General features: G+C 47.0%; 1 long non-coding RNA gene across 2 annotated transcripts; it reads right to left on the reverse strand.

The window, feature by feature from the left end:
- Window positions 1-1,934: 1,934 nt before the first annotated feature.
- On the reverse strand, window positions 1,935-38,530 carry LOC144175155 (uncharacterized). Of its 2 annotated transcripts, XR_013323623.1 has the most exons (5): window positions 38,328-38,530; window positions 28,029-28,175; window positions 21,719-21,976; window positions 7,146-7,382; window positions 1,935-2,917 (listed from the first exon to the last, which is right to left on the reverse strand). It is a non-coding gene; the product is annotated as an uncharacterized LOC144175155 (long non-coding RNA). The 2 variants fall into 2 exon arrangements; XR_013323622.1 differs by lacking the exon at window positions 21,719-21,976.
- Between the last annotated feature and the right edge of the window lie 33,559 nt (window positions 38,531-72,089).

Below are 72,089 nucleotides of genomic sequence, written 5' to 3' on the forward strand. Positions count from 1 at the left end.
CATCAATTGTGGGAATCGTGGAGAACCGCGACCTGCGATCCCGAGCCAGCGCGCGCTTCGGGAGAGACGCTTGTGCGCTGGAACCGGTCCGGCGCTCCGCTGGTTCGTCGGCGTCCCCCGAGAGATGGCGCCGCCGATGTGTGCGGGGATAGGCGCGCGGGCGGCGCGAGCGTGCGCGCACGGGAGACGAAGGAGAGTCTCGGCGGAGACCCGGTCGGGACGAGATCGGCGGAGCGCGGTGGCGGCGGATACTTGTATCTCAGGTGGGAGCTTTGTTTGTCGCGCGCCGTGAGTGCCTACCTCCCGTTCGCGGTCACGACCCGGACGGCGTGATTCGTGAACGCCGTCGAGCCTTGTGCTCGCATGCTTTGGGATTCCCCAAATAAACGGCTGTGCTTCGGCACTACTGTCTACTGGGTTCTCGTATCGGCTAACCTCGCTGGGCTGCCGTAGCCGTGGGAGCCCGCGTGGTTGACACGCCGGGAGCTAGCGTGGTGACCTTACGCCAGGACTGGCTGAGGTCCCCGAGGAACCCCTCACCATATATCCCACACAATCTGTACCAATCCACTACAGTGCGCCTCGTTGCCTCGGCATAGCTCTGCCCTCTTAGCTCCCCTAGGAAGACTCAAGCAAGGTTTAGGTGAAGTCATGCTTTCTGGTGACGACAGGGCCTTTTGGTCCTGTCTAGGAGTGAAAGGAGCCTGAACGAAGTCAGTTCTTGTCCTTGTCACGTGCATAACTGGCTCCACAAAATAGAAGTGATAGGTCGTACGTTGAACCTCCAATACCGGGACTAAGTGTATGACTTCATGAGTGGGGGCCTACCAGTTTTGGTGTCACAGAGTGCCGGTTCCAGTAGTACCGCCTCGAACCAGACCAGACACCAAGGTGAACTCAGCGACCACATCCTTCGCAGCACTGCGCTAGAAGCGAGGAGACCCGGCCAGTGTTGAAGTCGTAGTGTTTAAAATCAAGTGACACACATTTTCCCCTCCGTGATTCGTGAGGTCTCAAGCTTTGCCCTCCTTTTTGCCCCTGTCCTTGACTCTCCCCTTTCTGAAAAAAATGCACCACTGTGATGACAGCCTCACAAGAATGATTGAGTGTGATGCCAGCGCAGTGTTGCGCGGTGGGTTGCAAAATATATAACCCAGGGGGATTTGTGGCGACAATTGTGCAAATGCAAGAGCAACCACAGAGGTAAGTGTGTCCAGTCACGTAATCATAAAAGCAGCCAGCAGAGCTGGTGCCTGTCTGCTTTTTGACAGCTCTGACCCTCTGGCATCTGCCGATTTTGGCAATGGAACAACACTGCCATTAAAGGCAGTGGATTAGCAATGGCCAGCCACCATCATCAGCCTATGTCCATTGCTGGAAGAAGGCCTCTCCCATAGACCTCCAACTACCCCTGTCTTATGCTACCCAAGTCTCTTCTTCTCCCCTAAATTTTCTTATTTCGTTCCTCTGTCAAGTTAACTACCCAATCTACTACTTCTACCTTGTCCCGTTTCTTGGAAGCCATTCTGCTGTCCTGTTGGCTCATGGGTTGTCATTTCGTTCCATTGTTTCCAGGTCAAGTCTACCTGAGTGTTTTTTTCTCCTTTTGATGTACCCATCAGTCAAACACGCCTTGCTGAATATGCCGGACCTTTTTTGGCCAACTATAACCAGCCGAGACTGACGTTTCCTTTTTAAAAAGTTGGGTTTTGCAGGCTCTTTAAAATAGCACGGCATGGGCTCCACTACAGAAGGTTGCATTGCAGCCCAAGGAATGCCTCTAGCAGCATGCCTCGAGCAGGAGGTCCACAAGGGTGAAGATTTTGTTGCTGGGTGTAAAGTCTGCACAGTCTTCACGACACCACGGTCACCACCGGGGGCAAGCCTTGAAAATCGTTAACTACCATTTTATGCAGAGCCACAATTTACAGGCCAATATTTTTATTTGGAAGAGTGATGCTGGGTGTGCGCGAACCAGTTGCGCTGTCGAGGTTGCCATTCACATATTGGGAAGTTATCAGGAATAACCTCCAAACCTGACTTAACAATTGGTGGTTTCGAATGATTTAAATGCAGAAAACAGTAAGCCCATTGAGGTAAATAGCAAAGCGCTGCAGTAGCTTTGAAGCTGTTGATGAACTCGGGAGAAGAGGGCAGCCTAAGTGTGGGATAGACTGTTCACTTGCACTCGCTAAGCCCGGCTTAAATGACAAAATGAGGTTAGTGAAGAAATTCTGTCAAATCTTGTTTTTTTCCCTTCCTTTGTCAAACATGCCACTATGCAACGAACCAAGGGTCCATATCCCTTTAATGTACATGCATGACAAAGTGCAAGGAAAGCGCCTGGACAGGCAAAGTTTGATTCAGTGAGCATATTCCACAAAAGCAGGTTTATTTCCCTTTACTGTGAAAGAAAGCGACATATTTTACCAGCATCCTACAGTAAGCACTCCCAACTGTTGACTGTTGCACCCTACAAAAGCATCCCTTGATGATTAGGCAGTGATAACAAGGTGACTTCATAGGGACGAACAGTTTGATGGGCACTTTGATGGGAACGAACAGCACTGCATTTGGAACTTGTTGATGCACTGGCTAGCTGATATAGAGGCAGGTGTTGGCTTGCAGAACAGCTGTTGCATGCAATCCAGCTTGTGGCTGGCTGTCTGTAGAGTGGGGGTCAAGGTGTTTGGCCATTAGCTCTTAAACTTTGGAAAGTATCCTCAGCACCTGGGCTGTCTTCATTCACTGTTGACCACAGTCGATGGCTGAGGATTGTTGAAGTTGCCTGATCAGGCCATCGCAATGGCAGCACATTGAAGCGTGCTTGGTGATGATCACCGAGGCCAGTTTTTGTCCTTGGTCCTAGGACATCGTTTTCAGTGTTGTCACGGTGTGGACATTCTCAATCCTTTACCTGCAGTGGTGCAGCAAAAAGAATGAAAAGAATTGTGGTTGTCTGTCGGAGGCAACAATGCCAAACAATGCCTGATACCCTATTGGGAACAAGAAAAACAGCATTGTGGGCACACGAAAGAGCTATACCCATGCCACACGTACATGGAAAATGACATTAAGTGCTTAATGCTTTAAGTTTTAATGCCATTAATTCGCTGCCACATGCAAAAGTCCAATGCCATTCGCTATACAGTTGAACCCCTTTATAAGAGACACATACCAAGGAGCAGTTTCTGTCTCTTATACGAGATGTCTCTTATAAGCAGGGAACCATGTTTTCAGCAGGGAACCATGTTTTCACTTACTGGTCAACTGCTAGTTTAATGTGGGCACCGTATGACTAAAATAAGCTCAAAAGAACGCTACAGCATGTTGCAAATGATTCATTCTAATTTATGTTTGGCCCCAGAATTTATGAAACAGTTCTGAATCTTTGTTTCCTTCATGACAGTATTTACACTGTTTTTTCCAACCAATTCCACATGCTTTCATCGATGCAAGTCCACACCGCAGTGTTTTTCCCGCACTTACGTTTGGGAGTTGGTGAGAGGGTTGGGGATTGGGCTAGATGGCTAACATTGCCAGCTCTGTTTCCTTTTGCGCCTGTTCTGTTGATATTTACAATTCGCTAGCCTCAAGCTGGCAAGTTTTGCAGCTGTTTCTGTATTTTGGAATTAGTCATCGTCACGACATTGTTGATATACCTCATAATTGTTTTATTTAAAGTTGCTGTCACTAATTTTATTTGAAGTAGCCTTAGTTCATAACCCGACAGATATTCCCTCCGCATGCCAGGCAGGTAGAAGCGTCAATTCAAACAGTGCGAAGAAGTTTGGAAAAAGTTGGCTTATGGGATACGGGCCCTGTCGTTTTTGTGCTCTTTGAACGGACTATGAACTGACTGGCCCAGGGGTCAGTTCTGCACCCAACATATGTCTCGCATATACGTTTACAGCGCATGAACGCGATTTTTTCGCGCAGTGCACGTACGTGCTTTTCTCTCGTAGCTTGTTTATAAAACGCCGCTTAATCTTCGGCATAAATGGTTTCGTATATAGTAACAAACAGCTTTTTTTCCTTTCACTGTTTGTGGAAGATGAATCGTAGATGTTGAGTTCACAAGCCTGATGAGTAGCCAGAGCCCACAGCTTCTTCCGCTGTGTGCTCAGGCTATTCATTACGCTTGCAGGACTCAACATCTGCGATGCCTCTTGATTGGGAGTTACGCGAGTGGGAGAGCCCGCATGTGCGGTCGCGCTCCAATGGATGGCAGTAAGCTTCAACCACTTCTGTGAGTTGCATTTCCATTGGCAGGGCTTCTCATCATCATTTCATAGCTGACTGAACCACTGTGTGTTTGCTGAAGTTATAATAAATAGCTACTGCAGGCGTCTGTCGTTCACCTGTGTTTCCACAATGGAAGCAACTGCAATTAGTGACTGGTGGCACTGCATCTGAAATTAAAATGTCTGTTACAAGTAAGATTATTGATAAAGTTCAAGGATGACTTGTCGCTTATAACCAACTGTCTTCTATATCTGATGTCTGTTATAAAAGAGGTTAATTTAGTGGGAAAGATAGGGCAGCCAACCATGTGGGTGAATAGTGTCTCTTATACCCATTTGTCTCTTACATCCATGTCTCTTATAACGAGGTTCAACTGTAGTGTAATTTTTTGTTTAAGCAGGTACGCACAACTCTCCTTCGCCATCAGATCTGCCTACTCTCAAATGCGACGAGCACCAAATGAAACTAACGAAACTCTCAGTAGAATGCAAAGTTGAGCTAGTTGTATCTGATTCATGTTTAAAGCGCAGACAGACTTTGTCCTCTTCTTGTGTATTGCCCGTCTGCGCTTTAAGCATGAAACTCTCAGCACCAGAGTGTTGACACGGAAACGTAGCTGAACTTCGAAAGGACGAAGTTCATTAAAACAGTGGCAAAAGGCAAAACCTGGTATCATCTGTTTTGAATTTTTCGGATTTGGCTACCTCTGGCAGACAACGGCAGCTGCTGAAGCCGCTTTTAGAAACGGCTCACACCATTTTTTAGAAAACACTTTTTCTCATTACGTTTTCTTTGAAAACAACATTTTAAACCCTTGTAAGACAGTTTTCTCTATGTTAGAAACTTCTAAAATGTGAGTAAATTTCTGTTTTTGATCATTATCACCATCATGCCTAACACACTTAATGCCTTTACGTTTTCGTGTGTAGTACGGCCCGCCCAAATAATGTCATTCGGTACCTTAAGGCCTTAAACACCTAATGTCACTTTTCGTGTACGTGTGGCATGGGTATAAGAGTGGATCTAACACAAATAGATCCGACCGTTGCTGCAACAGCAGTGACAACGGTATGTTTGTGCTCTGCTACTGAATGGATAACAAGTCCAGTGATTTACTCAGCCAACGATGATGCTCAATCTTTCAAGAAGTTGGGATTTGGACAGCCTACTCGTGATGTGCACACACTCATATCATGCTTGAGCTGGATTATCTCCACAGTCCAACAACAGCTCGATAAATTTCCGTGCAGTGACACAGCTATGGTACCCTGCATGGAATTACAATTACTTCAAGCTAAAATGCTTAAAGGAGCACTGACACCAATTTTCGGCGTTAATATTATTGCACAGTTCGCTTCCTTCACTCAACAGAATACCCTGGGTGAAATATGAGCGGCCTGCGCGACGCGAAGAACATAGTTTAATTGGATCTCATTTATCGCGCCGACGGAGCAGCGCGCGGAGCGGCACTCAGCAAATAGACATCAGCGTGACATCATCCAGGGAGAGTCAAAAGAAGTGATGCGGCAGCGCTCGTCAAACGCTCGTGACGTCACTTCATGCGCGCGGCCCCACGAGCGGCGAGCGGGCGCAACACCCTCTCAAGCGGGCGCCGGTGACGTCGCACAAAGCGGTGAGGTCAGGCAGGGAGTCTGTCATATGCGCCGTTCGGGATGAAAGCGCGGGAATTTGAAACAAACGATTTTCAAGCCGTTCAATGTAATTAACTATCGCGCGCTGAAGTATTTGAAGTGCTGTTTCAGGTTCGCCAGGCCATTAAGCATCGATAAAAGCAATAAAATTTAACATAAAATTTTCGTGTCAGTGCTCCTTTTAACAACTCAAAGGGCACATGCGCAAACATAAAGTTGCTAGTGAGGCAATTTGTAAAAGTGTGCAGCCAGAAATAACTACAGTGATAGCTTCACTTTCGCCAAGTGCACCACAGGGGGGGAAGCAAAAAAAAAAAAAAAAAAAAAAAGTGGTTGTTCCCTCATCCTTAGGAACTGGTAAAACACGAAAGTGAAATGTGCCTTCACAGGAGCAGTTCAATGTTTATTGTGCATCGGTATGAACTTGCACATTACTTGCCGCAGTAGCTCAGTGGCTAAGGCGTTGCGCTGCTGAGCACGAGGTCGCGGGTTCGATTCCCGGCCGTGGCAGCCACTTGTCTGATTGAGGCGAAAAGCGAGAACACCCGTGCGTACGAGATTTTGGCACACATTAAAAATCCCCAGGTGGTCAAAATTAATCCAGAGCCCTCCACTACGGTCCGCCTCATCGCCTGGGTTGCGTCAGCGTGTTAAACCGCGTCAAGCCGCGTCAGCGTGTTAAACTGCGTTAAGCCGTGTCAATCGAAGTTGAGTTGTCAATCGAAGCCGTGGATTTCGGACGTGTTCAAGGAAACCTACTGCTGTCTTCCGCGGCCTTTTCTGTAAAAAGTTGCAATTGTCAGAGCCAGGTCACCCATAAGCACTGGAATGTCGTACCAAGAGCTCACATCACGATTTCCATATCATTTTTAGCCACACGGTGCAGCAGAGTGACATTAGTCACCACTTGGGTCCCGTTGCCTGCGTTCTATTGACACTCAGCACGGTCAGCCTTGTAGTTCATTGGCTGCCTTCTTTCCGTCGTGCTGCTTCTTGGAACCAGACTTGTCGGTCTGGTGTTTCAACCTGCAATCTCATAAGTCATGCCAGCTCTGTTAGCCCACCTGTACATTTTGTGTGATCTCACAAGTACCGCTAAAATTAACGGTACGAGACACTAGATGATATGACAACTCTTTACGCTGTTGTTACCTTGTTTGCAGCAGTATTTTAGCCAGCAAACAAGGCACACTCATAAAATGTGGTGAAATAAACCAGGTAGTGTGAGACATGAAAACATTGCCACACCTTGCTGGAGCTGATCGCCAAGGCGATGATTGTGGAAGACACAGATATCCTCAGGGGGGCAGCATCTTCACCGTTGAGCAGTCTGGGTTGTACAGGAGGCTCACAGCCAGAGTAGAGGCCCCAAGTACCACAGCTAGTAAGTGCGGTCAGTGTTGAACACAAAGTGACCGATCATATCTCTTCCTCCGCACGAGTCATGATACGTCTTGCTGTAGGTATGGCACACGCCGTGATTACCTGCAAAATGTTTTAGAAAAAAAATCAAAGCCGTTCCACTCAATGTGAAAGCTGTCAGAACTGCAGAGCAGTGATTTGCCATAATGGGCTGTAGCGCCATTATCTGCTCGCTGCTACCACCCAATGTAAATCAAATTTCCTTCCCTCGCAGTGCTCGCGCGCCCCCTGCCTGAAACTGCACCAGCGGGAGTTCTGCTCGTTTTGTGCTTGCTTTTCTCCCCGCACGTGCCAGCGTTGCACTGCCACTTTTTCTCGCTTACTATCGTAAAAACCAACCGAACGAGTGTTCCTAACTAAATGAATGCGGGCGCTGCCGTTTAAGTACGTATATTTTGCCTCAAATGTACCTGCAGTTTTCTTTGCGCTAAACAACGGGGAGATGTATGACAAGCGCCAGCGTTTCACGAGTTTTGAACGCTTATGACTATACGCCTCGAGCGCGGCCTGTAGGGGCGCCACTGAAATCCCCCTAGCGGCCCGTTTCGAAAGCAGGCGCGGGAGTCCCCGGCCCGCTCCCCCCTGTCGCCGTTGCTTTTGGGGCTCGTTCAAGACAGCGATTTACCGTTTGTCCGCGTTCGAAATACCGAATAACGTGGAGCAGGCACTCTGTTTGCAAGCGTGGTATGTTCACGAGAGTATAAACGTTTATGACGCGATACTAGTGAGATCTATATGAGCGCCAGGCGTGTGTCACAGGCCGGCGTCCCGAAGCCAGCATTTGCATGCAGCTGATTGCAATTCCGCTGCCCTGAAATTTAGTGACTGTGTCTCCGTAAGCAGTCTTTCCTCCGATGGTCATGTTGCGGCCATACACACTATGATGTAAATCGACTTTGTGCACATACAAAATCTAGCGGAGCACTCATACCTGACAGCACGCAAGTTACGCCTGCCAATATCACATATCAGATATTGATCAGTACCATGAACAAGCTAATGCGGCATAAATTTCACAAACATTGTACCAAAGAAGTACGATGGATAATGCAAAATTACACTCCGGAGTCAGCACACGACGACAAATTTATTGCTGGGTCGTCTTGTCCCGAGCGAGGTGAGCGCTCGCAAAGATTCATCTGTTACATTTATCCTCCACGAGAAGCGCGAAGATGGGTTTAAAGAGTAATCCGCGTCCGTGACCAAACTCTTCTTCGAAACACCGTCATATGAGTCATGACACAGGGAGACTGCAGAATCTAGCATAAACCGAAATCAGAGACCCTTATCAGATACGACACTCTTCCAACGAGCCCGTGTGTACGAGATTTCGGCGCGCGTTAAGGCTCTAGGTGGTCAAAATTAATCCGGAGCCCTCCACTACGGCGTGCCTCATCGTCTCCGTTGCGTCGGTGCGTTAAACCCTGCAATCAATCAATCAACTCTTCCAACGACACCTCGTATCGCTTGTGAACTGCCTACCCAGTATTCTTCAAAAAATGAGTCCGCCGAGTGATCAGCCGTTTTTCAAGGCAAAAAACAAACGAAAAGTGAACACGCAGCTTGTGTGTGTGTGATTACTAAAACGTGCATTCGTTGATTTCGCTCCGCATTTGTAAACAACGCGATAGTTGAGCGTCCTCCTCCTCATCCCCCCCCCCCGCCCATGTCTAGCGAAATATCAGTGCATTTCGCATCTAGTTGGTCTGGTGAATACTACCTTGCTCAAACAAACGTCTTTAGCATTTCAGAAGCTGCACTCGTTTTTTTTTTTTATTCCCGTACTATTCTATTTATTCTTTACTTGCAGACCATTCATTTTCCCGTGGTTTCATTAACATATACCTTGGTTCTTACTATAAGGCATGAGTGGGCACATATCTGACTTAACATTTTCTTTTCCGTACTTAATATTTTCGCGTGGCTTATATTCCCATAAAAGGCACAAGTTTTTGTCAGCTATTGGGTTATCACATCCCCGAAATATATTTTTCTACGACGTACGTATTCGAAGCAAAGCCGCATTTGTTGTCCGCGCTGCAAAACGAACCAACCTTTTACAGTGCCAATATCAGGTCTAAACGAGGCGACAATAAATAGAATTCTCTTGTGCTGACATGTTCGAAGGTGACAGCGGTGATATGCTGCTGCCATCGCCGACGCCCGCAAGAGCGGCCAAGAAGCGCGCAGAACTGCCTCCCCGGGTAGCTCTTGTTGGCGTTAGAGCGCTCTACCAAGACGCAGCTGTTTTTTTTAAGTGCCCTAAACGTGCAGTTAGCTTACAGACGTCACCATAACAAGTTGTTTAGAGCGCGGAAAGGCAAAGAGAAGCGAAAGAAAACCAAAACACTGCATGACCACCTATCAGCCACGCAGCGCTAATCCCGCAAACGCCGCGGAGAAGCGGCGGCAGGCGGCGCAGCGATCGCGAATCTCGAGGCGTATATAAGCCGCTTGGCTTTCGAAGCCTTTGGGTTACGCCGCGACAACAAGGCAGGCCCCTAAAGTGCTCTGCACTTAAAAAAACCAGAGGTCTGCTGTTGAACTGAGAAGAGACTAGGTGCAAGTTGCGAACCCAGACTTCAGCAGAGCTTAGGGGCAGTTTTTCTGCTGTTTAGCTGGTGCAAGTGTTAGCTCTCAACCCCAGTTTACGTGTGACGAGCCATCACTAGTCATTTGGGCAATGTGCTTGAAGCATTTCACCCAAACTACTGCAGGTTTTCCCCCTCAATTTAGTCAAATACGCCATACAATTAAACCAGGCGCCAGCGAATTTAATCGAAGTGCCAACCAATTTAATCCACGCACCAATTAGCTGTCAGAAAGTTGCTCAGGGGTGTGTTCAGGTAAAGACAGCCAAAGTGGTGTCATGACCATTTTCTGTTTCGAACGAAACTTTTGGCGTGCATAGAATATTGTGTCCTCACCGAGGATCTCACACAATCTCAGTGAGAAACACCATACTTGGCGAACTAAAAAAAAATCTTAGGACGCAACTGGGCAAGGCTACTTCGCAGTGTGCCCCGCGTGGCAACTTTGGTGGCCCGTAAAACAAGAAGGAAAGTTTTCTGAACCTTCATATTCTCTAGCTACACCAAATATTTGCAAACTTTTCTGTTGAATTCAGCAAGCTTGACTTGTTCGTACTCGCATATCTTCAGAAAATATTGTCATGAAGTCAAGGATGACACAGTCGTCTTCAAGGAAAAACAAGTTTATTGGAGCGAACTTGCGCTCCCCTGACTACTGAAAAAGTGCACAGGTGGCGAAGCAGCAGTCAACAAAGTGACGTGCGTTAGCGAGCGTCGGCGATTCGGAAATGCCGCGGCGCCTGCTTGCAGGCTTTTATCTTTCGGCGTGACTGTTTCTAGAACCGTCGATTTACATCTAGAACATTGTAGATCAAAGAAGATTATTCGAGGCTAGTGACGCTAGGGCGAAACGCTCTCCGTATCAGAATGAGATAACCTGCCCGGCATAAAAATAAAGAATGGAACACGCGCTTCGCTTGGGACACAGTTAACGCAGCCGGGCGCGGCCGAGCACTAAAACCAAAACATAAACAAACAAACCCAATGCCTAGTTCACGGCAATATCATCCCAAAATTAGTCGGAAAAGCAATGTCGTTCAAAAATGGCACTTTTGAAAAAAATTTAATTTACACATTGGCTTACAATCGAAGTTCTCTCTCTTTTTTTTTTTTTTTCTAGTAGCTTACCAAGGGCAGGTGAACATTTTGTACCCTTTTCATTTCTGTAGAAAACAAACTTCGAAATGCTACCAAGTCAAGTACACAGAAAAATGAAAATCTCTGAAAAAGAGCCAACTTTCGACGCTATTTAAAAAAAAGCCATGTCTCTCAATTTCCTTAAAATCTCCTCAAATTGTGCCTCAATGAATGAATATTCTGAAGCAGTAACAATGTATTGTAATATTTTTGTTGTGACTTAGGAAAATGAAGTCATATCCGACACAAGTTTTTGTCCGATCGATAGGAGAATAGCACCACGCAACGAACACAAGCAAATAATTAGGACTGCTCTTAGAGCTTTAAAAAATATTATGTGAATGACAAAGAAAACTGGTCTGTGTAGTAATATTTAGCCGTAATTCAACTTGTTAATTGCGGTATTCATAAAACTTCTTAGTACTCGTGCTGACTCAACAGTTCCTATATGTTCAATTTTATACGGCAATAAAAATGATCTATTTTTTCATAAATTTCATGTCCGAAACCCATATTATACATTTCTGAGCTTGCTTAATTACGAATATAAAGTTAGCCCTATTGCAAACAAGTAGCCACGCTGCAGGTACTTACGTGGGGCAGGCAGTCAACGTGGTCAGGATGTATTTTCATTTTGCGTGTTAAGCTCTAATTTGAAAGACAAGCTTTTTCAATTATCCGCCATTCAGGCTGCTGAGAATTATAGAATGATTCGCTTTTTAAAATCCTGATTTGTGTCCTCAGAAAGGGAAAGAAAGGCAAACTTTTATACCCCTGCAAAAATTTTTACTTTCACATATACGACCCATAAATGTTAAAAGGAAAGTGCCACTTGCTCCTATAAAGGTCCTTGAAAGTGTCCACAAGCTCTGGTCAGAATCGTTGCTGCCACTCTGAGTCCGCGTTGCGTGCTGTATACGTGCGATTTCCTTCATGTGATTTCACACTCCTCCACATGTGAGAAGACTGGATGCCGGGTACCGGCTTGACATTTTTCCATTCCTCTTTCTTGACCTCTGTGAATGTGGCAAGTTCGCTGTCGTCCATATGCATCATGACGACATTTTTCACTTTTCCTGCAAGCGTGTCCACGAACTCCTTTGCACTTTGTATGGCTTCATCGGCCGCTGAACGCAAATTCTGTGCCTTAGCTTCGTGCTTCACAAGACCACCCACGTCGTCGCACGCATTTTTGCCATGTCCAGTTGCGGTGAAAATCCACTTCGTCTCCCTACATTCACTGCTCTGCATCTCGTGGAACTGGTATTTGTTTTTAAAACTGGCGGCAGCACCGTCACTTACATAAGTAAGCATAGCGTATAATGGTGCGTTGTCTTCGAGATGCTGCTTGATTTTGATAAGGGCCAAGCAAGCGTAGAGTCATAACTAAGGTCGTCGCAGATGATGGCATAATTCCTCGTCATCTTTCTCGACGTTACAACACAAGTGAATGCACTTATTTGCCTCTTGTACCAGTGGTGACCTTGTACATCATCGGGCAGCACAATCGTCCAGTTCTCGGCAAAATCAAAGTGTAGCACTACCGCACTCCTTTCGCATTTCCGCTTCACATCACGTATTGCTCTGGCTTGCACACATCTCTTGAAGTTTTGTGGCACCCATTTTTCAGTCAACCTTTGGAGCTCTTCAAGGAATATAGGGGCGGTCATTGTTTTTTTAATAAGATCGCCAGATTCCCAGGAAGCCATGACCACTTCCTCTTCAAAGTCAACATGGAGCTTGTCCAAGGTCAAGTTTTCTGCTTTTGGGCAGCGTTCCCAATCTCCAAGAAAACACGTGGCTGTAGGATGCGGACATGTGTAAAGATCCTGCACGGTTTCGCTTGAAAACGAGCGTCCACTTGCATTTTGGAGGGCTACTAGGGCCAGGTGAAAGTTGGCGCAATATGTGCACACGCATACCTGGCGATATGGAGCGCACTTTACCCAGTTAGGACGCAGTGAAATGAACTTCGTTATCCCAACTCCAGAGGTAGGGTGGGCGAGGTTGTATATACGGCAAGCTTCTTGCAAGGACCGTGTCATGAAGCGCTTAGAAGTCCATTGTTGCTCACCGTCGACCTTGCGCGGACCACATCCTTTTTGTCAGGGCTTTGCCTTGAGCAGTCCAGTTCATCAGTGGTGTAGTAGGAGAGCACTGTACGGATGTCTTGTTCACTCACTCTGTGTCTACTGTAGGCCTGCACGCTAGACCACACGCCTTAATTAAGAATCTGCGAGGTTTTTTGCCTTCTTGATGATGCGCCTGGTCGCCTCTGGGATTACCCTTTGCACTTCCTTTGCGGTCATGGCGGGTGGCAGCAAAGTCAGCAAGCAGCACCGCTCCTGAAAGGAGGCGCATTTGACATACGCCTGGCGCATGTTGCCTTTCCAGCTGTCACAGTCATTGCAGCTTCCGTGCGGCATTGTGGATGTGCCTGGGACATTATACGCCGCCCGAATTTCAGTGACTACGGCATCATGAATTTCCTCCTGCTTCCTCGTCACGTAAGAAGCCCCGAGGCACTTCCGCACAGCATTCGGTTCCTTTAGTGGAGAGACCGCCAAGCGCCTGCCGACAAAGTCATTTATGTTTGCGACAACTTCTCCAGGCTGAAAGTTGTCAATTGCGAGGTGAAATTCCCCTGGCATGCTTCGGGTACCCCCTTTAAAACAGCGTAAACAGTTCTGACAAAGCATGTCTTCATGCACCGTAGCGGCTGTGTCCGGGGGTAGCAGTTTCTTGATGGCGGTGACACCACCAATTTCTCTCACACAACGGAAGTTCCTTTGAACTTGAATCCGAGTAGTCAGCACTGAACTTCTGCCAAGAAAAGGCGCCATGTTTCTTCGGAGGTAACAAATGCTTCTTGTCTAGGACAGGCGTTGCCTGGTTCAGTAAGAACGAAATGGGAACACTCACAGAGGTGAGGGTGAAAGGCAGCGAAACTCGAGTGCTTCCGTAGGTGCCGTCCACTGCAGATGCCCCTAAGAGGTTGCTTGGCCATCTGGTGATTCAGGCGGCTGCAAGCAGGAGCCACGGAGCTGATAGGGGCACAGGACGACGATGATCAGGCAGTAATGACTGGAAGCTCGTGGATTGCGATAAGACCATCAGGCACGAGAGGTCCACGGATGCCAAAGCATCTGAGCATGGTCATTTTGACGTTTTACCAAGCGCGCGAGTGACGGCCCCATAATAGTCGAAGCAGTTTTCTGGCCTTATAAGTTCCTGATTGTACGGGCTTTCGCACGCTATCGTTTGAATTTTCCTGAAGCCGTTCCGTCCTTAAGCTGCTGAAAAAAGTGTTGTTTCTCGCTTGGGTGTAAGGAACAAACCTTTATGAGTTGAACAGTTGACGGCCCACAAGACAATCGTAAGAAATAATCACCGAATTGGTGCTTACGCACCTCTAATTTTGAACAGTGTGAAGACCTAGTTTTGGCGGTTCGTTACAGTTTATAGCCCAGAATAACAACACTGGGTATCAAGCTGTAGTTGCCTCTCGCAGGACTGTCGCAGTTAGCACTGCTCTTTGTTGTGAAATTTCATCCTCGTACCCTTTTTTGGTAGTTTGCTTACAACCTTCTGCAAATATTTCTAGAATCGAGCCATCACATTGGGTACTACTAAATTGTGAGCAGGTATACAAAAAGTAGGCTTCCTTCAAGTTGCAACGGTATGGAAGCGTGCTTGAAGCATAGTTCCATAATGTTTACTTCGTACTTTTCTGAGAAAAAGTACGAAACAAACCAACAACAAAGGTCGAAAACATTTTGAAATGATATCTACAGGCTAGAATTGAAGCCCCGCTCATACTCCTGTAAAGGTGTGCCGATCCAGTATGATACCTTTTTTTTTCCTCCGCCGCCAAGTGTGGAAAGGCTCACGTTTGGATTATAAGGATAAGTATGACTTAATTTTTCTACATTTAAACAGAAATATTGCAATACATTTTTACTACTTTAGAATATTCATTCATTAAGGCACGATATGGGAAAATTTCAAGAAAATTGAGAGACGATGTTTTTTTTAAAATCACGTCGAAAGTTTGCTGTTTTTTTTTATTTTCATTTTTTTTGTGTACTTGACTTGGCAGCATTTCGAAAAGTTTGTTTTCTACAGAAATGAAAAGGGTACAAAATGTTCCCCTACCCTTGGTAAACTAGACAAAAAAAAATTGAGAGCTTAGATTTTAAGCCAATGTGTAAATTAAATTTTTTTTAAAAGTGCCATTTTTGAACGACATTGCTTTTCTGACTAATTTTGGGATGATATTGTCGCAAACTAGGCATTTGGTTTGTTTGTTTATGTTTTGGTTTTAGTATTCGGCCGCGCCCGGCTGTGTTATCTGTGTCCCAAGCGAAGCGCGTGTTCCATTCTTTATTTTTATGCCGGGCGGGTTATCTCATTCTGATACGGAGAGCGTTTTGCCCTAACGTCGCTAGCCTACAATAATCTTCTTTGATCTACAATGTTCTGGATGTAAATTGGCGGTTCGAGAAACACTCGCGCTGCAAGATAAAGGCCTGCAAAGCAGACGCCGCGGCATTTTCGAATCGCCGATGCTCGCTAATACACGTCACTTTGTTGACTGATGCTTCGCCGCCTGTGAACTTTTTCAGTTGTTAGGGGAGCACAAGTTTGCTTCAATAAACTTGTTTTTCCTTGAAGACGGCTGTGTCATCTTTGACTTCGTGACAATATTTTCTGAAGATATGCGAGTACGAACAAGTCAAGCTTGCCGACTTCAACAGAAAAGTTTGCAAGTATTTGGTGTAGAGAATATGAAGATTCAGAAAATTTTCCTTCTTGTTTTACGGGCCACCAAAGTTGCCACGCCGGGCACACTGCGAGTAGCCTTGCCCAGTCGCGTCCTAATATTTTTTTTAGTTCACGAAGTATGCTGTTTCTCGCTGAGATTGTGTCAGATCCTTGGTGAGGACACAATATTCTATGCACCCTAAAAGTTTTGTTCAAAACAAAAAATGGTCATGACACCACTTTGGCTGTCCCTATCTGAACGCATCCTCGTCTTGTGCGAAATTAGGCGCACCTTTGCAGACTTTTTCGCACATTGTGTGGTAAAAGCGTGGTTTTTCTTGATCCAGTACGTGCAAAATATCTTATGCGCACAGCCTAATGAACATTTACTAACATGCGCAGATCAGGAGAGCGGTCTTGTTTGACTGACTCTTGGTGCTGATCGTCTGCGAGATCATCAGAAGTGTCGTCTGCTTGCGTATTGTCACGCCATCAGACTTGCCAGCGTATGGTTACGCGAGCAGAGGATACTTCTGACGTGAGCGGGCGATATTTCTGACGCGAGCAGACGATATTATAATTTTGAAATAATACGTAACACGGCAGAAAAGCATTCATTAATTGAAAATCAGAATGCAAAGGGCATTTAAGTAACGTGTTTTGATCAAAGGAACTTCTGAACACAAGGAGCAGACGATGCTCCTGACGTGAGCCATCGCTGGCACTCTCGCAGAAAATCAGCTCACAGCACGCGTTACCAGCGGATCAAAAACGACCGCTCTCTTGGTCTGCGGGTGTTAGTAAATGCCCATTAAGCTGTGCGCACAACATATTTTTCACATAATGGATCAAGAAACATTACGTTTTCACCACACAACGTTCAACAAAGTCCGCAAATCTTCGCCTAATATGTATCACACAAATTCTGACAGCTTAATATCACACAAATTCTGACAGCTGGACTAATTTGGTTGGCGCACAGATTAAATTGGTTGGCACTTGGATTAAATTCGCTGGCACCTGGAATAAATTAGATGGCATTTGGATTAAATTGGCTGGTGCCTGGATTAAATGAGACGGAGATTGGATCAAACAGAGCTTCCCGGGAAAATCTGTACTTTACCCGGCCACGATGACTCGAATGACTGGTTTGCTTGAGCAGTAGATATGTATTGACAAAGCATGTCATGTCATGTAAAATAGGAACTGGTCCGGTGCATTATGAAACCTTTTCCACTCTTGCCTAATAAAAACTCGGTAAGTCGCTTTGCACTTCAGAGCCAGCTGTCATGCTTGGCAAACTTGTCGCCCCCCTTACGGCATCTAATAAAAACATGGTGGCACAACTTTAACCATCACCGTTATCATTACCCTACCAACGTCTGTTTCGTTGTTGGTTTATATATGCGTATATTTATTTATTTATTTATTGAGTTACCCTCAAGGCCCGAGAGCATTACAGAGGGCAGTGGGTACATACATACATGTACAGCATACAAATCAAAATACAACAACAGAAAAATTGCAATCAAGTAACATCGCTTGCGACAGGGTTGAACTAAGGCTACGTACAAATAAAATTAGTGACAGCAACTTTAAATAAAGCAGCATCTTGGATACCAACAATATCATGAGGAAGATGACTCCAACATACAGAAGTTTTTGGCACAAATGACTCCTGAAAACACTTGGTGTGCGCTGACGGAAGTCCTACTTTATGGCGATGATCAATGCGAGTGAAAACGTAAGTTGGTTGGGCCAATAATCTATTTCTGAGTAATGCTGAAGTAAATTTTGTGAAATTGACACAGCCGAAACACTTTCCTGCGAAGAGACAGTAGGGGTAATGCTAGTGTGGTCTTCATTGATGTGACGCTCAAGGTGTGATGGTAATTAGAAAGGATGAAGCGCGCTGCCCGATTCTGCACTCGTTCTAATTCGTAGATAAGCGAGTCATGACCAGGGTCCCAAACAGATGCCGCATATTCTAATTTGCTACGTACCAATACTTTATAAAGTAAGAGTTTCAAGGAAACGGGTGCCTGGTTAAAATTTCTTCGAAGGTAGCCCAACGTGCTATTAGCTTTAGCTGCAATATATTCAATGTGTGTCTTCCAAGATAATGTAGAAGTTATGTATATACCCAGATACTTATACGAATTTACTGCTTCGAGAAGAATATTATTAATTTGATAAGCTCTGATACTAGTGCTGTGACGGTTAATGTGCATGTACTTGCATTTGTTAACGTTTAACGTCATGCCCCAAGTCTCACACCATTTCTGAACCCGATCCATATCTGCCTGCAATTCTAGAACATCTGAATGACCCTTAATTGCCCGATAAATTACGCAGTCATCTGAGAAAAGACTGACTGAAGAAGTAATGTTTAGAGGCAAATCGTTTATATAGACCAGAAAGAGCAATGGTCCCAACACAGAGCCCTGTGGGACCCCAGAGCCAACCGGGACCTTGGGCGAGTCAAAGTTATTAACAGTTACAAATTGGGAACGGTTACTGAGAAAAGCAATCACCCATGCGAGGACGTTATCATCTATATTGAGGCTCCGTAATTTTAAAATGAGTAAATCATGAGGTACTTTATCAAACGCTTTTGAGAAATCTAAAAAGATACAGTCAATGGGTGTGCCGTTGTCAAGAATAGAATGCAAATCGTGAATAAAACATAATAGTTGCGTTTCACAGGAAAAGTTTTTACGAAATCCACGCTGCGAATCAGTAAAGAAAGAATTGCCCTCTAAAAATTTTACAAGCTGCGAATAAATTACGTGTTCCATTATTTTGCATGGTATCGAAGTGATTAATACTGGTCTGTAATTCTCCGGACAAAGTTTATCACCGGACTTAAAGAATGGAATAATTCTTCCCACACTCCAAACATCCGGAAGACAGCCTGCTTCCAGAGATTGCTCAAATATTTTTGTTAAGATAATGGAGCTGTAGACCTGAGTGTTTATTAGAAACTTGGAAGTAATGTTGTCGATTCCGGCGGAAGACGAGACTTTAAGGTTTTCTATGATTTTTTGTACGCCTGCTGTGTCGAAACGAATTGCTTCCATCGGGAGATAGCTTGATAAACAGGATTTGATCCTTTGTTGAGGAAACCCGACACTGCCGCCGCGAAGGTGTCACAGAGAATAACAGCGCAGTCATCTTTATGGGTTAACCCGTCCGAAGTTTTAAGTGTTATTTCGCGAGTATCTTTTTTATTCACCACCCTCCAAAATTGTCTCGGGTTGTTGGCTAACATATTGGGGAGTGTGTTATTAAAATAGGCTTCCTTTGCTGCTTTTGTGGCCCTCCTGTATTCCCCATTAACAACGTAGTAAGAATCCCATCTGGCCTGCGAGTTAGAAACTTTAGCAGACCGAAACAGCCTTTTTTTCTTATTAGCCAACCTTTTCAAAGATTGGCTATACCAGGGAGCATTCTTATTGGTGGTGACTAACCTCAGGGGAACAAACGTTTCAGTGAGGTATGTTACTTTTTCTTTGAATAAATTCCAGTTCGAATTAACGGAACAAGCCTCGAATTCATCAAGATAGCTGTCCAGAAATAAACAAAGTTCTCTATTGATGGCATCAAAATCGGCAGCAGCGTAATCTCTAATGCGCTTAGTATAATTTTCATGCTGAGGGACACAAACATCCATAGTGAAATGGAGCAAACAATGATCATTTAGTTGAGGCAAACAAAGTGGAGACATGAACAGGTCAGGCACGTTGGTTAACACTAGATCTAAAACGCTCAAAGTAGTAGGTGTAATACGGGTTGGCTGGGTAACAATTTGCGAAAAGTTGAAATCAGAACAAAAGCTCAAAAAATTATAACTGTCAGTAGAAAACGAACTTAACTGAGGTACATCACTGGACCAAAATATATTTGGGTAGTTAAACTCTCCGGCTAAAAGGACTGGTACATTAGGAAAACCTTTCATAACTATTTTAACAGCATCGTGAAGGCTATTTACAAAGCCCGGATCGCAGTACGGTGGACGATAGCAGATACCCAAGATAATCTTTTTATAACTTGTGCAAATTTCAACAAATACGATCTCTAAATTGGTTACAACAGGTACAAAAGACGAAGAAATATGATCCGCTACCGCAACAAGTACACCACCGGCGCATCTATCACCTCTATCGCGACGATACACATTGAAAGGCTTTGTATAGTCAAATAATTCACTGCTGTTATTTTTTGAAGTAAGCCACGTTTCTGTTAACAACACAACGTCAGCGTCACATGTGTCGACCGCCGCATTTATTGATTGATTGATTGTAGGGTTTAACGCGCCGACGCAACGCAGGCGATGAGGCGCGCCGTAGTGGAGGGCTCCGGATTAATTTTGACCGCCTGGGGATCTTTAACGTGCGGCGAAATCTTGTACACACGGGCATTTTTGCTTTTCGCCTCCATCAGAAAAGCGACCGCCGCGGCCGGGAATCGAACCCGCGACCTCGTGCTCATCAGCACAACGCCTTAGCCACTGAGCCACCGCGGCGGGTCGACCGCCGCATTTAGTTCATCGCGTTTCGATACGACACTCCTTATGTTCGTGAAAAGAAAAGAAAGTGAATTTTTCGGGCACTGCCCCCCACCCGTCACGTGTCACTTCTGCGGCGAGTTTGCAACCGATAGCGGTGCTCTGGAAACTGAGTGTTCATCTGAAAGCTGCTGATTAACGAATTCCCGAGAGGCGCCGCCAAGTTCGTACACACTGTCGTCAGAAAAATTGTAACCGTAACGTTTATCACCTATGAGCAACTTATTATACCGAAGCTTGAAGCAAACGTCCCTTTGTTTGGCAAATTCTACAAGCTTCTTTCGCGCCTGCCGTGTTTGAAAGGAATAATAAAGGAAAAGTGATGCCATTCTCTTCGAATTTTCCACTGACCGATAGTAATTCCTGCTTTAACAAGATGCGAACTTCGCAATAACAGGCCTATTTTGGTTGGGCCTGTACGTTCCTAGCCTGTGTACTTGCTCAAGTGCTTCGCTCGGCACTGGTGACTTAAAAACGGTAGTGATCTCTTTAACCAATTTTTCTTCAGTTTGGTTCCATTTCTCCTGGGGACAGTCTGTCAAACCGTAAAACAAGAGGTTACTGCGTCTCATTCCATCCTTAAGCTGAGAATGTTCATCGTGCAACCTAGCGTTTTCTCTGCTCAGATGGTCGGTTAGCTGCCTCAGCTGCAAAAGTTCATCCCCGACCTCGGCATTGTCACACGCTTTTGCTTCGACAGCGGCGAGCCTACGGTCGATGTCGTTAACTTTGCACTCGATTGCTTCCTGGTTGTTTTTAATTTCATTCACGCTAGATATTAACTTCACTTGGTCCTGTTCCATTTTTTCGGTTCGAGAGTTCATGCTCTGCAGAAGAGCAAACATGTCACTAAATTTTGGCTCATGAGCCCTATTGGATGCGTCCGACTCTGGAACCTTTTTATTGGGCCCTGGGTTTTCTTCAACGTCGCCAGCTAGCAAGACAAGCATAGATATAACATCAACACATTCACTTAACAGTGACAACAAGACTCCCGGGCATGGGAACAGCATCAAGCATGCATTGTTTGACTTCTTTGCATATAAAGAAGTATTGTTACTAACCTGTGTGAACAAGCAAGCAAAGTTACGGTGTTGCATTTCTGCGCTGTTCCCACGCCCACTGGAGGGGCCAGGTTGGTGCCATCCATTTTTATCCTGGGCTCGCCATGACGTCACAACCGATGAAGTGGCCGCCTGGCTCGGGAAGATGTTGCAGGGGTGTTGCCGGCACAATCCTGGACTGGCTGAAAACTGGTCGCTATCAGGTAGAAGCACTGGCCGCGGCTCATGCCCAGCAGTCGATGATAGCCACGAGCAGAAGTGAAGAAGTGAAGCAACCTGTGTGAACAAGCGAGCAAAGTTACGGTGCCGCATTGCTGCGCTGTTCCCACGCCCACTGGAGGGGCCAGGTTGGTGCCATCCGTTCTTATCCTGGGCTCGCCATGACGTCACAACCGATGAAGTGGCCGCCTGGCTCGGGAAGATGTTGCAGGGGTTTTGCCGGCACAATCCTGGACTGGCTGAAAACTGGTCGCTATCAGGTACAAGCACTGGCCGCGGCTCATGCCCAGCAGTCGATGATAGAAGTGAAGCAACCTGTGTGCGCAAGCGAGCAAAGTTACGGTGCTGCATTTCTGCGCTGTTCCCACGCCCACTATTTTGGGTATGTTGAGTGATTACCTGGACTTACAGTGGTCTTAAAGCTAATTCTTTTAATTTGAAGTAAACCTTCTGAAACTCGTCAGCCTTGCTGCTTTTGCCCCACTGATTTCAAATATGCCATGTTTTTTTCAGCTGGTCAATTAGTTCCCAAGATAATTAGAGATAATTGGCCATTTTTGGTGAAGCAATAGACAAAACAGTGGTGGTCATAAATTTGTAATCTTTATATTTTCCAATACTATGAACCCTGGTGAGTGCAATAATCGAAGCAGTTTATTGATGCATTGCTTAGAACTAATTTTACAGCTCATTAAACTTTGGTAGCACCAGTGGCAAGGAACCATTTTGAGTGCCCATTTCAAACACCAAAGTTTAATGAGCAGTAAAATTAGTTCCAAGTGATGCATCAAAAATCTGCTTCGTTTACTACACTCATCAGGGTTCATATTGTTGGAAAACATGAAAATTACTATTTTATGACCATTGTCTATTGTTTCACTAAAAATGGCTAATTATCTCTAATTATCTCGAGAACTAATTGACCAACTGAAAAAACAAGGGCATATTTGAAATCAGTGGGAAAAAAACAGCAAGACTGACGAGTTTCACAAAGTTTACTTGAAAATTAAAAGAAGTTGTTTTAAGACCCATGTCCCCCCTTAACCATCATTATTTCAATAGAGCACATGAATGATTCGAATAAACAGAAAAGCGGAAAGCCTCACCTTCAGAGTAGGTAAAGACATGCTTGAAGAGGTCGATGAATATAATTATATCAAACAAATTGACACAGCCGATTTCAACCATGAAAAAGAAATTCGGCATCTACCACTGAAAAGAAAGGTATACAGCCACTGCATACTGCCAGGGATGGCTTATGGGGCAAAAATGTGATGCCTAAGTGCCTTGAAGTAAAACTTGGGCAGTGGAGGAAAGGGGGATGGAGGAACACTTAGCGTTCTGTATTAGAGAACAAACTCGCATAGACTTGTTGCAGTTCAAATTGAGGAAGAGAAGTGGACTTGGGCTGGGCATGTAATTCACAGAACAGACCACCACAAGGGTATCCGAGTGGCTGCCAAGAGATGGAGCTAGAAGCAGAGAAAGACCCTTAGCTAGAAGGAAGGATCGGAGGCCGAACTGGACAAGGGCCTTGCAAGACAGGGATAGGCTGGATGAACGAGGGGCAGGCCTTCTTTCATCCTGAAATGTACACAGGCGGGATGATGAGGATGAGTGAACGCTTCAAGCGTTTTTTTTTCTTTTTTCCCAAAATGAGCCAGATCCACCTGACACGAACTAGAGCAACAAGCGGAAGCTTGTTACCAAACCTAAATGCAACGCCGTCAAAGCCATTATGTGATGTATTTTGCATGTCAGCTAGGGAAAGCTTATGGCCACAAGTAATTAAAAATTAGGCCATCAATTTGAGCAATATCGGAATGATAAGTTTGTATTTAGCTCATATTGAATTAAAACACTGAAGTTGATATGGCATTCTTGTGAAAACTTTAATTAAATTGAATTTTAGGCATGGTGCGATTCAGTTTTGGTGGAAAAGGCATTAAAAATAGGCTGCGTCTAATCTCGTGGCAACCGTGAGAATTTCCTCCGGGAAATTCTCACGGCAATTTCCGTAAAAGCTGGCTGGCCTAAAATTTGCTGAATAATATTACGCCCCAATGTAACCTAAAAGAACATAACCTCACCGAACGCATCGTAACCCACCCAAATCCAGCCCAACTGCAACAAACCTAATCTAACCCAGCCCAACGACACAGAACACAATCTATGCTAAACGTAATTCAACCCATTATAGAAGTCCTGCGCATCGATCTATTGATATAGTAAAAATCAGAGTAAAAAAAGCATTAACAAAATCACGATGACCGAAAAATTGCGAAAGCTAAAAAAAAAAATAAAAAAAAAGGAACACCGCAAGGTCGGACTCGAACCTGCGCTTTCGCGTTTGAATCCAAGTACTATACTGCAGCGCAACGGAGGCAGCTGCAAGTGCGGCTTTTTAGTGAATATTTATTCCATAGAATCTGCGGGTAGTAAGCTTAGCCAACGAGAGGCGACTGCCGTGAGAAATTTCTGATGGTAATCCTCACGGTTGCCGTGATAATAGTTTAAAGTATGCAACAGGGCTTCAAGAACAGTACAACTATACATGGAGAGAAGGTGAGTCCTCTTGGCACCATTAGCCGCTCTATTCTTTCATGGAATAATTTTCTTGGGCACGCCTCAAGGCACTCACAAAGTAAGCAAGCTCTTCATTGCTTTGCCATGAATTTTCAAAACACTTCACATCTTCTTTTTCTTCTTCACCTTAATGAAGTGGTTTGTAGTATCAGTGGGTGGGGGGGGGGGGGGATTTGCCAGGGCTTGTAAGCAGCGGCTATTTAGTTAAGTACTAAAATGATAAATATGGGAATAAACAAAATAAATATAACCAGAGTTATTTTGTTGGGACGGGTGAGACGAAATGAAGTCATTGTTTCACGTCTCGCTGTTTCATTTCGTTGACTTTTTCGGTTCACTTCGTCATTGACATCTGGGGACAGATTTTTGCCGATCTCCTACTTGCCGTCTGAACGCATTATAGGCTGGCTACAAAAAGCAAAACAAAAACTTCCGAAAACACCCACGAAAAAGTCTGAACAGCCAAGCCAAAAGCGAAATCCCATTGGGCAAATGTATATTTTGATCCGTGAAACAGCAGGATCTGGCTCACTTTCGGTACGAACTACGATCTGCGTACACATTTTCAGGGCGTTATCTCAACTATTTTCTCGGCACCCCTTTTTTAGGAGAAAGTTGGCGAGTTTTTCTTGCCACTGCAGTTTTACCCGACTCAGTTCTGGTTTCTGGATCTGGCTCATTTCGAGAAAAAAAAATCGCCTCACTTGACTTTGGGTGTACGGGGTGATTAACTGGGTTTACTGGTACAGCTGCATGGCTAAAGGAAAAGTCCAAGACAAGTTGCAGACAGGGTGCTATTGAAACTGGATGCATTGTCCTCATAAAGTTCATTCCTGCTCTGTCGAAGGGGGGAGCTTGTGGAACCACTTCTGCGGGGCTGTTTTTGCGTGGTTTCTGTCGCCTCCACGCTCCACGTGGCGCTATCTGTGAGTTCCTCTTCTAACAACGGCCATCGCTGGAGGGAGGCTTCCACATGCTGCACTACTTGAATGCATTCGCTGCTCCCAAGCCTTCATACCTCACCCCCGCAGCTGGGTTGCCACTGATTGTGAGTCATCCATATCACAGTATAACTCTGTTAAGAGGGCACAGTGGTCTTAAACCAAAAATGTTTATTTTTACAGTTATGATGACAAATATTGGAGGACGTATGTAGTTTTTCATTCTGATTGTAGATATAAAATTTTTTTTTGTGTAAAAGGACTACATTCAAATTTATTTGGATTTTTATGTGTGATTTTATTCTGACAGCTTTTGTTAAAAAAACTGCTGGAGTGATGCAGCTGAACAAGTCACCAGTGAACTGTGCACGAATCAGGGAGTGCAATAAGGCTAACAGTATCGTTCTATCTGGTCTGTAGCAGAAGTTACGACCGTTTGAAGTTTGGGCTTGGAAGGCAAAACCGGTTTTTCTGGTTCCCACCTTCCAAGCCCAAACTTCAAACGGTCGTAACTTCTGCTACAGACCAGATAGAACGATACTGTTAGCCTTATTGCACTCCCTGATTCGTGCACAGTTCACTGGTGACTTGTTCAGCTGCATCACTCCAGCAGTTTTTTTAACAAAAGCTGTCAGAATAAAATCACACATAAAAATCCAAATAAATTTGAATGTAGTCCTTTTACACAAAAAAAAATTTTATATCTACAATCAGAATGAAAAACTACATATGTCCTCCAATATTTATCATCATAACTGTAAAAATAAACATTTTTGGTTTAAGACCAGTGTGCCCCTTTAAGTGCAGCGAAAAAACATAGGACGTGGGAGATAAGGACCAGCGCTACTTACAACTGAATTTTAACAACAACAACGGGACAAATAAATAGAAACGAAGAACACACTCAAATGACTGCTAAGTGTCATTTGAGCGTGTCCTGTGCTTTCGAAATGGCCTGTGTTTTCTTTGCTGTGCTTAACAGAGTTATAATGGAGTGCCAAGTAGCTCGTACCCATAGGTTGTTAATCCACATTGCCCATGCGACTGAATTGCAAAGGCCCCACCCAATGGGAGTCACCACTTATGTGTCCCACACTTTGTTGTAACGACGGGCCAAGCATCGGCGAACACTGTGTAAGCACATGTGGAAAGAAACTTTATACCCATGCCACACGTACACAAAGAATGACATTAAGTGCTTAAGCCTTAAGTTTTAATTAAGTGCTTAAGCCTTAAGTGCTTAAGCCTTAAGCCTTAACCACTAATTCGCTGCTACCCGCAACAATCTATGCCATTCGCTCTGATGTCATTTTTGGTTTAAAGGAGTTTCGCACAACTCATTCGCCTTCACGAACGCCTTAAATCTGCCTACTCTCGAACGGTGATGAGCACCAAATGAAACCAACGAAACTCTCAGCACCAGAGTTTTGACGTGGAAACGTAGCTGAACTTCAAAATAATACGATTTTTTGTGCAGTGTTGGTGGCGAAATTCTGAGGAAGACGAAGTTCACTAAAACAGCGGCAAGAGGCTAAACTTCATGTCACTCGTCGTTTTGAATTTTTCGGATTTGGCAACCGCTGGCAGGCGACGGCATGCAGCTGCTGAAGCCACTTTTAGAAACGGCTCGCACCGTTTTTTTAGAAAACACTACTTCTCATAATGTTTTCTTTCACAAAAAAACATTTTTTACCCTTGTAAGGCTTTTTTCTTTACGTTAAAAACTTCCAAAATGTGGGCGCATTTCTCTTTTTGGTCATTATCACCATCATGTTTTCGCGTGTAGCATGGGCCGCCCAAATAATGTCATTTGGTATCTGAAGGCCTTAAACACTTAATGTCATTTTTCGTGTACGTGTGACACGGGTATTATTGTAGCAGGACGATACACGCACACTGGCAGGACAAGGACAAGGGGACGTTCGAACTGGTTAAGGGTGGGTATGCTAAAGGCCAGAAAGGCTACCTAGCTTCCACGTGGTCACGGCCATTTTTTCCCCCACCAGCTGAGTCTGCAGATAATGCTACAGGATGCTGTCCACCTCACTTTAGGTCTGACCGCATGTTGGGGGTGGTTGGTTCGACAATATTGTCACCTGGTGGCAGGACTGAAAAGACGAGTGATGGTTAGTGGTGAAACGATCGATTTACAACACCAAGGCATCTATTTGCAATGCGGCCATGACAGCTCGAAGTAAGTCTGTGCCACCCGGCGTTTCGGCGGCGGCGGCATGGGATCCTCGGAGCTATGTGCCAGCGTCCAGTGCTGCTTCCCGCAACAATGTGTTGGAATAAAGTTACATTTGCAATACAGCATTAGTGCACTACTCACATGGCACTGGTGTTTGATCCACTTTTGAGCTGATTGTCAAGCCTTCTGAAGATGGCGTTTCTCCCCCCCACTTCCCACCCATTTGTCTGCGACGCAAACGAGTGTCTTTTTCTGCTTTCAGTGTGTATGGTTTTTTTACCATACATTAGGTTGGATGGCGATGCGTAATTGGCTGCTAAGCGTGTTCACGACGTCTCTCACAAGACCAAACTGCAGTTGCAACTCAAGTTGTGCATTGTGCAAGTGTTTCAAGTTTTTTTTTTTATTTTGCTCACAGCAAAAGGCATCAAAACCAGTGGAAGGAAAATAAGGGAGGGTGAACAGTTTTCCTTCAGACCCAGTCGGGTGCCCTAAATAGTTTTGGCACCGTCCTGCCCAGTAGTTTGAACCCTGGGGTCGAGAATCCAACATGCTGAACGAATATGTTTTGATGGTCTCTTTCAGTTCAGCTTTATAACATTTTTACCTTGATTTAGCCCTTGCAATTTGCATATTTCCGTGTTCTCACCTTTGCTTAGAGTCAAATTCTGCGGTCCTTGACGCTCGTTTCCAAGGGGCTTCCGCACCAGCAGTCGAACGTGACCGCCCCGAGTCTTGAATCCATCCGTACCGTCTGGACATGCCTGACTGCCTCGTCTGCCTTCTGATGCACCACCTGGTGGAGCATGAGGACATGTAATGGACAGTCAGATCGGTTGTCGCGGAAACGGAGCAAAAACACACATCTGACAGAAAAACTTGCAAACCTTCCTGTTCTAAGCAGACAAATGTTCAAACCAACGAATGCACCAAATGACAAAAGCCATGACTGAGAAGGTTTAAAGGCGCAACAAAATGAGCACGCGAGGAGAAAGCAAACGAGACAGACGATATCCAGAGAACGCAAATACATCCTAGGTAAGTACCAGGGATGTCCCACCTGGGAGTTCGGGAACTCCCAGGGACATCCCACTTAAGTTCCAAAAACATCCCAAGTGATACAAAAAAAGACCTCGCTGGGATGTCCCAGACCAGGACTTTGCTGGGAGGTCTGACATCCCATGTAGAACAAAGAAAGGAAATTTTTGGGATGTTCCAAAAAGGTGCTCGTAGGTCCTTTTCAGGACACTTTTGATTAATGCTTGTGGTTATAGCTCAACATTCCATTGCAATGAAGCTTTTCCTCCACTCAAGTGCGCAATTAGAACTCTGCAAAACCTTGCAAAACCATTTTATTGGACGAATTTCATACATAACAGAGATCAGTGGCAAAATCAAGCAGCACCTAAAGTCTTAAAGGTACACCATACACTCTTAATACCACAAACAAAAGTTCTTTATAACTTGATGCATGACTTCACTTCTGTTTCTCACAATAAATTCGACTAGCTGTAGCAGAAGTGAAATTTCACATGAAACATTTTTTTAAGGTAGCACAAGTTATGTACAAAAAGATAAGAATCGTCTCTTCTCTTTTACATCAGAAATGTGCCATGCACCTGAATAATTCATTTACAAAATAGAGTGAGCCTAATTTCTAAGCAATTTATGGCATAAATAATAAGGTCTGAAAGTGCTGTACTTTATGAAATACCGAAAGGTGAAACATGTTTCACGACAAAGGAAAAGCACATTAGTGCACATAAAGTTACTGAAAACCATTAAAAGGGCCATGCAGACAAAACACAAGTTTGGTTCATTAGAAAGATTGCCTCGATAGAAACATTTTGACACGGCTTTAAAGGGGCCATGAAGACAAAATACAAGTTTGTTTTATTCGAAAAATTTCGTGTTTTATAGTGCCCCCAGTGCTTGTCCAGAAGCAAACGATGCTTTGTTCACTGCAAAATTAATCAATTTAAGCTAAAATTTTGATTTTCACGCCAAAACGTGTGTTTGAATGACGTTTGCAGTGATATAAGAGCAGGTCTTTCAGCTAAAGTTGGTGTGGAGCGGAGACTTGTTTACTGTTAGTTGACCTAAATGGCACCGCCACACCACGGAAAGCAGTCTTATGTTTTTGGTTTGTTTGTGACCATATTTAAACATGGCTTGTTTTTATTCATAGAGAAAATAATCATTTTGTGAAACATGGTGCTCGCTCGACAAATATGGTCACGTAAGACACCGTCGCTTGCGTCAGTTGGCCAGTGTTGTCTGAGACAATTCCAAAGCCTCGCAGTGCTATGCATCTAAACCAAGCATAGTGCGTGCAGTACCAACAGCAGTACGCAGAGGTACTTCAATGTTCATGTGTGCTTTCCTAACTTCCACTGTTTGCTCCATAATTCTTACCGATATAAAAAGAATGTGCCCTAAATTTAAATGAAAATAGCTCTTTGGGCATGCTTATGAACTCTGCCTAATTTGCGTTTGCCGGCCTCAGCCAATCGCACAGCTTGGCATATGACATCATAGGTTCTGCTGCGGTAAATGAGCTAGTGGGTCGCATGGCCATTCCCTTTTTTTCCTAATTATAGAGCTTATTTGAGTGAAGTTTACGTTAAAAGTGGTGTCAACCTGATTCTACCGAGGCAATCTTTTGAAGGAACCAAACTTGACCTGTCTCCATGGCCCCTTTAAATGTAAACGTTGCTGAAATAAGCTACATAATTAGGGAAAAAGGGAATTGCCATGCGACCCACTAGCTCACTTCCCACAATAGGACACATGACACCATACGCACAGCCGTGCGATTGGCTGAGGACAGCAAAAGCAAACACAAGTTAGGCAGGGCTTATAAGCTTGCAGAATAAGCTATTTTCGCTTAAGTGTAACGCATATTCATTTTATAGCAGTAAGAATGGTGGGGTGAAACAATGGAAGTTACAAAAGAAGAACCAGTGCGTATTGCTGTTAACTACTGCGCACACTATGCTTGTTATAGCAGCACAGCACCGTGGCGCTTTGGGGTTGTCTCACTGGCCGAGCGGTGTAAGCGACATTGTCTTATGTGACCATAATTGTAGACGTACCCCATGTTTCACGAAGCAACTAGTACCTACCATAATAAAACCAAGCCAGGTGCAAATACAGTCAAAAACAAAGCAAAGGTGAAGACAGCATGGTGGCGATATTTAAGAGGATTGATGGTGAACAAGGCTCCGCAGTCCGCTACAGGCAGGACGGCGCACTTGAAATTAGCTTGAAGACCCTTCCTTGTGATGTCATGGACCAGACGTCACAAAACACACGATTTGGCGGGAGAATCAAAATTTTAACTTCAACTGATTAATTTCTTGGCGAATAAAGCATCATTTGCTGCCCGACACGTGCTACGGGCACTACAAAACCCCAAATCTTTCGAAGAAAACAGGCTTGTATTTTGTCTGCATGGCCCTTTAATGTGGCAGTCACACTCCCTCAGGCAGCACGGCCACTTTTGAACAATACGGAGCTACCGTAAGGCATCGCTTTGCACCACACACACATAGAAATCATTCGAAATGCCAGCTGATCTAGTTCTGATTGATATAAAATACTAGTTCTAAAACCTACTGCAAATGAAAAAAAACTTATAAAATAAAATTTTGGATCACGTGTACCTAGATTCGAAAAGAATTATGTAGAACTATTCAACGTAAAGGGAGGACATTTGCTGTGTGCTTAGAAGACATGCCAATTGGCCACATAATGACAAATTTGTTCTCAGCCAAATAGGTTTTCACCTGTCTGCTAAAAGGCAAATAAAAGCTAACAGAAGAAAATTGATGAACAGGTAACATTACACGGCTTAGAGCAGAAGAATAACACTCTGCACGTGTTGGCTGTATGCATATTTTCCAACCTTTAAAATTTGGCTGCATTTTGTCACCATTTTACGCACTGAGGTCTAAATGTGGAAATATATGTGCATGCATACTTATGAGTTGGCGTTGAAAATGTGGGACCGTGTAAGGATGTATATTGCGACATTTTAACCTTGACAATTAAAAATTCCAAATTTGACGGCACAGAAATCAGTCTACAGCCAACATGTACAAAAACTATCACTGCTCTGCACTGAGTCATGTAAATATCAAGTAGAGAATTTCCCTTTTTAGACTTTTTTAGCAGAAATATGAAGAAATTTTGAAACCAATTGAATTACATCATGCAGCCACTAATTCGTATGTATTATGAATGCACAGCAATCTATCCAATTTCTGTTGAATTGTTTTCTATAACTTCGAAAATACTGAGGCAAGTGAAGCAAAATAAGATTTCTCGAGTTTTAAATTTGAATTTGTCTCTCATACACTAAGATAAATAATACTGATATCACTCAATACTAGACAGGCTGCACTTTGTAATAGTACATTAGCCATGTATGTGGTGTTAGTTGACGCACAGCAGAGATCATACAAACGTCCAAACGGACAACCACACCGTGAGGGAGTACTGGTGCCATGCACCTTATTCTGGCATGATGCCCTGAAATCCGTAGTCTTTTTACGACGTAGTAGCTTACCACACACACACAAAAAAAAAACAGTTTAGATTAGTGTCAGGAAAATATACATGAGCAATCAAGAAAAAGAAAATCAGATTAAACGACTTTCATATCATTCCTTGGCAGTCACTGCATTGGAGCTCCAAGGATTTTCTAGTGTGCTGCAGCTCTTTCTGCAGCACGTCAGAACTGTGTTGCTGTCTTCTTATCCTTTGGAGTTCCTTGTGGCTGGGGAGGCTTTCCATGGCCCATGAAGCTGCCTGCACATAATTTAGAAAACAACTTGTAATGAATTCAATGAACAGTGCGGACACCGGCTAGTTTGAACACTGCCAGTAAGGAAACACAACTCGAGCATTACCGAAGTGTACAGATAAACATTTACCCATGGTGATTTCACACCATGGGTAAAACGGCATGCTTACGAGTACAAGCTGAGCTTCGCTGATCTCTCACAATGCCCTTCCTGATACATGCTCTCGTGATTGCGCTACAGTCAAAATAAACCTCGCGGCCAGAACTCACAACACTAAAGCAGCCCGCTGCCACGCGAAACCTTGAGGAGCTTGCGGGTTGTTTTGCGCAGAAATTTGATGTCTGATAGAAATTTTGCTATTTAGTTCTGTTTCATGGACATGACCTTTACATTCCGTGACTGCCCAAACATTTCACCTGCTTCAGATGTAAATGAAACAGTTTTTCTAAATAATTTTCAGTTAAGAGATTTTGAACTGGCTCTTACAGTCATGCTTGTTGGCACAACGCATCACACACATGCAAGCTACTACAGCCATTTACCATTAAACGTTTGTCAAATGCGCCATTACATTAGTCTTCCCTGGGATCCAATGGTGCAAAGCACAATGAAATATAACAGAGTAACAATAACAAGGACGACACTAGACACGGGAGTCGCAGTTTTCTGGTAATGCCCACCAGGTTTAAAGCTGCCTGTAAAAACTGCTAACTGCATCTCTGATTGTCTGCTTGCCGACAAGAGACTACAGGAAATTGGCAAAAAAAAAAGAAATATAGCTGCTTGGCAGTTAAAGACTGACTGCAATACCTATATTCAGAGCATATCGTGCAATTTGAGAAAGATTACAAACAAAATGAGTGAAAGGTTGTGTTTACCGCTCATGAAAAATTGTTAAGGCTTTTTAAGAGTAACCGCACTGTGAAGTCAGTCTTCGCAGCCCTTTAAACAAGATGCACAACTACCCCCACAATGCCCTTCTTTAAAACAGTCGTCAAAGCGGCCCAGATCTGAGTATTCAAAGCGGCCGAGTTCACGTTGCCATTTGTTGCATAGTTTGCCGGAATTCTCTTTGCTGTGGAGGTTGTGTAGTCGCCAACATGCCCATCTACAAACGGCCGCAAAGTTACAGCAGAAGCCACATTTAGATTGCAGCACAGTCATTAGCACATACAAGGGCAGGCGATCACGCGAGCTGAGTAAATTGAGCACATCACACACTGACATGCTACTCAGTGAAAAATGTTAAACGCGTAAATTATAACGCATAACGCCTGCGCTATGCCGCTCTATCATTTCTGAAAAAAAAAAAAAGAAAAAGAAAAAAATGCAGTCAGTACCGAGGGCTGTCACTGGACTGTCTCACGCGTTGACAAAACCCGAGACGTGGTTTTATCTAAATACATGCGAGAAACGAGTGATTTCGTTCCGGGTAGCGCGGGACTGATGATTGCGGCCTAGAACCAGGAACTAAGCTACGCGAAAAGTTTTAGTTAGTCAAACTATTAGCCAAACTATTGAGGCCCAATAATGTCTCTTTGTCTAGAGTTGTTCTTGCTCGGCTTTCCGGCATCTGCGGCGTTTTTTTTTATCTGTTGCAGTGATGCCCTTCTACACTAGCTGTATAATAAATTCATGTAAAATAATCAACAGCTAGAAGTACAAAACAAGTTGAGCGACGCGAAACAGTGCAGCAAGCGTTGCAACTTCTCCCGCCACCCCGGGAGAAGCCTTTCGACCGTTTCCGCACTGAGCACCTACCTTCGACCACAGAGCAAGAAATCATGCATAAAACACAAGAGGGGCATTGGAAGGGTTTAAACACGTGGTACATATAAACGACTTGCAATAGTTACCTTGTGAAATGACGTTCCAGCAGCACGGGAGCACGGCGCACATCCCCATCCGTGGGCGGCCATGTTTATAAAACTGCAATGGCTGAATCGGCTAAATCAGTTTCGTAAAAAGCTCACAGACGTCTCTAATGGTGTAGAATAACAACGAAGCTTTAAAAATGTATTGAGATATAATTACAAAAATAGAAATTTTAGTTTTTAACTTATAGTTTGAAATATTGTACATAAATACGAAATAAAATGGCAACAAGGCAGACCCGGAACCAAGCAGCAGGCCATCTGAGCGGGACGGTTCTTTCCTCCCTAAGAAAGTTGCCGTGCTCAAAAGCAGCGTTTTCAGTTGGTTTAATCAGTGTACTAGCCTTTCTCTGAAGCACTCCCTGTAACAATCACGCGCTACCTGCGGGTACGCGAGGAGTCAGTAGTATTAACTCTATGACGCGAGGCATTTGCTCATGGAGGAAAGAAAAGTTTTTCTTCCTCCATGCATTTGCTTTACGGCTGTACCTCCTTCCCGCGCATTACACGCGCCTATGCGTTCTATTCATCTATGCACAAAAACAAAACATTGGGCTGACCCATAGAGTTTCAACTCTATGGGCTGACCGAATCAACAAAAAGCACGCATGCTCTTCGGCATACATCCCAATCACAGCCATTCGTGGACATTTTTAGGACACTCCCAGTGCGGAAGTCCCAGGGATGCCCATAGGCTGTGCTGTTTGGGACATGGGATTTAGGGCCTTTTTTGGGATGTCCTTAGGATGTTTGGTGTTGTCTGGATGAATGAAAAAACTGCATTCATATGTTATTCACGCATAACGTCACCCATTGCATTCTGGTCCGCTATGCAGGAATTCAGTCTCTCTTGCTAAAAGTGCGATGCTAGATGGATTGCTTATTCACTTGTGGCCCGGCTTTTTGGTTAAGAATGTTTCTGTAATTTCTCTCTCAAGCCTATCACTAGCCCTGTGGAGAAATTTTGTTTGCTTTAAGCACTTGCATTTTTTACAATGGTCAGATATGTGCCCTCCAGCTTTATTTTTCACAGCCCAATAGTGTTATAGTGTTCTCGTGCTGTTTTGTTAAAACAGCTACCGGTCTGCCCAATGTAAACTGTGGAGCAGAATGGGACTTGATACAAAACATTCTTTGCGCACTCAGTGGTCTGCGTCTCATGCTTCTTTGTGCACTGTGGGGCCTCTTTGTCTTTCTCAATATCAAGCAAATCTTTGACAACTTGCCACATGTGCTAAAGGCAACATTCACACCATATCTCTGCGCTACATTTCTTATGCCATGTGACACTCAGTGTCTGTAGGGGATGACGTGAATCTTCTTGTCTCCCTTTCCTTGGTCACCCTCCTTTTTAAGTGCAGAGCACTTTGGGGGCTCGCCTTGTCTTCGCAGCTCACTCGCTGGACCCAAGTAAAGCCCCACGGCGTTACGTCGTAGCAGCTGTCATCGTGGCATAACCCAGAGGCCTCGAAAGCCAAGGCGGCTTATATAGACATAAGCGTTCGAAACTCGTGAACCACTGGTGCTTGTCATACATCTCCCCATTTTTTAGAGCAAAGAAAACTGTAGGTACATTTGAGGCAAAATATACGTAATTAACCGGCAGCGTCCGTTGTTCACTTAGTTCTGAACACTCGTTGGGTTGGTTTTTACTATAGTAAGCAAAAAGAAGTGGCAGTGCAACGCTGGCACGTGCGGGAGGAAAAGCAAGCACAAAAAGAACAGCACTCCCGCTGGCGCTGTTTCAGGCAGGGGCGCGCGGGCACTACGAAGGCGGGAAATTTGAAATGCGTTGGGTGGTAGCAGTGGGCGGATAGCAGCGCTACAGCCCATTATGGCGAATCACTGCTCTGCACTTCCGACAGCTTTCACGCTGAGTGGAACACCTTTAATGTTTTCCTTTGTGCTTCACTTCCTGCAAACGTGCCTCACATATGCCAGACAAAACCAAAGGCGGAAACCCTGCTTCGTCGTGTCGTCCCCTCTGAGTGAAAGCTGGCTTGTACTTGGCTTGTACACGATCTGTTCAATGCAACCAATTCAATGCAATTAACAGCTACGGCTCTTTCTATCAATTTTGAGTGTGCCCAGTCAAAGGGGATAAGTTGGTTGCTGGCGTGCGGGTGATACTGCCAGCACACGTGGGTGCCCTCAAACGCAATCAGCAAATCTAGAAAACGAATTTCGTTTCTGACTGGCATCTCCCACCTTTAAACTTCAGCGCATCAGACAACTCCCTAAACAAGTCAACACATTGCTCACAGTGCCTCCTGCATCTTCCACTGCGACACCATTCACAATAACAAGAAAACCATACACGTGTTTAATAATTGCCTAGACGCTGCCATCACCCGGACTGGCACTCCCGCACTGATCAAAAGCACTCAGAAATATGTCTGATAAAATGGGCGCAAGCTTAGACCCTATATAAATCTTGTGGCGCTGCACAAAAATTAAATAAATAAATAAATCATCAAACTGAATCACCGTTGAACTTCAGCTGACCGTGTTTTGTTGTGCCTTGAAATCTTTTCGGTCGTGTTGTACCAACTGTCCCACGTCAAGTTGCCGCTAGTCCAGACAAAAGTCACCGCTTGATGTCTGGCTCTCATAATGAAAAAGGGCTGCGCTAGTCACAACAGGCCAAGTGGAGTGTCGGGAACGCAAGTTAGCTCATGCCACTACAGGGAAGTTGTCTTTTAGGTCAGACATCTCTTGCAATCTGCAGATCTAGATTGAGACACGGATGATGCATGCAACTTATACTGCCTCATCTGCCAGTCATCAACAGAAGCACAGCAGCCTAGTCGTGTTTTAAAAGCTGCGGTTGTCTGACAGCTAGGCTGCACGGGCAGTTAAGACATAAAGGGCTTTTAAGCTGATAGTAATCGAAGTTTTGGGCAGCCTTTGGGTCAAAAAGGTGATTATATAGCAACACCAAATCATTCACTCGTGCGGCATTTAAACTGCGCGCCATAAGTCGGCGGAAATAATTCGGTTTGCCATGGTAGGCCAAAGGCTTAACTTTGTTGGCCACTAAACTTGCTTGAAAAGACTAGCACATGTGTTGCTTTTCAGATAATAAAAATCACTCTTGTGCATTCGGCTGACTGTGGTGCCTTGAAGGCCACGTTTATTTTGTCGTCGGTCCGTATGTTTGCGCTCACTTTACCTGAACGCATATTCTAGGCTTCTTGCAATGCAATAACTGTTGCGAGGTGGCGGCCCTGCTGCACCACCAAGGACGACGCGCCTCCCTCGCCTGTGCCGACTGCCCCGAACCCGAGATGCTGGAGCACCTGCTCCTGTCCTGCCCCGAGCACGCAGCGCACAGAGCAGTGCTGCAGGCTGCACTCCAGCGTCTCGGACGGCCCAGACAAAACCTGCAGGACCTGCTGTTCCCGACGGGTCCTGCCAGCTCCCGTCGTGAAGTGTTCCGACACCTCCTGGCATTCCTCGAGGCCACTGGACTAACCCAGCGCCTGTAGCTGAGGCTACTCAACGAGCACTTGTGCCGCTGTCGCTTATGTAATGCCCCCCCCCCCCCTCTTTTCTTTTTTTTTTCTTCTCTCTTTCTCTCTCTCTCTCTCTCCTTTCTTCCTGTCTTTCTCTTTCACGCCTTTTCTATTCCACCCCTAGCCTCCTCCCAAGTCTTTTATCCCCTCTTCCCCTCCCCACCGCACTGGGTTGTATGCAGGTGAGCTCCCTACTGAGCTCAATAATATCCCCAGTGCACCTTCCTTTCCTTTCTTCCATCCAATCACTTCTCTCTCTCTCTCGCAATGCATGCCCATGGTTCTTCCAATTCTGGGGGCCTGAAATATTTCGAATTAAGAGCGGTATTACGCTGTCGTCTGCCTTACAAAAAGGGTCTTATTGTGGGCTTTGCGAGTCGAAGCTGCGCCTACGCTACGAGGCACGTTGTAGTAGAGACCATTTCCAGCACCTGGCTATCTCTAACGTGCACCGAAATCTTCAGGATCTTTCAACTACCGAAATTGCAACCGGGCGTATTTTACGCCAAATATGCATCGCTTGCGTTTTGCTCCCGGCGGCGCTACTTGTTTGGGTTCTTGCACGTATCCCGGCTTTTCGTCGTACGAAGACGTGGTTTTTATACCCGCACGGCTATTTCGGGCAGATCGCTCAGAAACAATCGCCCACTTCCGCAACTCAAACACCAGTTACGATTGAATGGTTCGTTTGGAGGAGGATTTTCGCGCGGTCGGGCCAAACAAGCTGGTGCCAGCTTTTTTTTTTTTTTACCTGAATGTTCCCGACGCCGGCATCTTTGCTTCGGCAGTAGCTCCCGACATGACAATATCGACTACTACATTAATGGAAGGTGGGAAAAGGGTAAAGAAGCAGCGCAAGCAAGAGCACGATCAACTGTTCGCACTGAAATCAAGCCCGTTCGGCTACAGCATAGGGCTACAGCACAGAACAGGGAGGATTGCTACAGCTGCTACAGCTCGGCTTCCGGATAGGCTTGTTGTCCTATGGTTGCATGGAGTTGTCGCTTCCCGATTTATTTCGCGAAAAATTCAAAACGTGTTTCAAAACGAAAAAACTGTCCATTAAAATTTAGCAGCATTACATTATAGTCAGGCCAGCATAGAGCGACGTTAATATAGGTCTGATTTTTTTTTTTTGTCATTGGGTATTGAAAGGCTTTCTAAGCGCACAAGCGCGTTTTTTGAAAGTCTACGCTCTCGCCGAATAACTTGTGACTAAAGTCGCGATGAATGTACACAATAGTGGATCAGGTTACGCAACTTTTCCAAAGAAGTCGTAAGGTAAGGTGCTTGTCTACCAGGCGTGTAGACCTGTGCGCCGCCGCGCTGCGCCGCCGCCTGTTTTGATCACGCCGTCTGCGCCGCCGCCGAAGTCGCGGGAATAAGCACGCCGCCGCCGCCGCCGGGCAAAAATTGCGGCGCGCCGCTGGCCCCACGCCCCGCCGGCCCCGCGCCCCGCCGTATTATTCTTTTCTTTGAGGGGAGCTGCTGAAGGGCGACTCTTCTGAAGAACGAGGGGATATGAAAGGCGACCTGTTAACAAAGGATGAATGCGTGATTACGTCTTCACAAATGCGTGATTGCCGACCGTCTTGACGCGCTTGTCTCGGAATCCTCTTGAAGCAGCCCAGCTTTTCCTGCTGCCACACAAGCGCGACATCTTTCTTGTTTTATCCACTTTCTCAGAAATTCTAAAATGACCAGGCATACATGTTACTCCAGGCACCCGTGGTTACCTGGGCCCACCATATCTCTCTGCGTCAATAGCCCCCCTAGCAAAAATTCTGATACAAATTCTAATACACGTGTATGCTTATTGCCACTAATAGACCTATCAGTCTGTATTAGTCTATTAGGTCTATCAGTTTGTATCAGCCTATTAGTCCTATCAGTCTGTATTAGTCTATTAGATCTATCAGTGTGTATTAGTCTGGTAAGTCTATCAGACTGTATTAGTCTGATAGGTCGACCAGAGTGTACTAGTTCTATCAGAACCAGTGCAAGTTCGAACAAAGCAATGAAACATGGCAACACATTTTATTATCAGGGTACACAGGCAAATTCCTCTGGCTGACAGAAATCTGGCTGAATAATTTAATGTTACAAATTGCAATGCGAATCCGCAAAATAGCTCCAGCATGCAATCAGAAAAGCTCGTCAAACCTGTACGGTCCAGCCGTAGGTACAGGCGTCCACAGAATAAACCGGACCAAGCGAGCGGCGCGCGATAGCCATCGGTGCGACACCTTCCGGCCCAGCGCCTGCTGTCGAGATAGCGGAGGGCGCATGCGTGTCCCTCCCTATCATGGAGGAAAAAAAAGCTCCATGCTCCCTATCGTCTGTGCATGTCAATTTCCTTGACTGCGGCTGCAGAACTCCGTTCGTCTCGAATGTGACGCGCGGCGGCGCCTTGCGCGGCTCGCCTACCGAGGGGGCGTGATGCTTGGCAGCAGCCGGCGACGTGCGCCATGCGCTGATGCCGCGTAACTGTGCGTTCATCTGAGAATGTTTGTTCGGTGCTCTTTTTATCGTTTTAATGACTGGAACGCAAACTGGCGTTGAAGAAAGGCTGCGATAAAGATTCACACATGACTAAAACAGTGCTGGTCGTTATGCGACGAACACAGTTGATAGCAAGAACTGAATACAGCGAAGGTTTATGCGGTTCGGAACAAAAAAAAAAAGACATCGGTGATTGTCCGAGTCATTCCCCTTATTAATTGTGTATGAAGTTTTCGTCGTTTTTGATAACTTCACGAATGCGCCCGGGAAGCGACTCAAAAAGCGACTTTATGATTTCGGGACGGGGGCGCAGGCGTCCCCATTCATCTTCCACTGCCTGCCACAACTCGTCCCCCGTGTGACCGCAGTCATTTCGTTTGCCGAGATTCATCTTCATAATCCCCGACACATTTTCTACCGGATTTAGGTCTTCCCCCCACGGAATCCACCGCAGCTGTCGCACCGCGTGGTCCTCGAGCAGTGAGCTCACGGCTCGTGCTGTGAAGACAGGGCTTCGGTCCTGTTTCAGGATGAAGCACCCGTCCAGGACGTAGAGGAGCAGACTTGTCGAAATGATGTTACAGTACTGGGAAGCATTGAATGGCCCAGAAATTCTGACGAGGGGTCCCAGGCCGTCCGCACTCATTGCGCCCCATACGCTGACGGAGCACCTCCCACTGGAAAGGACGCTTTGGATGTAGTCGGGCTGGTATCTAAATACCATCGGGCTAAATACAGAAATACATTCAGGAAAGATATCTCCGAGGAAAGATATCTCCGATGATGTTCGGAGGGTATACTAGCTAAATCAATGAAAGGACATTCGCCGTGTTTAATAGTTTACATCGATTAAAATTACTGGCACATTTTTTTAGCGGGAGCCTGCACCCCCACTGCCACGTAGGCGAACAGTATCCTGCATAAAACTATGCATCAATTTCATCCTCTTTCCACATCGGGAATTACAAAAGCCCCGTTAGCCGATGCGGGTTACCTGAAGTGTTTCGTAAAAAAACAGCGACAAGAAACGCTTAACAAACGGTGCTTATAAAACTACGATTAAAACGTTTCAAATGAACCCAGCTGAATAAAATTTACAGGGACATTATATATCGGTTGCTCCGAAATATAGTTATTAACAGGTAGTTATGCATTGCTAGCCTTAACAATTACGCTTAGCGTTGCACTCGGGATCCCCGAAGGAATGCTCAGCAATTCTCACTTTAAACCGAGCTCCCAATTTGACCTCTTACACTGTAGTAGTTTATATATCATCTAGAATGCACATTGCCAGCTACGTTTCAGTTTAGTTTCGTACCTGCAGCTCATCGGACGCCAAACACGCCACTGTTGATCCCAGCGAGTGGAGAAAGTCGATTCGTCTGTGAATATAACTTCCTTCCAATCGTCCGTTGTCCACCGCTCAACTGCCCTGGCGAACTCCAGCCTTTCCAGCCTCTGGCGGTCCGTCACGCGTGGTTTCTGCGCTGCCACGCAACTCCCGAGTCCCGCCTCCTTCAGTCGTCTTCGAATTGTCTCGCAAGAGACATTCAATGACAGCTCCTGTCGAATTTCTTTCGCAGACAGGAGGGGATCTGCCACAGCGGCTGCGACAATCAGTAGTTCCTGCTCCTCACTGGTGACTTTAGGCCGCCCGTTGCGCTCTGCGTCAATGAGTCTGCCCTGATCATCGCGGTAAGCTTGAATAATGTGCGGCTTACAGAAGTCCTAGACCTCCCGGCCGGTGAGGTGGCAACTTTCCCACTGAGTAGTCCCTTCGATGAAAAGTCGCACGATGTGCCTCCGTTGCTCGATGGGGACGCGGGAAGGCATTCTTCACGAATATGGCCATGCAGGACGAGTTACGTGCTTTGTACGCTTCATAGCTATCACTGTCCAATGGGTGACATGGAAGGAAACGCCTCATTGCTTTTTGATAGCAATTCACTCACACCGACAGCTGTGTATTTCGGTCTATTTTTCCGAAGCGAATAAACTCTTTCCTTCCTACTTTCTTTCCCCCTCCCACCTTTAAACCACCTCTCATATGCCGCACGGAAAAAACTCGAAATTAAAAAAAAACGCTGTTTTTAGTTCTATCAACTGTGTGCTTGTCGCATAACGACCAGCACTGGTTCAGTCATGTGTGAATCTTTATCGCAGCCTTTCTTCAACGCCAGTTTGCGTTTCAGTCAATAAAATGATAAAATTTCCCCGCATTTCCCCGAGGGGAAGAATGTGAAAGCGCGAATGCACGAGTTGAATTTGCGCGGCTCGGTAATGTTCGCGAAAGAGAGATCACACACCCACACACAACTACAAAGAAAGAAAGATGCATTTATTCACAGACACCTATTTGTGTTGTCGTTGTACTTGATTGCTAGAGCGGATCTCAGCTTTGAAATTTCGTGTCAGTAGTCCTTTAAGCGGGTGCATTAGCCCTTCTCACGCCCGATTCCTGGCCAATCCCCAACGTGGGTATGTGCCATGCACAGACACCTATTTGTGTTGTCGTTGTACTTGATTGCTAGAGCGGATCTCAGCTTTGAAATTTCGTGTCAGTACTCTAGCCCTTCTCACGCCCGATTCCTGGCCAATCCCCCACGTGGGTATGTGCCATGTCAGCGGCCAGGCAGCGCGCGCCCATCTCCCCCCGTTGCCAAGGAAGACGAGGAGCGCGCGCACCCGCAGCTGTTGCTATGTGGACGGACGGCGGTCGCCGGAATTCAGGGTCGCTTATAAAGTGCATTCGCACTTAAAAAGAGCGCCGAACGAACATTCTCAGATGAACGCACAGTTACGCGGCATCAGCGCATGGCGCACGCTGCCGGCTGCTGACATGCATCACGCCCGGTCGGTAGGCGCGCTGCGCGAGGCGCCGCCGCGCGTCGCATTGGAGAGAATCAAAGTGCTGCAGCCGAAATCAATGAAACTGACATGCACAAACTCTAGGGAGGGACACGCATGCGCCCTGCGCTATCTCGACAGCAGGCTCTGGGCCGGAAGGTGTCGCGCCGATAGTTTTCGCGCACCGCTCGCTTGGTCCGGTTTATTCTGTGACCGCCTGTACATACCGAGCGCATTAATGGCCGATTGAACACCATTCCCATTTAGATGCAACTTCAAAACGGCATTCACCCTTCCGCAACACGCGATTAGAATGGAGTCTCTTCTTCGTGAGGCATTCCGTTGAGAATGAACAAAGGAGTCCGAAGCGGCGAGGTGACGGGTCAAAGATGGGTCGGGCGGCGGCCCGGATCACATTTGTCAATGTTCGGCGGGCGCTAGACACAGCGCCAACACTTCTGGATGACGTGATGCACACGCTTTCTTCGATGTCAGGCGTTCGTTAAACAGCATAGCAGCTGCAGAGCAAAGATGTCCGGAGCCGCGAGGTGACGGGTCCATGATGGATTGCGCTGCGGCCTGGTTCATACTTGCCAAAGTTATACGGGCGTTAGACACATCTCCAACACTTCTAGATGACGCGATGCACACGCGTCTGATGTGAAATAACGCTAGAAGCCGCTTCCTTCTAACCGTCTTCTTCCCGAACGTACACACACGCCAGCCGCACTTGATACCGTCGCCATCTTGGCTACCCAACGAAGACCATTGGCATGGCTTGGCTTGACTTCGTTGCAGTTTTTTCGGCTTCGTTAGATTTCTTGCTGCTCTTCTTGCAGCCTCGCAGGTACGGTCAGGTTAAAGTCCCATCATCTGCTTTAAACGCCGATCAAGGGCCTTTAGGTCAGGTTAGCGTCACTAAATAAAGGCGTAGCTTATTTAGTGACGCTAGGTCAGGTAAGGTGGCTTATCGCTGGCGCAGCACTCCCAGCTCCCATCAGCGCTCTTAAAGGAGTACTGACACGAAATTTCAAAGTTGAGATAACTATGTAAAACGCTTCCTTTTTATCAGGAGATATCTCCCAGCAAGTTTCAACAGCAACCGTTCAGCGAAACATATTTAAAATCCATTTTAATCTTCGCCCGCACGAGAAAGCCCAGAGCGGGCCGACGTGACATCATCTGCTACGTGCCCCAAACTGCCGACGTCGGGGCTCCCGTGACGAAGCCGACGCGCTGGCTGTGGTTGGCGCGCGCTGCTCGGGCGTGTGTACACGTCATGGTTTTGGGAAGTGAAGGAGAACACAGTCGCCCAGATAGCCGAATTGGTAAGGCATTCGAGATCTAATCGAAAGGCGTGGGTTCGGTCCCCACTCTGGGCGCGTGTTTTTCTTTCTTTCTTTCTTTCTTCCGTATATCTAAAAATGTTACCTTTATTTACCGTAGTAAAAAAAAAAAAAAGAGAGAGCCTAACCAGACCCCTATGCCTCCTTTGGCGTTGTAGACTGCCGACCTATATTTCTGTGTTTCTTCAACGAGACCCTCATTTCCTTACTATATTATTCTGCGAAAGCCTAGCGCGGGTCTCGGTTCTGGCAGCCTTGATGCCTAGGTAGCATAAGAGGGCTTCCCGCCAGTTATCCGCTCATGACAGGCTGTAGACGTGTGAGTCACGCCCCGGGGTTTGAAAGAAGGTCCCCTTCTCCCCGTGTAGTCAGAGTGGCGCTGCTACCCCCCTCAAGCATCAGATACAGTTCTAGTATATATAAATAGCCCAGAAAGTGAAGGAGAACACAGTCGCCCAGATAGCCGAATTGGTAAGGCATTCGAGATCTAATCGAAAGGCGTGGGTTCGGTCCCCACTCTGGGCGCGTGTTTTTCTTTCTTTCTTTATTTCTTCCGTATATTTAAAAATGTTACCTTTATTTACCGTAGTAAAAAAAAAAGAGAGAACCTAACCAGACCCCTATGCCTCCTTTGGCGTTGTACACTGCCGACCTATATTTCTGTGTTTCCTCAACGAGACCCTCATTTCCTTACTATATATATATATATATATATATGTGTGTGTGTGTGTGTGTGTGTGTGTAGCGAATCAGAAATGGGAAATGAGGGGCTCGGTGAAATAAGACAATAAGGGTTGGCAGTGTCAAGAAAACCTCGGAAAGGAAAGGGGGAATGCGGTAGGTCATAGAAACAGATGAAGAATTTTTACAGTCAGAAAGAAAGTGGTGAAAAAATGCCCGCCGGGTGGGATCCGAACCCACGACCTCCAGAATACCGGTCTGGTGCGATGACCACTACGCTACCGGCGGGGCTGTTTCCCCACCACTTTCTCGGGTATTTATGTTAAGGTATATTTTTGTTTGCTGCACTTTGGGGTGGTAGCAAGCGCCACTCGGACTACTCGGGGTGAAGGGGACCTTCTTTTTTAATCCCCGGGCCGTGACTCGAGTGTCTACGTCTACGACATGTCGAGAGTGGTCGACCAGCGTTGAACCCTCTTAATACCTTTGGCACCAAGACTGCCAGGACAGAGGCCCTCGCTATGCATGTAGCAAATTAGAAATGGGAAATGAGGGGCTGGGTAAAATAAGACAGAATAAGGGTTGGCAGTCAAGAAAACCTCGGAAAGCAAAGGGGGGAATGCGGTAGGTCATAGAAAAAGTTGAAGAATTTTTTGAGTCAGAAAGAAAGTGGTGAAAAAATGCCCGCCGGGTGGGATCCGAACCCACGACCTCCAGAATACCGGCCTGGTGCGATGACCACTACACTACCGGCGGGGCTGTTTCCATTTTTTCACCACTTTCTGTAGCGGCAAGCCACAGTGCCAGCGGCAGCAGCGTGACGCAGTCACGCAGGCCGACGAGCGCGCTCACCCGCTGGAGGGCTCGCGCACCCCTGGCATCAGTAGCTGCGGTGTTCCAAATAAACCGGCCTTGCTACATGGTCTGGTCTCCTCTCTTTCAACGCCTCCGTGGCATGCGCTCTACAGTTTGTGACCCGGACGTGATATCCCTACCAGCGAAGTTGTAGAGCCATGTCCAGCAACGACCTGGACCAACGAGCATCGCAAGCAGCCGGCAACGAGATCGCCGCCCTGGCTATCCACTTTCCGCCGTATTGGGAACACAACCCACCCATCTGGTTCCTCGAGGCCGAGTCACAGTTCGCGCTGCGTGGCATCACCTCCCAAGAACGCAAGTTGCACTACGTCGTAAGAGTCCTACCCGCGACTGCTGCGGAAGAGGTTGCGGACATTCTTGGCTCCTGCATACGCAACCCACCTGCAACGGCCTACGACCAGCTCAAAGACGCGCTCCTCGAACGTACAGCAGCATCTGAGCGCACGTGCCTACAGCAGCTACTTTTTACCGAAGAGCTTGGCGACTGCAGACCGAGCCAACTCTGCGGCGCATGACCAACTCCTCGGCTCACGTGCCCAAGCCATGGACGACGCATTGCTGCGCGAGCTCTTTCTGCAGCGCCTGCCTGCGAACGTGCAAATGGTCCTCGCAACAGCGTCATCCATGGATCTCCCTTCGCTCGCGTCCCTGGCCGACAAGGTAATGGAAGTAGCCAGCACAGCTTCACCTATTGCTGCTGTGACCGCGACGCCAACATTACCCGCCCCTCGCACGACGCCAGCTCCTGCCGACGAAGGTGAGTCTGCGGCGCCTGCCAATGTCGATCACCTGTGCGAACGACTGGAGCAACTCGTTGTTGCGGCGACGAGGCGAAACAGCTCAACACGTTCTGCTCGCTCGTCACGCCGACGCGACCGCTCGTTTTCCCGACGCCGTGATGCCGTTCGTGGATGCAGCCCTACATCATCCCCCGGTGTATGCTTCTACCACCGCCGTTTCGGCGCAGACGCTCGCCACTGCCTCTTGCCATGCTCATGGACGGGAAGCGGCCCGGCAAACCGCTAGCGGCGACAAACGGTTCTGGCCCCATTGAAGAATGTCGCCTGTTTTACACCGTCGATCGCACCCCTGGACAAAAGTTTCTCGTCGACACGGGAGCGCAAATCAGCGTCTTGCCAGCTCAACGCCGCCTGTATAAACAGTGCCTAACGCGTGAGCGAAAAATGGCCAAACAGCCACTCTCCTGTTGCTCTCTCCTACCCTTCCCCGCTCCGTCGCCTTCCAGCGTGCTTTCGTGTCCGCCAGCCAGCGCCGCTTCTCCGAAACTATGCAAAATAGTGTAAAGTTTGTTTAGCGTTCCCGAGGCGGCGCTCCTACGCCTTCTTGTTTTTCACCATGCCTGTCTGGCTTGGTCTGTCACTGATAAAACTTCCTTTGTCACGAAGCAAAATCCCTTGCGCTGCCGCAGGCTGATGCCGGCTTTGCGCGCTCATCTACGTGGATCACAGGCCCTGAAATGTTCTGAGTGGGGCATCCCCCCTCTATCCCCTCCGCATTTAGGTATTGTTTTGACCCCCCTGTTCGCACTCCGCATCGGTACGCACTTCTAAAATTGAGGACTGTACTGTAGAAGCACCCGGACAGCGTGGGGGGATCGCAGCTGCTTATCCTTTTGTTTCCTATAATTTTCTGAAGTTTACAAGCACGTGATATTATTGGAAAGTAATCGTAGAAGTGAGCGCCTGAACAAAAAAACGTGCACGCAATTTTTTCTTCTCTAAATACTCCAGAAAAAAAAATATCAGTAAAATAATGGCTGCCCCATCCGAAAATATCGTTTTTCTGTTAGCTATATGTCTACCCGACAATCAGTATGTTCTTAGACTATTTCAGTCCGCCTCCATCCTTATCTTTGGAAAAAATTCCCCGCATTTCCCCGAGGGGGAGAATGTGAAAGTGCGAATGCACGGTTGTCGGCCCGCTTACGGCGCTTGCGCTCGGCCCCCGCAGCCCACCGCCTCGCCGCCTTCTCTTCCATCTCTTCCATCGGGTTTGTAGTATCACGTGTACACCACGCAGTTATCAAGCCGCTATAACGCCGCTGAGTCGCCAACGCACGCCGCTGACGACGTAGTTTGAATGCGTTAAAGATATATGGCGCGTTACTCACACTAATACCAGCGTGGCGTCCGTGGCTTAGTCGGTAGAGCGTTGCGCTGCGGCCGCAAAGTCCTCGGATCGAAACCTGGCGCCGGATGCTGTTTCTTTTTTAAATATAGAGGAGCACTGCGGACGCCGCCGCCGCCGGCGGTGGATGGTTTGGGGTCGCTTATAAAGTGCATTCGCACTTAAAACGCAGCAAGTAGGAAGCGAGCGACACGTTGAACGAGATCCCCAGTGCGCCACAGAACTAGCGCCCCTTCACGGCTAAGATGTAAGCGAAACGGCCCTTGAAGCCTAACAGGCGAGCTGACAGACACACGTCGTAGAAGTGGGTGCAGCGTTCGCGACTCGCGAGCAGTGACGTAAGGCGAGATGTCCGCCGGCACGCGCCACATAGCGGATCAGTGCCTGAACTAAGCGCCCCTACCCTTCCCATTGAAAAGCGCGCGACGCGTCAGGCAATGTTAATACAGGCGGCGTTGGCCAGCTTCACGCCACGACCGCACCTCCAGAGTAGTCTTCTACCTCCAGGCAGTGAACGGCACGCGCATTCCCGTTTTCGCGCAGCGATCCCTGATTTTGAACCTGTGTCTTCGCAGAACTTTTCGGTGGATTTTTGCGGTCGCGGACGTTCGCTCTGCCATCCTTGGTACTGACTTTCTTACCAAACATGGCCTCCTAGTCGACGTCAAGCGACGGCGACTTCTTGACGCCACAACACTCCTCTCAGTTCAAGGCGTCGTAGCGACAGCAGCTGCTGACGTAGCGCCTTCCTGCGCTACAGTTGCTGAAGAACCGTTTGCCGCCCTGCTAAAGGAGTTCCCCACCGTCACGTCACCACCCGACTGGACTCAGCCCGTGACTCATGACGTCCGTCATCATATCATTGACAACTACCGGACCACCCGTTTTCTTTCGTCCGCGACGTCTCGCTCCCGACAGACTCAAGATCGCCCGTGCAGAGTTCGAGCACATGTTGGAACTTGGCATCGTCCGACCTTCTTCCAGCCGCTACGCATCACCCTTGCACATGGTACCCAAGAAGAACGGTGACTGGCGACTACCGGTTCTTGAACCTCTCCACCATCCCGGATCGGTACCCTCTTCCCAACATACAAGAATTCACCGCCAGTCCGCACGGTGCCACCATATTTTCAAAAATTGACCTTGTTCGGGCGTACCACCAGATCCCCGTCGCTGAGGAGGACATATACAAGACGGCCATTACAACACCTTTCGGCCTGTTCGAGTTCCTCCGAATGCCATTCGGCCTCAGAAACGCTGCCCAAACGTTTCAGCGTTTCATACAGTGACGCGTGGACTGCCCTTCGCCTATGCTTACGTGGACGATCTGGTGGTAGCAAGTACGTCCCTAGAGGAGCATCTTCCCCATCTCCATCTTCTTCTCGAATGCTTAGCTGCCCATGGCGTTATCATCAGTGCAACAAGATCGAGTTCGGTGTTCCCGCCCTCGACTTTCTGGGATATCGACTGGATGCGACAGGCATTCGGCCCCTCTCCAACAAGGTACAGGCCATTCTTGACTTCCCAACACCAACGTCGGTCACCAAGCTTCGCCAGTTCCTGGGTCTGGTAAACTTTTACCGTCGTTTTATCAGGAACTGCGCCACTCTGCTTGAGCCTCTCGACCGCCTGCTTTCCGGGAAGCACTCTACCACCGAATTGGACTGAAACGCAAGGGCTGAGGCAGCCTTCCACGCCATCAAACGTGTGCTGGCAAACGCCGTTCTCCTCGCTCACCCGAATCCAGGACGTCCACTCGCACTGATGACCAACGCCTCGAGTTCTGCTGTGGGAGCTGTCCTTCAACATCACGTAAACGGCGCGTGGCAGCCTTTAGCCTTCTCAAAACGTCTAACCCCACCGCAAACCCGGTACAGTGTCTTCGGGCGTGAACTTTTGGCAATGTACCTGGCTGTGCGTCATTTCCGACATCTTCTAGAAGGCCGTCAGTTCACCATCTTTACTGACCACAAACTCTTGACGTACGCCATCAGCCGGCCCGACACCCATCACACGCCACGAGAAGTGCGGCAGCTTGCCTACCTGTCCGAGTACACGACGGATATCAAGCATGTCAGTGGCGTTGACAACACAGGTGCGGATGTTCTAAGTCGCGTGGACCCCACTGCCTCCACTTCGCCGCTTTTAATTGCACCCGACCTCTGCCGGCTGGCTGCTGACCAAGCAGGCGACACGGAGCTGCTGCGTCTTCGCACATCCCCAACTGCGCTCCAGCTCGAAGACGTGACACTCGACGGACAGCAGATCGTTTGTGACTTGTCGACCGGAAAGCCACGACCGTTCGCACCCAAAACCTGCCGTCGCGAGCTCTTCGACGCTCTGCACAACATGGCCCATCCTGGGATTCGTGCCACGCAGAAACTTATCGCGGCTCGTTTTGTCTGGCCTAGCATGAACGCTGATGTTCGCGACTGGGTCCGCGCCTGTGCACAATGCCAACGCGCAAAGGTTCACCGCGCTACCCAGTTCCGCCGGCAAAGACGTTCCTACAACCTGATGAGCGTTTCGCCGTCGTGCACATCGACCTCGTCGGCCCTTTGCCCCCTTGCCAAGGCTACCGCTACCTACTGACTTGTGTAGACTGATTCACACGCTGGCCTGAAGCCACACCGCTACCCGACATCTCCCCGCCTAGCGTCAGCATTCGTGTCGACGTAAGTAGCGCGCTTCGGATGCCCATCATCCATCGTCACCGACCGTGGACGGCAGTTCTAGTCTACTTTGTTCGCCGAGCTCCTTCACCTCCTCGGCACGACTCGTTTGCGCACGGCAGCGTACCGGCCACAAACAAATGGACTCGTCGAGCTCGTCGAGCGCTTTCACCGCAAACTTAAGGCCGCGCTCACAGCACACGACTGCCCAGCACAGTGGGTCCAGCGCTTGCCCCTCACACTTCTGGGGATACGCACCGCCTTCAAGACTGACCTGACGTGTTCTTCAGCTGAACTCGTTTTTGGAACCCAGCTTCGCCTACCAGCCGACCTGTTCGAGGTACCGTCTGAAGCACCTTCCGCCGCGGACTGTGTGAAATCTCCGAGATTGATCCTCGCTGACCTTCGACCGCAGCCTACACAGGAACGAAAACCCAGAGACGTTATGTGCTTCCGGACCTTGAACACGCAACACATGTGTTTGTGCAATACGGACCCGTGCGCCGCCCTTTGCAACCACACTACGTTGACCCTTTCCTTGGGGTAGAACGACACTCGTCGACTTACGTGTTCGACCTCAATGGCTCTCGCCTGAAGCCAGCATACGTCACCACCGCCATCAACCCTGCGAGTCTTCCCACTAGCTGCACACCACCGCGACCATCATGTACGCTGGGTTCATCAGAGCGTCGCACCAGCTCCTCTCTTCTTGGGGGGGGAGCCCTGTAGCGGCAAGCTGCAGCGGCAGCAGCGTGACGCAGGCCAACGAGCGCGCTCACCAGCCGGAGGGCTCGCGCGCCCCTGGCATCAGTATACAGACCCCACGGCGTTCCAATTAAATCGGCCTTGCTACGTGGTCTGGTCGTGTATATATATATATATATATATATATATATATATATATATATATATATTTATATATATATAAAACGTTTATACGTGTATGTCTACCCTCTCGTGTATATATATATATATATATATATATATATATTTTCTGGAGGTCGTGGGTTCGGATCCCACCTGGCGGGCATTTTTTCTCCACTTTCTTTCTTTCCAAATTCTTCCTGTTTTCCTGTTTCAATGACATACCACATCCTCCCCTTTGATTTCCGAGGTTTTCTTGACTGCCAACCCTTATTTCTGTCTTATTTCAACGAGCCCCTCATTTCCTATTCTGATTCGCTACATGCATATCGAGGGCCTCTGCTCCGGCAGTCTTGGTGCCATAGGGAGCTTAAAAGGGTTCAACGTTGGTCGACCACTCTCGACATGTCGTAGACACTCGAGTCACGGCCCCGGGGTTTTAAATGAAGGTCCCTTTCATCCCGAGTAGTCAGAGTGGCACTGGCTACCACCCCCAAGCGCAGGAAACAAAAATACCTTAACATAAATACCCCAGAAAGTGAAGGGGAAAATAGCTCCGCCGGTAGCGTAGTGGTAACCGCACCAGAACGGTATACCGGAGGTAGTGGGTTCGGATCCCACCTGGCGGGCATTTTTTCTCCACTTTCTTTATTTCTTTCCAAATTCTTTCTGTTTCAATGACCTACCACATCCTCCCCTTTGCTTTCCGAGGTTTTCTTGACTGTCAACCCTTATTTCTGTCATATATATATATATATATATATATATATATATATAGCAAAAAAAGTCACCGTCGAAAAAGGAAAAGGTTTAACGTTTCGGCCGAACGACCGGCCTTCGTCAGTTTCCCCTCGGCCGAACCGTTAAACCTTTTCCTTTTTCGACGTGTGTCTTTCTTTTTTTTTTTTTGCTACGACTTTCCGGTGTCCAAGAAATATTTTCCTGTGATATATATATATATATATATATATATATATATATATATATATATATATATATATATATATATATATATATATATATATATATATATATATATACAGAAAGAAATGCCGGCAGTCTATAACGCCAAAGAAGGCATATGGGAATGGTTGGACTATTTGTTACCGTTAGGGACGTTACATTATTATTATTATTATTATTATATATATATATATATATATATATATATATATATATATTATATATAAGAACATCATTATACATTCATTAAAAAATACCCTGAAAAATGTAAGTATTCAACAAAGAGCAAAATACAAGGAAGGAACAAACAAAGATGCTAAGGCATCGTTATCAAGAATGTTAGAAGCACAAATATGAAACAAATATATCAGGAAAAATGCATATTTGGTTGTTCATGGAATCTGTCAAGGTTTGATATAGAAGCAATAGCGTCAGGAAGATCATTCCAATGGGATATGGCACGAGGTAGAGCTGATGAATTGAATGAAAGTGTGTTTCCATAGATACGCTTAAAGCTGAATTGACTGTGTAAGCGTGACGACATGCGGGAAGGGGGTTCGAGAGGGAGTGGGGATGGGTTATCACTATGAACGTATTTGTGAAACAGACAAAGAAGGGCGACCACGCGACGAATTTGTAATGGTTGTAATGGAATGTCACGTTTTATCTGTGTGATACTTAAATTGCGATTATAGTTGCGAGAAATAAAACGAGCGGCTCTGTTTTGGACGGATTCGAGCAGATTAACTAAGTAATTTTGATGAGGTGACCATACAGATGATGCGAATTCTAGCTGCGGGCGGACGAATGTGCAGTAGGACAATTTACGCATGGCTGTTGGTGCCATTCGCAGGTTACGCCGCAGGTATCCTAAGGTTTGACTTGCTTTTGCGCAGATTGAAGTAATGTGAGTGGACCAGGAAAGAGTGGAAGTGAAATTGATACCTAGATATTTGTAGGTAGTGGCTCGAGATATTGCTGCGTTATTTATACAGTAAGTGAAATCAGAGTGAGCATGCTTGCGCGAAAAATAGATTATTTTGCACTTTGTTGAATTTAAAATCATTTGCCAAGTTCTGCACCAGGAATAAATTTGGTCAAGGTCTTTTTGCAACGTAATGTGACCCTGGGCAGTGTTGATGACGCGATAAATGATTGATTGATTGATTGATTGTAGGGTTTAATGCGCCGACGCAACGCAGGCGATGGGGCGCGCCGTAGTGGAGGGCTCCGGATTAATTTTGACCACCTGGGGATCTTTAACGTGCGCCGAAATCTCGTACACACGGGCGTTTCTGCTTTTCGCCTCCATCAGAAAAGCAGCCGCCGTGGCCGGGAATCGAACCCGCGACCTCGTGCTCAGCAGCGCAACGCCTTAGCCACTGAGCCACCGAGGCGGGTCGTCCGCGAAAAGCCGTACGCATGATGAAATGTTATTTGGCAAGTCATTAATATAAATTAAAAACAGTAATGGCCCAAGAACACTCCCTTGAGGTACCCCAGATGTGACGTCAGTTATTGTTGAAGAAGAATCGTTAACGATGGTAAACAGTTGGCGGAGCGACAAGAAGTTGCGCAGCCACGATAAAGTTAAAGAATCTATGCGGAGAGCTGCTAATTTGGAAATGAGGCGACAATGAGCTACACGATCAAATGCCTTGGAAAAGTCGGGGAATATGCAGTCGATTTGTTGGTTATTATTTAAGTTGACATGTAGCTCGTAGGAAAATTCAAGCAACTGGGTGTCACAAGACCAACCTTTTCTGAAGCCATGCTGATTTTTGTAAAAGTACTTATTTTTTCGAGGTGTCTGAAAATATGGGATGCGATGATGTGCTCAAGTAACTTGCAGCAAATGCATGTTAATGAAATGGGTCGATAGTTCTCTCGTGAGGATCTATTACCATCTTTGAATATGGGAATGACTTTAGCTATTTTCCAATCTGTTGGTATCAGGCCTGAAATTAAAGACTGCTTGAAAATATGGAATAATATTTGACTAGAGACGTGTACTGTGTTTTTTAGGATCTTAGTGTTGATATTATCAGAACCCTTCAATGCTTTTCTGGTCACGAAACTCCGGCTCCCGTTTCATACAGGGACAAAAGTTGCCGCTAGGGTCGCCGCTGTCAGCGCAGGGGCATTTCATGCCCGCGCCACCCGCGCGCAAGCATTCTGCCGAAGCTGGTACCCGTTTGTTGATAGCTCATAAAATATTCTGCTATCATTCATATTTAGATTGACGTACAATGTGGTTGCTGCACTCGCGTGTGAAAAGGTTTTCTTCGCTTACCTTTGCATGATATCAACGCTTTGATGGAGCCAGTCGTGCCGCAGGAGTTGTGAATGCACTTGTTGTTGCGACAGTTCTTTCATCTCGTGCAGGGCAGCGTAAAATTGTGCTTTGTTTAAGCGAAGGTTATCTCGTTGGTTTTGCGACTCTGGCGAAGCCTCATATTTAGAAATTCGCAAATATTATACGCGCAGTGAGCACCCGCGGCGACGCTGATCGCGCGAGTTATACGCAATCCGACCGTCTACGCCGCCGGTGTTCGCCGCGGCTGCGGTACCGAAACTAAAGCTCAAGCAGAATCATTCAGTTGATGATAGCGCATAGAATATTCTGCTATTACTCATATTTAGCCTGACGTACAATGTGGCTGCTGCACTCGCTTGTGAAAGTTTTCTTCGCTTACGTTTGCACGATATTGTAACGTAGTATTTTTGGTTACCTACTGCCGCTACTGTAGCATGAAGATCGGAAGGAAAAAGTGGAGACGTCGAAGAGGTTTTAAAGGTTAACTTGTTTAGTTTACTTGTAACATTGATGCAATTAGCACATACAAACGTCAAACAATTACACTTATTACATAGATGAAAATGGCAGTCAAAAGATTCAGAGTACTCAACGAAACATGGTTGGCGGGCGAAGGGCTCCCGGCGTCTGGCCCCGACGATCGGCAGCAAGCGGCTCTCCTCGTGTTGCTCCCCTCTCGCCCCAGAGGGGCCGCGTTATATTTGCTTTGGGGGGACGCACTGGGGGAAAAAGCGCATCCTAGCGTGTGCGGACCGCGCGGAAAAAAGCTAAGGCACACCCGCAGCCAATCAGGAAGACGCTTCTTAGCTCCAATCAGACATGTCCCCGCCAAAGTGAAAAGGACCAAAAACACAGACACAAGGTTCCGACTCGAAAACGCACGCTTGGAGAATTACGGGCGTAGAGCAAGTAGTTAGACAAAACGCACTAAAGTAAACAGGGGAAAAGGGAAGGTCGTCGGAAGTACACAGCGGCCCGCGTAGGCGCGCAACGGGGGGTCGGAGACGCCAGTGCGTGCGGCAACAGAACCCGAGGCGAGGGCTCGCTTCCCCCAACAGCCGTCGTCTCCCGGTCCGCCGACGGGCAGACACACGCGCCGGAGTCGTTTCTCAGAAAAAAAGGGCCAGGGCCCAGCCACGTCCGAAGCGCTTTTACACACAACACTTTGGAGGAAGAGCCCTGGCTGCGGGCACAGAACGCCAGAAACGAACGAACAACATCAAGAGACCTCGGCTTCGCGACAATATCAACGCTTCAATGGAGCCAGTCGTGCCGCAGCAGTTATGAATTTACGTGTTGTTGCAGCAGTTCTTCCATCTCGTGCAAGGCAGCGTAAAATTGTGCTTTGCTTAAGCGAAGGTTATCTAGTTGGGCTTGCGACTCTGGCGAACCCTCAGATTTAGAAATTCGCAAATATTGTCACGAAGACAAGGACGATGCAGCTGTGTTGAATGAGAAACACGTTTATTGGAGCGAACTTGTGCTCCCCTAACAACTCAAAAGAATACAGAGGCGGCGAAGCAGCGGTCAACAAAGTGACTTGCACAGGCGAGTGTCGTCGAATCGGGGTGTGCACTTTTCAACCTAATCCCATCTCCCCCGTTTCAGTCCAACCCTGCCAATCGACTCGTGCACTTTCCCCCCCTTTTAACCTCCCCGCTTTCGAAACGACTGTGCACGCTGCCCCCTTTCGTCTTCTCCCGTGAACGCGGGCGGGGAGAACAGGGAAGGGGATAGACGGGGGCCCTTGCCCCGCCGTGATGAATGGCGATGCGCTGAAAAGAAGCAAAAGAAGGAAGTTGCTGTTGGAGGTTAGGAGAGGTAGAGATAGTGATCTGCAACTGTAGGGCGAGGCAGAACAAGAGAGAGAGAGAGAGAGAGAGAGAGAGAGAGAGAGAGAGAGAGAGAGAGAGAGAGAGAGAGAGAGAGAGAGAGAGAGAGAGAATAGCGGGAAGTTGCGAGGGCTGGTAAACGAGGGAGATAGACTGTAGAAGGGGACCTGGCTAAAATATAAGAGTGGTAAACAGGCTGGTTCACGGGTCTGTGTGAGGGGGTATTGTTATCGCCCTGTTCAATTTTCACAGCCTGCCTCCGCTCCCGTAAAGGGCCCCGCCGTCGATGCTCCGGTACCCTTTCCGGCTGAGTCAATCTCTTCCTGGAAGCATAAGTGACGAGAATTGATTTTAGAGCGTGTAACGTCCATGGATTCCTGTTAAAAAAAACAATATATTAAAGTCACCAAGTAATTATAAATTAGCGGTATGTGCTGTTAACCTCACAGCACTGAAGAAAATTAATTGCAGAACTCTATCGAAATCATAACGTAACTCCCAGAAACGTAACGCTCATTGCAGCTGCTTTTTAAAACACAGTTCGGAATATCAGACTTTTGCCGACGTAATTACATCCGCTTCTGCCATTTGAATTTTCATTATAAAACATTACGATGATAGCAACCATTGCTTTAAAATAGAAATCCAGAGAAATGTGTATCATTCTTAAGCCGCTTTTCCAGAGTGAGTTTTTCAGAGTCGAATACGGCAGCGAGTAGCAAAAAACGTTGTATTATTTTATTCTTTTAAAGTTTCTTTTGTTTCTTTTCGCCGATGATGTAAATATTTACGATCATAGTGATGAAGGGCCTTTACTTCGCTAATGGTGTTTTCTTTTTCGTATGATGGAAGGCGTACTGCAGCGTTGGTGCGTTTACGTTATTTTTTATTCGTACTATATTTCCACCTTTAATTTGCGGATTGTTTTGTTTGTTGTTTGCTTTTAGGGGGAAATGTATAGGATCCATATATTTTTGTTTTGTCAGATCATTTTTGTTAAAATTGTATTTTTTCTATTTTATTTTTGTAATATTTAAAACTTATGTCCGACCAATTATCTCCATTTAGGCCATTATAACTAGCCACTCAAGGTAAAACTTCCACCAAATCTGCATTTTTGTGAAAATGCAGGGCGTTACCCGGTTCGCAATCTCGTCATTTTTATTTCGTATTTTGAGTGTTGTTCGGAGGACTTTTCTTCTCTATTCTTCGGTTTTGTAGGGTATAATATGCATATTTTTAACTTGGTCAGATCATTTTCGTTAAAATGTTAGGTTTCCTGATTTAATAATAATGTACGCTGATTGCAACATGAAGAGGCTTCATTTTAATTACGGCGTGAATATGAACGGTACCAACGGCGTCAAAATTGTACTGAGAGTCGCAAACTGTCATTGGCCAAACACACCGTCCTTTTGTCCTCGTTATGGATATGCATATTAAAGTTAGTTGTTCTGACTTCCACACTTCAGTTCTTTCCCCAGAGTGTACGTAGTCGTTCTGCAGTCAGTCCGTATATATTCGTTTATTTATTTATTTATTTATTTATTTGGATTACTACATTCGTCCAAAGGGAATTTTTGTAGGAGATACATAGAAAAATGTGTACAGTACGAAAATGGACTGATCAATCTCACACTAAGGCAAAAATTATACGCATAAAAATATACAGGGACATTTATTAAAAGATTTCAACTAAGAGAGTTGCTCAACATGAAAGAAGAGCAAAGACAAAGGGGAAAATTAAAAAAAAAATAAAGAAGGAAAAACGCGAAACAAGAAAAAGACGGACATCATATGACACTAATCAAAGGGGTGATAAAAACTTTGCGATAAGCAGCATTGTGAAGCAGTAACAAAATATACATACGCAAATTAAAACCGGAAAAAATTCATGACAACTGAAGTTATATATGCTGCGTTCTATGTATTACAACGTTGTTTGCTACAATATATCCCGTCACTTAAAGTAATGAACTGGCGATTTTTTTGGATTATTTTTTTAAAGAAGAGAGATAGCGAGAAGAAAGGCACAACTTCAAAGAGAAAATGCAGTGAATGAAAATTATTCTCACACCGAAACAGAATGCAGGCTCTGTCTTTATTTCGTTTTCTGTTTTTCTCGGCAAAACAGGGGGCCAACTCCACTCACTAAATCTAAACTCCGAAACTAAAACTCGCAAACTAAAAAAAAAAAAAAAAAAAGAGACGTCGCGGTAGCCCTCTTTCCTCTTGACAGGATGCACTCCGCCCGCCCGCAAGGCCGTGCCCACGCAAGAGCCTCTTCCCCCCCCCCCCCTCCCCCCCCCCCCCCCCCCCCCCCGCAGGGAGAGGGGCGAGCAGTTCATACTAGGGCGTGCAACTCTACAGTTGCAGTTCATACATAGGGGCGTGCAACTCTACCCGTGCTTGTGGCACGGGTAGAGTTGCACGCAGGGGAACGGAGAGGGGGAACAATAGCGGGAATTTGCCTACTATGTTTTCTGGTTGAAATGAAATCCAATCAGAGTTGTATTTTTGGAATGCCTGTGAAGCGAGTAATCTTAGCGCTACTAACACGGTGACCTGACCAGCTGTAATATTGATTAGTTAAGCCCACTAATTGGGGTTATGGAAATCGGAAAAGGTTTAGGTTGCATTATTACTGGTGGACCAAAAAAAACGCGTGGCATCACTGTCCGAAAACGTTCGTATCCCACACAGAAAAAAGCGTTTCTTGCGCCCATACCACCAAGAGATACGAAAACAAAGGGCCGACTAAAAAAAAAAGAAAAGTTTCCGCAGTGTCAAATCAGGGAAAACGATTAAATTTTGGAGAAATAGTCGCATCAGCATACTTAATAGTTCCTGGTTGGCTGTATAACATTACAGAATAGCAGAAATGTCGGTTTTAGCTGAAGCAATGAACAGAAGCAACGCATTGACTTATTATAATAGCGAAAATAGAGATAGCTGGTGGAAAGAGATTACAAAAAATAAAAGGCAGCAAAATATATAAAAGTGAACTTACGAGATCAAAATTAGGCACCTTATAAATCCCCCCCCCCCCCCAGATAAAGACACAATAAAAAAAAGCCTATAAAAACTACCGGTACACGAAAAGAAAAATACAAAAACAGACCAAGCACTTAACATCCTGCGGTTGTGCGAAATGTGTGATTAGCTGAGTTAATACACTTAATCGTTATATTTAACTTAAACGGAAATAATGGGTTGAACAAAATAATACGGGAAAATAAAAAATATATATATAACAGTATACTTGCGAAATATACCACATTTTTACCCCCTAAACAAAGACTTAGAACAAAGAAAATCCCCTCAAAACAACGACGGAAACAGGAATAGAAAATCGTGAAAACTTACCGTAGAGTGCCGTGCATTTGCCCGAAAATGCGGAATCGGCGGACGTAACACATTTAATTGTTATAATAGCGTAGATAGCGATAATTAATCGCAGGAAATGTGAAAAGGGATGCATACAAAAACATAAAAATCCTGAAATATGTACGAAGAGTACCAATGAAATAAAAAAAATTTTACCTTATATGCCGCCATCAGGAAGCGACGACAAAATTAAAACAAGTCTTTTTTATCTTATAAGCCGCCCTCACAAACCGACGACAAGAATTAAACAATTCTTACAGGATGACGGAAACACGAATAAAAAATTATGAAAAGCACCATCGCCCAAAAGGCATTGTTGTAGGAGATGCATAAAGGAATGTGCAAAAATGTACTCACCAATCTCACGCTAAGGCAACAAATATACGAGCATAAAAATATACAGAGACATTTATTAAAAGATCGCAGCCAAGAGTGTTGTTCTACACCAAAGGACCGCCGAAGAGAAAAGAAAGAAATAAAAAAAAAGGGAAGAACTTTGGAAAAGGCGAAGGAAGAGAAAAAACGGGCATCGTATAAAATCAATCAAACGGGTAATAACAATATTGCAATAAGCAGAACTGGGCAGTAGTAATAAAATATACAAATAACAAATAAAAGACAGGAACAAATTCACCGCAATTGAAGTAATGCTGCGTTCTACGTGTTACAACGTTATCTGCTACAATATCCGGTCACTAGAAGTTCTGCCTTGGCGAGATTTTCTGACTTATTTTTTAAAGAACAAAGATAGAGAGAAGGAAGACCAAATTCAAGGAGAAAGGCAGTAAATACCAATTAATCCGCACACAGGAACAGAATGCAGTTTACGCGCTCTGATTCCGCGTTCTTTTACCTCTCCCCTTCCCACGTGTGCGGTTTTGCTCGGCAAAAAAGAGGGGCTGCTCCGCTCACTTGAACTAGACTCTCAAACAAAAACTAAAACTCACAAACTAAAAAAAAAAAATACGTCGTGGTAGCCCTCCTTCCCTTTGACCGTAAGCCCTCCGCATCCAAACAAGTTCACAAAAGCCGCGCCCACCCGAGGGGCCCGCGCGGGGAGAGGGGCCAACAGTTTCAAGGGTGGTTCTGGCACGGGTGAAGTCGCATGCAGGGGAAAGGAAAGGGGGGATTTCCCCGCGTGGCAAGTGACATGCGGGGGAATCGGCACTGTGATTTCGGAACGGGAGGATGGCCCGCGGGGGGCGCGTGCTACAGCCGTCGAATCGAATGCTCCGGCGTCCGCACTGCAGGCTTTTTATCTTTCGGCGCGCGTGGTTCTCGAAACGTCGATTCACATCGAGAACATAGTAGATCCAAGAAGATTATTCTGGGCTGTTTACGTTACATCGGAATGCTCTCCCTATCACGACAGATAACACATGCGGCACAGAAAGAAAGAATGGAACACGCGCTTCCCTTGGCTCAGAGATAACACAGACCGGCGCAGCCGGGCGGTAAAAGCAAAACACAAATAAACAAACCCAATGTATGGTTCGCGGCAATATGATACCCGCAGTGGGAACGAGCCCACTCGTCACAAGCCCACTCGTCACCGGAAAACTCGTCATAGGCCAACTGGTCACACCGGCCTTTTGGCACAGTGCCATCTCGAGACAGGAACTCTCGTGCAAGGCGCCTTTTCGTCGCATGTATTTCGTTACACCGCGGCGTATGAGCAAATACCTGGAAGCCCTGACCGGAAATTGGCTTTGAAAGCCGGTCGGAGGCTGGTTTCTACAAAGGTAAATTCGTTACGGCTGTTTAGGAGGGCGTGTGGAGGTTTGTGAGACCAGCAGGTGTGCATAAGGAGCTGTTTTTTTTTTCTTTGGGGGGAAGGGGGGGAGGGGTTGGAGAGGTCAGCGCGATCTGCACTTTTTCAAGTGCTGATCGTCAGGGCTGTTGAGGTGGTGTACGTCCGTATTTTTGCGCGTATAACCTGCCGTTGCATACAACCCGCACCCCCCCCCCCCTTTTAATCTGCGAATAAAAAAAAATTGGCTAAGCTTGCACTACCTCGCGCAAGGCTTGAACCATAGCTAATCTGGATTATTTCCTTTTGTGTAAACACTGAAGGATACACCACCAGGCATTGCATTAGGTTTGAAATTGTTTATTTGTTGAGTTGATTGATTGTGGGGGTTTAACGCGCCGACGCTACACAGGTGATGAGGCGCGCCGTAGTGGAGGGCTCCGAATTCACCTTGACCGCCTTGGGATCTTTAATGTGCGTGTGCCGAAATCTCGAACACACAGGCGTATTCGCTTTTCGCGGCCGCTGCAGCCGGGAATCGAACCCGCTTCCTTGGGCTCAACAGCACAACGTCATATCCATTGCGGCGGGTAATTGTTTGTTAACATGTTTCGTTGTCGCCGTTCACGGTGGTAGTAGCAGTCATCATCGGACAGCACCCCTCACGGCTCGCACGCAAATACCAAGATGTCAACGAGCGCATCGCAAGAATCCTGGCTGATCACGACAGCGGAGCCCAAGTCAACACGCTTCCTAATATTGCCCGCAACATCCTCTTCAGAACTTATGCATTAAACAAAATCGGAGCCCAGCGTTGAAGACGTCTACACAACGAGACAGCGAGACAACAGTGCAATAGTAGAAATAGTACAACAGTACAAAGCGAGTGCCATAAACATTTCTTTATTTCATGCACAACCTGTTCACTGCGTCATCTATACAATTGGTTTACTTTTCTGCGTGCTATTTATTACAATTTTACATGCAATAATCATTTTAATACAATTATCTCGGTATGTCGGCATATTCACCTAACTTCCTACTCAAAAACTTTGAAAAATTTTGCTCGCTCGCCTACATACTTTTCAAATGGGCGACGTAAAGCAGGCGCTAACATCGCTTCAACGTTCCGAAACAAGCTCGGAATGCGAGTTTTCCGTGTGACGAATATTCCGGTGATACGAGAATTCCTCGTACGAAATGCCCTGCGACGAGTTGGCATTCCTGACCAGTTTACCTGTGACGAGTTGGCCTATGACGAGTGGACTTGTGACGAGTGGGCCTAGACCCACGCGCAGTGAGCCCCCACGGCGACGGCGATCGCGCTATGCAATCCGACCGTCTACGCCGCCGATGATCGGCGCGGCTACGGTACCGAAGCTAAAGCTATAAAATTCGTGTGCTTAGTTTGTTACAGTTGACCTCATTCCTGTGCGCTCATTACATAGAGCTTCAGGAAAGCTTCAAAGTGCGAGCGATGAAGCTTTCGTCGCATTAATACATGCCCATCTCTAGGATTCTAACCAAGTTTAAGTTTGAGTTCGCAGCTACCTTGTGTTCGTTTTCATGGAACTTCAACAGGGTAATAAAAATTGCTGTTGGGCTAGTTGGTTCATTCAACAGAGTAACGTTACATAGGCACAGAACAAGGAAAAGTGCGTCTCGCGCAATATTGTGCAGCCACTCAAGGACATTCGGGAAGCTCCAATTTCCGAATGAGTTGCTTTCCCAGAAATGTCCTACCCTCCGAGCCAAATCCAACTACCACTTCGATGTTGCATGCTTCAGTTTAACAGGGCGTTTTACTATTGTCGCGAAGGCCCCCGTCCCGTTTGCTTTTTATATTTTTTAGCATCCCTCTTCGGCCACCGAGGCCCAGCTTTTCTAAGAAACGCAGGCGGAGTGTGTGTGTCGGCCCGTCGGCCGACCGGGGAGACGCAGCTCTCGAAGGGGACCATCGGCGAATCTTGTGTTACACGCGCGCACTGGCGTCTCCGACCCCCCGTTGCGCGCCTACGCGGGCCGCTATGTTCTCCGACCCTCGGTCTCGTTCAAACGGCCGCCTGTCTTTTCTCCTTTTCGAGTTTGTATACCTTTACTTTATTCTCCCCAGTAATTCTTTTGCCAGAGAGAGAGAGAGAATAACTTTATTTCTGACGAGGCTCAGTCCTAGCGAGTGTCCCTCAGGTGAGGGAGGCGCGCCAGGTAATCCTGAGCCCTAGTGGCGGTCAGGAGCTGTAGCTCGGGCGAGGAGCTCCCGGTCACCTCCAGCCAGGTAGTGGGAGGGTTGGGTAAACGGAGCGGGGGTAAAGAGGGGCATTCCCAAATGGCGTGTGGCGTGGTATCTCGAGCGCCACATGCCGGGCAGTTTGGACGGGGATATAATGTGGGATAGATGTGGTGGAGGACGTGTCTGGTGGGGAGGGAATGGGTCTGTAATTGTCGCCATAATCTGTCCAAGGGTGAAGGAAGAGACGTGTGAGGGGGCGGTAGTTCTAGCCGCTGTAGGCGGTAATGTGTGGTAATGTCGCTAAAAGTAAGCAGGGGTTCGCGAGCGTTTCGTGCGCCGTGCTGTGAGACGTCCACGTCTGGTGCTCGGTAAATGAGTCCTCGAGCGGCCAGGTGGGCCGTTTCCGCACCGCCAAAGCCCACGTGGCCGGGGGTCCAGTGCAGGATTATGATTTTGTTGGGAGGAGGGCGGGATAGGAGAATTTGGCGAGCAGGGAAGGAGATGTGTCCCCGCGCGAAATTTCGTACGGCCGTCTTAGAATCGGAGAATATGTGAGATGGGGGTGGTTGGTGTGTTATGGCCAGAGCTATTGCCGCTTCCTCGGCCTCGTGGGGGTGGGCTGTGCGGATGGTGGCTGCCGCTGCTGGGATCGGTCTGTCTTCTGTGATAATAGCAGCCGCAAAAGCAGGTCGGTGTCTATATTCCGCGGCGTCTACGTAAATGGAGTCAGGAGATGGGGGGAATAGGCGTAAGTGTGCCAAGGCGCGGGCCCTTCGTCGGGCTGCGTGGTGGTTAGGATGCATGTGACGGGGAAGGGGGAGGATTTCGAGGTTTTCGCGGTGAGATAGGGGTAGGGGGTGAAGGTGGGCGGGGGGGCCTGGAGCAGTGAGGTTGAGTTGTTGCAGGACGATCGAACCTGTGGGAGTTGTGGATAGACGAGCAAGTTGGCTAAGGCGGTGGGCTTCGAGGAGCTCGGGGATTGTGTTAAATGTCCCAGTTGAAAGGAGGCGGATGGTAGAGGTGTTGGGTGGAAGGAGAAGTGCCGCTCTGTATACCCTGCGCTGCAAGGCTTCCAATTTGTCGAGTTCCGCTTTTGTAAGCGATAAGTAAGGAAGGGAGTATGTGAGTCGTGAGGTAAAGAGAGCTGTAACGAGTTGCAATCTCTCTTTTTCGGAAGGACCATGGCCGCGGGCGGCGATTCGACGGATAAGTCCTACTATTTGTGTCGCGTGTCGGCTGAGTGTTTGTATTGTGGAAGAGTTGCCTCGATTTTGCTGTAGGGTCAGTCCAAGTATGGTGAGGGATGGCGTAGGTGTTATTGGTTGGCCATTGATGTGGATTTGTATAGGGGGAGGCCAAGGGGTGGGCCGCCGGCGCGGAGTTAGGATGAGCATGTGGGACTTTTCAGGGGCGCATGATAGGCCTGCTGAGTGGGCGAACTTGTTTATGGTGTCCGTTGCGGTTTGAAGGGTGGATTCAATGTGGGCGTCACTGCCGTGAGTTACCCACACTGTTATATCGTCGGCGTATAGACTGCTGTGGAGTGAGGGAATATTGATGAGCGCGGTAGCGAGAGGGATGAGACCTATGTTAAACAGTGTGGGAGATAAGATTGAACCTTGGGGGGTGCCACGGTTGGGGAGGTGCAGGGTTGCGGATTGTCTGTTGCCGAGTTTAAGGGTGGCTGTACGGTCAGACAAAAAGGATTTGACAAGACTGAAGAGATTTGCGCCTACATTCAAGTTATTTAATGAGGACAAAATAGCTGAGTGGGAGATCCGATCAAAAGCTTTCGTTAGATCTATGGTAAGGATTGCCGACGTGTCTTGATCCGGGAGTGCTTTGAGCAGTTGATGATAAATTTGGAGGTGAATGTCGTTGGTTGCGAGATGTGCGCGAAATCCGAACATGTTATCGGGGAGAAGACGCTGTTGATCGAGGTGCTGATTAAGGCGTGATACTATCATTTGTTCAAAGAGTTTGCAGATGCATGAAGTGAGTGAAATGGGACGTAAATTGAGCGCTGAGAGAGGTTTGTGAGGCTTGGGGATCAGTGTTATGGTGGCATGTTTAAATTCTGTTGGTAGGTGCCCGGTTTCCCAGCAGTGGTTGTAGTAGTCGAGGAGTTGTTGGTGTGAGTGAGGTTCTAGGTTTCGGAGGGTAGTGTATGTTATGCCGTCTGGTCCAGGTGTCGTGGCGCGGGTGAGGGTATGTAGGGCAGATTGCAGCTCGGCGAATGTGAATGCGGTGTCTAGTTGGGGGCAGAATTGCCCTCCTAGAACGCGAAATCGAGCATCATAGCATGCAACTGCAAACCACCGCTTGGGGACGCATGTGTGACAGCCTCTCTAAAAGCCTCAGCATGAAAAGAACATGGCGTATACTCAGGCACCTACTCGACCCCTCTACATCCAAAACAGAATCCCAAGCACGCCTCAACCTATTAGCCCATAATATCACGGGAGACGACCATACGTGGCCGCAAATTCTTACCGACACTTACATTTCGCCGCCGGAACCACAAGCACCTTCTGTAACATACTCTGGCACACCAAACCCCCAACTAGACACCGCATTCTTTTGCCAGAAACGGGCGCCTTCGAGTTTGAACTTGTGTCTTCTGTGTGTGATGTTTTCCTTTTCACTTTGGCGGGGACATGTCTGATTGGAGCTAAGAAGCGTCTTCCTGATTGGCTGCGGGTGTGCCTAAGACTTGCTCCCGATAGTCCGCACACGCTAGGATGCGCTTTTTCCCCCAATGCGTCCCCCCAAAGCAAATATAACGCGGCCCCTCTGGCGATTGAGAGGGAGAGCAACACCAGGAGAGCCGCTTGCTGCCGATCGTCGGGGCCAGACGCCGGGAGCCCTTTGCCCGCCAACCATGTTTCGTTAAGTACTCTGAATCTTCTGACTGCTGTGACGGCGCAGAGCAGCCGTCGGGGAAAAAGAGATCGGCCAGGGCCGCAGACACGACTCAACGCTTCTACAGTCAGACAAGAACTGTTTATTTCTCGCTCCGAGCACACGAGGGGCGAGCACCCCGCGGCCGCAGGCACGGCGTCTGGTCGGAGGGTCGGCGTGGGAACGAGAAGAGGGAGAGAGCCGCAGTCCGCAGTCACGCGTAAGTGAGCCGAAAAGCACGTACGTTATATAAACACAGCGCGCCACGCCACATTCCGGGGTTCTGAAAAATGTCGTCCCGACATTTATGTTTAACACTCCCCTGCGGGCTGTAGACAGGAAACACTTAGTTTTGAGAGTCACAACACGGCTGCGAGAACTCTGCAATGGGCGACAAGTATGGCTTCAGCTTTTCCACGTGAACTATTTCGCGGCACGAACCGTCCATGAGTTCAATCTCATAGTTCACTGGAGAAACACGAGACACAATCCGATGAGGACCTGTGAACTTCCGCTGAGCTTTGATGCCGACGGGAGGTATCTTTAGGAGCACCAGCTGGTCTTTTTCAAATGTGATATCCTTGCGGCCCCTGTCGAAGTAGGTCTTCTGCCGTTCTTGCGCCAGTTTGATGTTTTTTGATGCCAATGTCCGAGCTTCGTTCAGTCGCTCACGTACTAGCACGGCGTAATCTGATGATTCCCGGAGCTCGGCAAGTTCTTTGCGATTGAAGCTGACGTCGAGAGGCAACACTGGATCTCTGCCGTACACCAGAAGAAAGGGCGTCTCCCGAATGGTGTCTTGGTAGCCGGTGTTGTAACAAAACACAACGTATGGTAATATATCAGCCCATTTTTTGGCTTTGGCGGTCAACATGCTGATCATTTGCTTCAGTGTCTTGTTGGCCCTCTCGCACAGTCCGTTCGCAGCTGGGTGATAGGCTGTAGTAGGCGAATGGCGAATTCCACGGTGCTGAAGGTATGCAGCCGTAGATTTTGCCATCATCTGAGTGCCACGGTCGGTAATAATTACCGCTGGACAGCCATGCTTGAGAATGATCCGACGTTCAATGAATTTTTGAACAGTCACGGCTTCTATGTTGCGGACCGGTTTGGCCTCTACGAACTTCGTTAAGTAGTCGATAGCAACGATGATGTACTTGTATCCCCGTGACGACTTGAATGGTCCAACAATGTCGAGACCAATCGTGTGGAATGGAGAATGCACTTCAATCGGCTGCAGGAGACCTAGCGGTGCAACTGGTGAAGTCTTCATTCGTTGACAAAGGTCGCAATGGTTGACAAAACTTTTGATTTGTTGGTACATCTTCGGCCAGAAGTGTTTCAAGCGGATGGCTTCGAACGTGCGTCGGATACCCATGTGAGCTCCGTACTTGCCTCCGTGAAATTCGTTAACAACTTCAGCCCTTTTGCTTGCAGGGAGGCACATCAGAAAGCGTTGGTGAATCGGGCCTTGATCTCTCTTGTAGAGAACGCCGTCGTGTATGTCGAACTTAGATCGTGCTCGCTTCTGCTGTTTTCTGGTACCGGATTCTCCCGCTAACAAGCTGAAGATGTCTTTGCAGAAAGCGTCTGCATATTGTGCTGCATCAAAGTTTGCCAACGGTTGACGTACTTCTTCAGAAGAAATTTGAAGAACTTGGTCGGAGTTTTCTTCAGGGTGAGGGATTCTAAACAAGCAATCAGGAGGTCCGTGTAGTCTGCCGGATTTGACTATTACCTCAAAATCGTACTCTTGCAGGACAAGAGACCAACGGAGTAATCTTTGATTTCCCTCTTTGTAGCGCATCACCCAACAGAGCGCATGATGGTCAGTCACAACTTGAAACTTCCGTCCCATTAGATAGGGGCGAAGTTGTTCCAAGGACCATTTCACAGCTAACGCTTCGAGTTCGGTTGAGGTGTAGTTGTTTTCAGCGCCTTTGAGAGATCGGCTCAGGTAGACTACAGGCCGTAACTTGCTACATTCGTCCTCTTGTAGAAGTAGAGCTCCTAGACCCAGCCGCGATGCGTCCGTGTGCACTTGAACGTTTAACCGCAAATCGTCTGAAAATAGCTTCAGCAGCGGTGGCTCACAAAGGCAAGCCTTTAGTACTTCGAAAGCATCTTGCTGTGGGTCTTCCCATTGGAATGGAGTGTCCTTTTTCAACAGCGCGCGCAAAGGTGCGGCATGAACGCTGTAGTTTGGGATAAACTTCCTGAAGTACGACGTGAGTCCTAAAAATGACTGAAGCTCTTGGACATTCCTCGGTGGAGGGAAATTCTTCACAGCTGCCAGTTTCCTCGGATCCGGAGAAACTCCTTTTTCTGTGACAACGTGTCCAAGGTAAACAATTGATGTGCAAAAGAGAAAACACTTCTGTGGTTTGAACTTAAGTCCAGCCTTGCGAAATCGGTCGAAGACTTCTTGCAAGTGGCTCAGGTGTTCTTCAAATGTTTTGCTATAGATGACACAGTCGTCCATGTAAACTAGAGCGTTGTCGTACTTGAGGTCTCCAATCACTGAATCCACTGCGCGCTGACACGTGAAGGGTGCTCCTTTCAATCCAAAAGGCATACGAAGAAATTCGTAGAGTCCCCATTGAGTCACAAATGCAGTTTTTTCAGTGTCGGTAGGGTTCATTGGAATCTGGTAAAAGCCTGAAACCAAGTCCATAACTGAGAAGAATTTGCAACCAGTGAGAGCTTGCAATGCGTCTTCAATTCTTGGCATAGGATAGACTGTGTCTTCCGTGACTGCATTGAGGCGCCGGTAATCGACACAAATGCGTATCGAGCCATCTCTTTTTGTGACCAGTACCAACGGTGATGCCCATCGACTTCTGGATGGTGCAATTATTTTGGCATCAATTAGGTCCTTGATCATCGCTTTCACGATGTCGCGTTGAACAGGAGATAGTCGGCGAGCGCCTTGTGCGATTGGTTTTGCGTCTCCGGTCGGTATTGTGTGTTCCTCAACGGAACAGTTCCCAACATCTGCACTACTTGTGGAAAAGCATGCGAGGTTTGCTGCGAGGAGCTCCTTTGCTTGTTCGAACTGGCTATGTGTCAGCGTTGAACCAACATTGAATGAAATGCCATTCAAGTTTAAGGTCTGATGCTGAGCTTCACTGCAAGGGGCGGACGCTGGTTCCTCCATATCCTCAGGAGACGGCAAAGTAGTGCAGTGGAATATATTCTCTGCTTCGTCAGCGCTGATATCAAACTCTGTAATGTCGGAGACGACTTCCGCCAATCCCACTGTCATGCCAGGAGTCAGGATAACAGGTTTCGTTGAACAGTTCGTCAAGAGAACGTAGAATATTCGTTCCGTTGAGCTTATTAGCGCCGGCTCGAGAAGAACGGAGTGTCGCTCAAATAGCAAGCGCGTTCCACCAACCTCCATCTGTGCCTCTTCTTCCAATTGGGGTGAGCTAGCAAACTTGACCTTTACAAGCTTCCGCGATGTTGCTGGGATGTGGGTCTGCTTTATAATGTTAATCTTCGAAAGTCGCTGAGGCTTAGGCACCTGAAAGGTGTTCGTACCCCAGTCAATAATGGCTTTCGATGTCACCAGAAAGTCATTCCCAAGGAGAAGTCGTTCGCTCTCGAGGTGAGGGACAACGATGAAGGTTTGGAGGAATGCTTGGCCGTCAGCAACAATCGACGCAGTCACTTCTCCTAAATTGATCAGTGGCTGGCCGTTTGCTCCTTTTAAATGCAGGGAGGATGGCTTAATTTCTAGCTCAAGCTGCTGTGCCAAGAGAACATTCATTAGGCTTCTCATTGCTCCTGAGTCCAAAAGTGCTGAGATCGTTCTTCTCTCAATGGAAACATCGATGCTTTTTCCGCCCGCTTCCGTGTGACATGCAACACGCTTGACTAATGATGACCTCTCACGGGCGTCAGAGGCATCACATCGTCGTTTCCCTGGCTGGCACTGGTGAAACGCTCTTGCCATTCCAAAAACTGCTGTGTCAACGGCTGTCTACAGCGCGTGACGAAATGTCCAGATTTCTTGCAGTTGAGGCAAAGACGACGTACCTGTGTCTGCTGGGGAGTTGAACGCTGAGCGCTGTGTGAAGGTGACGCTGGTTGCGACATCCCTGCAGCGTTTCTCGACATTCGAGGAGACGAAGTTGGGGGCGTGCTGCTTCCGGATCTGGTGGGTGGTTGTTTCCTTGAGGGAGAAACTGGTGGGCTTTGCTTTTTGGGTGGTGCAGCCTTCAGTGTACCGACGGTCACGGTGAGTGCTGGCGCTTTACCTGTAGTTGATGACACTTGGTCGAAGCGCAGTAGCGAATCGAACAGCTGGTCCAGAGACTTGAAAGTCTTGCCGAAGAAATGCTTCTTGGCTTTCTGTGAAAGAGTGGCCAGAATTAACTTGCATTTCTCGGCTTCGGCCTCGGGGTAGCTGCACTGCTCGATGAGCTCCAATTTTCGGAGGGCGAAGTCCGTGCATGACTCTCCAGAACGCTGGCTCGCGCCGTACATCTTCTGCTTCGTTTCCACTTCATCATCCAGGTTGTAGCGCTTGCGGAAAACTGATTTTAGCTGATCCCAGGTTGTGACGTCCGCTGTCTTCAGGTGGTGTCTCATCCACATGAAATCCTTCGGTGGCAATTTCGAAACGATTAGGGGGATGGCTACGTCGTTGGCAATTCTGAAGGTTTTGAACCAAAACTCTGTTTGGTAGAGCCAAGCCGTGACGTCCTTTCCAAGTATTGGAAGTGAGGCAGCCGCAACGGAAGTGAGAGGCGCCTTCTCCTTACCCGGAGTTCCTGTAGTTTCGGATTTTACCGAGGTTCCTGGCTGTGGTGAGCCTTTCTTCTTTTTGGTTTTCACCGGAGTACCTGAAGCACTCGTGTCGGAGTCCTCGTTGCCTGTCACAGGTGGAGAAGCTCCACGCATCCCTGCTTCAATCTGGTCGAGGCGGCACAACACTGGGGAAAGCATATCCGCGATCAGTTCTTGCGTAGCTTGCAGCTACACTTCAATGTCAGTTGCTGGCGGCTGACACACTGTAGAAGTCTGTGAGGATGGCGAGGCTGCTGTTTTCAGCTCCGTCAGTTGTCGCCGCATCTCTTCAACTTCTTCCCTCAAACTTCTTACCTCTTCGACGGAGGCTTTGTAAGCTTCCATCTTGGCCGTGTCGTCCATGGTTGCGAAACTTTCGATGGATGGCTCCATTATGTTC

This window comes from Haemaphysalis longicornis, unplaced genomic scaffold (assembly GCF_048455015.1).
Source record: "Haemaphysalis longicornis isolate Haplotype H1 unplaced genomic scaffold, Haemaphysalis longicornis Haplotype H1 scaffold_1, whole genome shotgun sequence".
Lineage (NCBI taxonomy): Eukaryota > Metazoa > Arthropoda > Arachnida > Ixodida > Ixodidae > Haemaphysalis > Haemaphysalis longicornis.